This window comes from Cryptomeria japonica, chromosome 9 (genome assembly GCF_030272615.1).
Source record: "Cryptomeria japonica chromosome 9, Sugi_1.0, whole genome shotgun sequence".
In the NCBI taxonomy this organism is placed as follows: Eukaryota; Viridiplantae; Streptophyta; class Pinopsida; order Cupressales; family Cupressaceae; genus Cryptomeria; species Cryptomeria japonica.
The window spans coordinates 392394228-392466316 of NC_081413.1; the positions used below are offsets into that span (position 1 = coordinate 392394228).

Here is a 72089-nt window from a genome sequence, read left to right on the forward strand (position 1 = left end):
GTTGCTAGCCATGATCAAGGTACTGTAGTTGTTTCTTGGGGAGTAGGGGTTGGTACAAGTGTTGATCTTGATCTTCTTGCTCATACATCACATCATCTAACCCCATTATCCGTGCCTATATTTTCGACTGAAATGTCGGCAACACATAGCATGCAAGCATCAGGTGGTGCACCCTCTTGCAGCGAACACATGCCAGAACATGCGTCAGGATATGTCCCTAGGGATGGAGAGGCCACTAGTACTAGTGATGTTTTAGCAGCATTTCCTAGATCTTCCTATATTACTAGTACAAGAAGATTGTCGGTCACATTTGTGGTGACCAAGGATTTCGTTCCCATAAAGATATAGAAGGTCCCAGGTACTTTAAAATGTTTTAATTATTATTTTTTAATCAATAAATAGTTGGATAGGCTAGCACCTATATTGATAATGTAAAAAGGTACATATGAGGAGGGTGTCTATATGTCGTTTCCCTCCTAACCAACATAATGAACCTTCATGGACTATTTTTTAATCAGTAAATAGCTGGATAGGTCAACACCTATATTGATAATGAAAAAAGGTACATATGAGGAGGGTGTTTGTATGTCATTTCCCTCCTAGCCAAAAGGCTATCTGTGAGCAGTTTGTATCTCCCTACCCTATCTTGTCCAGCTCTACCCAAGGTACACAAAATCTTGGTGCAAAGTGTGAAAACATTTAATTTCATGTGATTTCTCTGCTAGAAATTTCATTACCAGAACAAACAAAATGTCCATTGACTATATATCTCCTCTAGCCAAAGAAACAAAACTTGAGCACAGAGGCCTACTTCCTACTGACTACTCACTACTTACAACTATGTAAACATTATGAACATTAAAACACAAAACAATGGAAATAGGAAAGTGGCGTTTTAGTTTTCAAACAAAAACAAAAAACCTAAGAAAAGGAGCTACATCAATCACTATTAGAGGGGATCAGAATGCTCTCGTAGACCCTTTGAGTTGCGAGGGCCTAAGCAATGATTGAGCAGTCTCTACCGCAGTCCACATGAGCTTCCCCTACGCAATCTCCTCTACTAGCCTCATGTCCTTTGGCATCCATAGCTCACCTCGACCCAAACCCCAATTATTACCTTCTACAACAATCCCATTTTCATCCACCCCAATATCTCTCCTACCCTGCAGACCTTCCTCCCTTATGAATTTCCCCAAAGCATAGCCTTCCAGTCTCGCCAAGCTTCCGGTGACATACAAAATGAAGGCCAAAATTTTATTTCTCTTTGCACGGCTTTGGTTGAATTTTTCCAGCTCCATGGTCTGTAGAATGCAAAATTTCCTCATTTCCCCTCTTGCATCTCTGGACATGTAGTATTGGTGACCTAAGGGAATACAATTCTAGTCATCGATATTGTCCAACACCACGTCTATTTCCCCCAAGAAGGAGTTTTTGAAGACCATCTGGCACACCTTCTTGGTTTTGCACTTGCAAACTCCCATCTGGATGCACATTGCCAGAAACATAGCTGAGATACTCGAGTTCACCCTATACTTGTGTGATGCCCGCAAAAATTCTACACCCAAAATCTTCTTCACCGCATGTAGAATCAGATGATGCTTTGGTTCCAAAACCATTAGAAGACACTTCTCTAAAATCTCCCCAAGAAATGCCATTTTCTTCTTGGTAGATTCCAACAAAACCGGGGTGTCCATATCTACAGCTATCAAATTGCTCAGACAGAGGGAATTATGTGGTGATAATGCCTTCATTCTTGCTAAATATATAACTACTGAAGCTGAAAAAGGTTGCGAGTCAAATTGTTTGCCTTTCATTATGAGAAGTTGCCTCATCCTGTACCCGAATTAAATCCTGAATGCAGCCTTTCTTTATTATTATTCCTTCTTGTGATGTGGAAGCTTGTGTTTTTGACAACTCGATTTCGCGTCGCAGCAAGTACAAGTCACCGTATCATTTTTTTGTGAATTAGTTGGGTTTCCATTTGGGAGGCATCTCAGATGACTGATTTGTCACATCCAAATGTGCCACCTTCCTTGGAACTTGTCCCTTCAAGTACTGCCCAATCCTCGTCATAATTGCCACAATCACAAGTTGTACGTCAAATCCAAATTATTTTTTTCTGGGTGAATGAAATCGATACTACTTTTTTGCTTCGCCACCTGTTTTGCCAAGTCATCGACCATGCCATTACCTTCTTGATAGATATGACCAATTTTATATTCATCAAAGCTCTTCAGATAGGCCATGATTGGGGCAAGTTATCTTTAAAGTTTCCAACTCACTGTCCATTGGCTCTTGATTGCATTGATCGTTAAAAGCGAATCCCCTTCAAGATGAATCTTCTTATTGAAATTTACTTATAGGTCACTCTTTTCAGACTAATGATCACATGATCTTTTTGTAGGAAATGATGTTTTTTATAAATGTCTAAATGATATTACATTGGAGATCTTCGGGCCCACCATACGTACATGATGGAATGCCCAAAATCAAGATTTAAAGATGAGCTCATTAATCGTTTAGTTGTGTTGTTCGGTAATAACACATTCAACTGAACCAAGGTCCTTAAGAAAGCTGGTACCTATCTGAAGTATGTGAGGGACCAATATAGGTCACATTTAGAGAAGAACAAAAAGTACGAGCGTCCCCCCATGATTTCGGAGAGGGAGTGGAAGGACTTGGTGTTGGATGGAAAGGAGAAGGCTGAAAAGGAAAAAGGAAAGACACCACTGGGCCAAGGAAGGTATGTGATATTATCAACAATGTAATTATATACTAATTACTCTTTCTTTTTACATAATCTAACATATTTCAAACTTTTCATAGGCTACTCGACACATCGAAGGCAACAAAGGAAAGACTAGAAAAAAACAGGCAACACAAAATTGGCTCTGGTGGTTATATGAAATTAGCCACACAAATTGTAAGTATCAATAAATGAAATATTGCATCCAAATAATAAATTGCAAACAATTTTGGTTTTATCACACCATAGAAGCAAAATTCATGATCTTATGCAAAAATGCAGGACTCTGAATTCAACAAAGTGCCCACAGAAGAGGACTTGAATATTGCCTTCCAACAAGGCTATGGAGTTGTGGTTGAGCGCCTAAGACTCTTGACTAGGAAAACATAAGTTTCCACTGCATCTGACACGCGGGTAAATAGACTCAATGAAGTTTATTTAAAATTGAATACTTGTGCAATATATTCAGTATTAATTTCCACCATAAAGTAATTATGGGCCTACTTGTTTTAAATAGGCAAGCAATGATAATAGTATTGCACATGACATTGGAATGCAGCCTGGTGAGGGTGGAGCACAACCTGTAGATGAAATTCATGATGTGCATCCCGATACTGGATGTTTCCACGTGCTATACAAAGCACGGTATGGATTAATACAATTAAACATCTTTAATTGCAATTGGTGTATTAATTAGTGTAACCTTTCATGTTTCAACTTTAGAGCATGTAAAGCGTGATCAACATGTTGAGCATGATCAGGCTAGACAAGATCAAGAACATGATGTGGCCCCATCAGGTAAAGAGGACCACTCTAATATTTTTTTAAACATATTTAATTGCAATTGGTGTATTAATTAATGTAACCTTTCGTGTTTCAACTTTAGAGCATGTAAGCGTGATCAATATGTTGAGCATGATCAAGCTAGACAAGATCAGGAACATGATGTGGCCCCATCAGGTAAAGAGGACCACTCTAATGTTCTTTTAAACATATTTAATTGTAATTTATGTATTAATTAATGTAACCTTTCGTGTTTCAACTCCAGAGGATTTAGAGGGTGTTTAACATGTTGAGCATGAGGCTATAAGACAAGATCAGGAACATGATGCGGCCCCATCAGGTAAAGAGCGCCACTCTAATGTTCTTTTAATTAATGAAGTACTTGTAACAATAATAATAAAACATACCAATTTAACATTTCTTTGTTATTGCAATAGACCCCCCCTTGCAGCAGCCTCCACGTCGTGAGTACATGACTAGGCATACATTAAGATCATGAGCAAAGGACAGAACAACTAAAGGGAGGAATGATGATTTAGAAAACGATACTCCACTTCTTTATTTAGCTTCATAAAAGAAACCAAAAAAAAAGTGATTGTAATCATATTTTTGACAACCATATTTTTGATAATATGGTAATGAATGTTAAAAACTGATATATTTGACAACCATATTTTTTATAATATGTTTACTTCTGTAACTTCAAACATGACTATGTTTCTATGTGCTCTTGCATTTAATGTATACATATAACAACCAATGAATCTTTGTCATTCCTCTTTATATCATTGTTTAAATAATGACTCTTTCTGTAGTAGCAAGAATGATTAAGTTAATTGCTTTTTTATTCCATTTTCTCCTTTTTCCTCTCTGTAGCAGATGTACTCAGTGAATAGCTTACTGCACTAGTGTCTTGTCCTATTACTGCAAATTAATGATGTGCCCAATCAACGAGCAAATGTACAAATTATCCAACCGTGTTCCCAATTCGATCACAGGTATAAATTTTGATCAAATCGGTTCTCTCTGGTCTCAGATGGTTCATTTTGGTTCCCAGAAGTTCAATTGTCAACTCCCTTGGCTGTTGAACAATTATGGTACACTCAGCACATCGATCCAATCACATCCGTACATGTCAGCAGTCCAAACAAGTCAACTGTCCCTCAAATGTCCATCTCAAATCGTATAGGAATAAGCATCTTGAAAGTCAATCTCCACGGTGACAGACTTCATTGGTATAGGTTACCCCGAACAGATCCTCCGAGCCAAACGACCTCTCATCAGAATCATCAACACTATCGACATAACAAAAACCTACTAATATGACAGTATAAGTCATTTTGATGACATACTGTCAATCCTCCTCTATCAACATTGATATCCTGAAACACAATCCCATCGGAATCCCCAACACTATCGAAATTGCACAAAATGGATAAACCGACAGTATAGACTTATTCCAAAAATGCACCTTGGAACACTATCGGTATAGCTATACCAATCGAGACTCATCGACCACATTTATACTATCAGAATAGCACGAAAACTTTAAATCGACAGTAGAAACTATTTCGATCAGCTGGCCATTGGCAAAGCTATCTCGATAACTCTTGTCAAGGCGAAAACTAACCATCGATAAATTATCTCGATGCTTCCACTGAGTCCAAAATAATTTTTCAACAAATAATTTTTTTTTTTAAACAAAAGGGTTTCATCAAAATTTTGACGAACATAGCTATCGACATATGTTATACCAATAAACAAACTTCCTCAAAGATGACCTTTTTGGCATAGCCATACCGATCATCAAAAGGATAGCCCGACGAACCACAAAAAATTGTGAGGAGGTTGTTGTACACGCAACGTTGTTTTCGTCGTAATGACAACGAAGGTTTGCTCCACCTCGTTGGAAAATGGACGACAGTTCGTTGTTTTCTCTATGATTTTAAAGGGGCGTTTTGTGGTCTTTTTCGTCGATAGATGGACAAAATTGGTCAACACAATTACGTCACGCAAGCGACGTAACTTGGGTCGATTTTGCGACGAACACCACAAAACATTTTCCTTGGCATTGTCCGATGATTTTGGATCATGGTTTCAACATATAAGAATTGGTCATTACAGCAACGAAATTTAAGCCAAGGTTTCATCGGTAAGTCGACAATATTTTATCGATATGTCACCAAACAATCGTCGGAATTTATAGTCAAATACAGTAGTGACTAGTGAAAGAAGGATAGAAGGATTCAATTCAATCCCCTAAGCACTACTTATGTTACACAAGTACAATATATGTCCCCTCATATGAGAGAGAAAATGAGGATATGAATCCTCCTCAAAGAAATAGCTCATGTGCCACTGATGAAAACCTGAAGAAAACGTGATCCACTATTTGCAAATAACATTTCTCCCTAGGAAGAAACGAATCCATTGGTGATTGGAGAAGCCATTCCTATAAACTAGAAGAATTGGGAATCCAAATGCAAATGATGTGTCTTTAAAAAAAGTTCAAATGTCCTCATGTTAGAATGAGATGTAAATCTAAAAACAATGAATATTGATGTAGAACAAATAGAAATGGTGATGAAGATTGACTAACAAAATTGATGTGGTTGTCATAAAAGAGGAGATGAATGTCAGGTCAAGCTAATCTTTCAAATCTATAATCTAAGACTCCACAAACAAGGATGATATTTATGCAAGATATGAATCACAAGTAATTATGTCTAGAAGAAGATGGATATCCTGCTACATTGAACCAATGGGAGCCAAAGATGTGGTGATGTCAAGCTAATTAGAAACAACTTATGATTAAAATGGGGTCTTAATGTGAAGAGTAGGAACTAGGAGACAAGCCTCTGATTCATTGGTCATGCAAGACTTATGATAAATTCAATCTTTTACAAAGTAGCATTATCATAGGATATACAATTTGCATATGCAAGGGGAATGAGACAATTTGTTGCAAAATCCTCTAGGAATGGAGAGATATGATGTTCTTCATGGATCTTCGAAGGTCCAATGCAAAGTGTGTGGAGATAATCAATGTTCAATACAACACATTGTGTCAAGATCAACACTAGAACAAATAAATTCTATAACATGGTCTTGATGATAATATCCCATGTTGATCTAACCTTGGTGTGGTTGGTTTAGGTATGAGTCTATGCAAATAAGACAAGATATCTAGCCACCTGAGATGTGCTAGAATGCCCTTTCACCAAGATTCATAATTACTCTTTTCTAGAATGACAAAATATAAAGAAAAAAAAAACCCATGATACCCCCTCAAATGAAAAAAATAGAGATCAATAACCTCAATGCATCTAGAGAAAATCAAATGAAGCAAATAGATTCTTTCTAGGTGTCAAATCATCAAAGTAATTGACCAAAATGTGAAATCACAAAAAACTACAAAAAAAATGTCTGGAATAGATTATGGAAAAAATGCATGAATAGATTGAAGAGCTTTGAAGTACCTTTCCAACTTTGCAAGAATCATAAAAATTGGAGATTGTGGCAAATGGTTGAGATCAAAAGCAAAAATTGAAAATTTGATTTTGATTGAGAATAAATCTAGTAGCCAAAAATTTATTGATGAGACTTGCACAACTAGAAAGTTCTTGTAACCATCTTTTCGTTAATATCTTTTTTTCCCAATTTCAACTTTGTATCCCCAAGTTAGGGGACATGCTATTGATTAATGGCATTAGAGGTGTCATACCCTACACACCTACACAAGGTGCAAACCCTTGCACAAGTGTTAAAAACAACTTTTGCTTATTTTTTTATTATTATTATTTTTCCTTTGTAAAGAAAACAAATCAAAAAATAAATTTTTTTTAAGAAAAGAAACTTGAGATTTTGTACCTATGCAAAATTATGGTGGCTTGGGAGATGGCTTGGGAGTCATATAGAAATCCCTGACTATTAATGTTTTTTTGTTTATTTACAACTTCACAAATTTTGATGTTTGAACAAGTGATACTCAAGGTTTTGGATACTCTAAACCCAATGGCAATGCTCGTTTGCTCCAAGATCAACCGATTTTTCTCTCAAAAAGTGGACAAGAAGTTACAAATCTAGTACTCTACTACCATATTGGAGTTGATAGTTAACCACACAAAAATCCTCGAGGTTTTGGCTGCTCTAAATCCAACAATGATGCTCACTTTGCTCCAAGATAAGTTGATTTTTCTCTCAAAGTCAAATCTCTCAAAAAAAAGACAAAAATTACAAATATGGTGCTGTGATACCATGTTGGAGTGGATAATTAACTCTATAGCTCTTAAATATCACTTGTAACCAAAATGCTTTTCAGATTGATATACTATGTGTAGACGTATAAAAATGACCACTTTCCTAAGTGAATATTTAATATTCATTTTATTCTCATTCCTCTATTTAATTAAATTTAATTTATTGAAAGCATTCACATTCATCTATTTGATTAAATAAGTTATTCAATTTATTTAATTAAATTCACTTAAGCCTTTCATATCATTTAATTGAATAAATCACTTTATTTAATTAAATCCCCCTTCTACTCTTTTTAATTAAATTTACATTTAATTAAATTATTCACTTCAAATAAATAAATCTAATTTATTTAAATCCCCCACTTGCATCTATTTTATTGAAATAAAGCAATTTATTTTAATTAAAATTACACCCCATCCACTTGCATTTTCCTACATCTTCTACTTGCCTCTCTAAACCCCCTTCTAGATTCTTCTAATCCCTTCTAAATTAACCTAACCCATCTACTAAATATTGTCACATCCCTAAGCAAAGGGAAGTCACTTCTCAAACCCTCAAAGTCTTTGGAAACCATTAAAGGCTTTATGTCTTCAACAAGTTAACCTTGAAAGTCTTCCAAACCATTAATAGTTAACTCAACCTTCTTGCATGATTAGAGACTTCTCTCTAACTCAACCTTCATCTAACCCAAGGGTCTCATCAAGCATTCATGGCTTTAACCTTGGTTATCCCTTTAACCCTTGCACAAGAGTTTGTCCTTTAAATAAAAACTTTATCCAATGAATGACTATAGCCTAACCTTAACCTTACCTCCTAAGGTAACCATCATGTCTTCTCAAGCATTTAATGATTCTTACATCTCCTCTCAAGCAGCCTTATGTTGACAATTGTCACCATTTCATTGGTGAGAATTGTAAACATGGATTGATAACTCTCAATCCTGACCCTTCATTGCCCTATTTTCCTTATAAATAGAGTCATTCTTCCATCATTCAAGGATCCAAGTTTTATGCATCTAATCTATACTCATTTTTATCAAGCATTTTAATCCCTCTTTGAATAGAAATAATCTAATAAGCATTTTAGAAGTATTTCTCTTTATCATAATAATCATATTAAGCTAGTGTATCATGTTAGGATAGTTCTTTTACTAATCATTTGATCTTATCATCATATGCACGCTAGTTTAGTTCATCTTTTGTTAATATCATGTACATTAGAATTGCATTCATGTTAGATTGATCAAACATCCCTCATCCACATGATTGTCATCCCTAAGTCACTTTGCTCAGTGATCTGAGAGCAAAGGCATTGGCTTGAGGGGTCTTGTGAGATAGAGAACAATGGAACATCCCTTGAGAAGTTGAGTTATTCCATATAGCTCCATAACTTGCACCAAGAATCTCATTGGCATGTGGACTAGTCTTGAATTCGTAATATTCGTTTCATCGCACCACTTTTCCCGCATACACTATGCAACCTCGAAAGAGCTTTATCTAAAGACGAATCTTATATAGAAATTAAACCATAATGAATTAGATTTGCATTGTATATTACAATCAATATAAATGAATGTTTATAAAAGTATAAAGATAAAACCATAGATCTAACCCCTTGGCGAGGATTAAGTTAGAGCATGACAAATGTCCTCATTCTATATAATAAGACAACATGACCTATAATTATTTCAATTTAAATATAGAAAACCACTTCTAAATTCAGCTCAAATTTAATACAGTAATAAGGGAGCTAAAAAATTAATGATTGATTAATTAATTATTACTAAGGTAAATTGGTAAATTGGGCCTTCTTAATCCACCTACACCACCAATAAAATTGATATTTGATATGAGCAACTCATGAAATTGTAACCTTACCGTGATGCAATGAGTATTGATTTACTATTCCCTCTCTTGGATATTGTTTTGGCAGAAAGCAAGAATCTTTGTCCGCCTAGATACTGCTAATCTATAAGATAAAAACTTTATATGAATCTAAATATGTAAGCCAGTTACGAAAAAGTTAACTCTCACTTCTTTGGAGCCTTGCTGTAGATGATATAAAGAATCCTGGATGAAAGAGAAAAACTCAATAGCAGTCATGATCTTTGATTTTTATGTGAGGATTCCCCCTATACATCTATCAGAAAAAAACAAAGGTATCATTCAACATTACACGCACAAGGAACTGCAGACAAGATAATTAAACTTTTTGTAGACGACAATTTGGAAAATGGACAAGCTTTAGAGTAGAGTTTATCGTTCTTTAATCTTGAATTCCAATTGCAAATAGATATTTCCTTTATTTCATGTACTCTGTAGGAAGAAATTATGTGCAAATGCCAGGTTTCTGTCATACCTAAATAGTTTCCCATATGGCAAGAGCAAGCAATATACATACACATAAATTATTGGGCTCTGCCTTCGTAAAACTACCTTGATCAATCTGGTTGGTCAATATTGCACTCATATGAGTAGTGAATGTTAGGTATTTCTTTCTGTGATCCTTTCCACAATGTACACAACTGGACCAAAAAGGTATTTCCCATAACAGTAATAGGTTCTCCCTACTGAAACCTGCCAACCCAAGAGCTTAATAATGCTAATTCAGATACCACTGTTATTCACTCCTTCAAATACATTAAGTCGGCCATAAGAGGTAGAAAATGTCACCAATAAGTCTTCATATCTTGCACGTTGATATGAACCAAAGAAGCTAACTTGCTGATATCTGCAGCAAATATGAGGGAGGTTGATTACCTCTCCATTTCATTTCCACCTCACAGCACTGCATCTACAGATTTCGGGCCTCAAAAAACATTATGTTAGGGTCAAATTTACTCTTCAATACTATATCTTTCCGTCTACAACTTCAACCAGTGTGGTCATTCTTTAAGGTCAAGCATAATCATTGATTGATTGCGATGGCAACTGAAAAAGATCAAACCACTTGAACATCAGAAATACTGAGGAGCAAGCATACTAAGTGGATTGAAAGCAAGCAAAATGACTGTCCAGTCCTGAATCAATTGAAGCTTGATCAACAGCTACATTAACTTTTCAAGTAATCTTCGAAAGAATCTTTTGCTTGCAAAATGTCAACACTCTGATCAATGCTGCTCATTGATATAGTATCATCATCCACACCAAGCATGGCAAGACTGAGATGAGTTTGTATGGCATGTCCTCCCTGATATACAATGTGCTCATCGTCATCTGAAGCATCTCTTTCCTTAGTCATCGTATGTTGGAACCATGTCTGATTGGCTAAATCATCTTCTCCTCGTAGTATTTTTAAAATCTGTCACAAATCATATCTAGGTGTCACTAGAATCGAGATTAATTTATATTGGGTAAAATGCAATATTTTTTTATAACTTTTAGAGACAAAGGAAGAAATTTCAATTTGTCCTTTATACCATCTGAGCAGCTTGAATAGCATCTTACTTGAAAGAAAGAACAGAAAAATAGTAGCACGGATGTACATTCAAATCAATGAATTTCTAGACTATGTAGAAATGAATAGGAGATAGATTACCCAGCTTATGTGAGGCCGGTACTGAGATGACTGTGTTATACACAGTAAGGCAGCAAGCATCATTCTTTGCATCTCGTTTATGTCATATGCATTTTCCAAACGTTGATCCACTAGCTCTCCCATGCTCTCCTCTAAAAGTGGCTTTGCCTGGTTTCCAGAGTTCTTAGAAAACTACACAAAGACTGATTACCAAGGAAAATTAACTGAACTGTGTATGGGCATTCAAATAGAAAGGCAGGCCATACCCATATCACAAGGCTTTCTTGACCTTTGGGATATCTTGAATCGATAGGCTTCCTTCCAGTTATTAACTCAAGTAGTACCACACCAAATGCATATACATCTGTCTTATCATTAACCTTGCCATAAATAAAATATTCTGGAGCAAGGTACCTGAAAAGTTGTAATCATGATTAGCCAACCACTATGGATAGTCTTCTCTCAAAAGTAGTTCAATAAAAACAGGAAAAAATTTCCCCACCCAAATGTTCCTAAAACATCGCTGCAACTGATGTGCGAAGATGTTATTGGTGCCCATTTTGCCAGCCCAAAATCTGCCAGCTATTGTAAACAAACTTCACAAATTAGCTGTCAAATGAATTCCTTGGTACTGCAGTGCAAATCTAAATCTCTAAATAAAAGTTATATGGATAATACACACATCCAAAATCTGGTCTAAAGCTTCTTTCATTAACAATGTACCTGCGGTTCAAAGTTCTCTGAGAGCAGAATGTTGGAAGATTTCACATCTCTATGAATTACAGATCGGGAACATCCATTGTGCAAGTGATCTAATGCTTCTGCAACTCCAATAGCCACCTTGAACCGCTCTGTCCAACAAAGTACTGGTTTGTCCTTGCCCACTGAAACATATTATCAATAGCTAGCTGCTATAAGCATAACTTATAGTAGATAAAACAGAACACTGCAAGAATAAATGATAAGTGTGTTTCTTAAAATCATCCACTCTGTAATACATGCATACCATGGAGGTTCTCTTCAAGGTTTCCTCCTGAGACAAAGTTGTACACGAGAAGCCAGTTAGGGCCTTCTACACAATATCCAAGAAGTGAAATAATGCAATTGTGCTTCAATGAAGTAAGGATATCCACTTCCAATATGATCTCTTCCTCTGCATCTGATGAACAATTCAAGACTTTTACTGCCACTGTTTGCCCATCAGGAAGAAAACCCTTGTAGACACGACTCCATCCTCCACTTGCTATAAAACTCCCTGCAAGACACAGAAAAGGAAAATCCAATAAATCAAACAGGTTCCGTTCATTAGAATACAGTTAAAAAGACAACTTTTCCATTCATGATTTGTAAAGGGAGTAAGTACAAGGGAAACTAGAAATGCAACCTGCTGAGAAGTTGGATGTTGCAGATTGCAGCTCCTGATACATAAATTTTCTACAGGCTTTACCTTCACAAAGAGATTCTAGTTTCTTTGCCATATAATGTTCTTCAGGAATTGGTTCAACGTGCTCACTGCAAGGGAATCCAGCTTCTTCTTCTGAAGCTTTAACAAGAGTTACCTCCTTTGGAAACTGCATCTTATACTCTTGGTTGCAGATCTCATGAGCAACTTCTGGCTTTACTTCAAACTGTTCAGACGTCTGTGCATGGCTATATGGAAGTTGTTGTGCCAATTCAATCACAGACCTTTTCCTTGGTATAGATTGGTGTCTCGGAAGCTTGCTAAATGAAATAGCTCTCTGTAAGAAAGGCCACCGAGGTGGAGACACTCCCTTTTGTCTATGCAATCCTGACATTAACAAATTTGAAACTTTTGGTTTAACTGTTGTGCAAGAACCAATCTCCTCTTCTCTATGAGAGAAAAGACTGGAAGTGCTGGAAACAGTCTGAAGAGATGAACATGTAGATAGACTTCTCGAATCCTTTAACTCATGTCCTTCATATTTCTTCTCACTGCAAACCAGAGTCTGGATATTCGAATCACAGAGAGCACAACTAGATTTTAGAGAAAGGAATGACCTTTCGAATGCTTCCTTGTCAGATAAGGTGTATTGGCAAACATTGACTATGTTCACAGGAGAGATTTTACAACAATCAATATCTGACACAAGATCACAGATGTTATCAGATGCGTCAGAACCATAATTGTTACTAGAGATTACAGCTGTTCCTTCCAAAGGGCACTCTACAACAGGTAAATAATTTCCTCCGCCATTTTTCAAAACTTTGCAATTCTTGCTTTTGATTCTCCATAGTATAGGATTAAACAATCCTAGCCGAGGGGCATTAGCTGTTACTGCAGTTCAAGAAACAAGACAACCAACAGCAGAGAAGTATCAGGAACCTCAAATCATTCAATGTCAGTACAATTAATCCACCAGCCAGGGTTATTATATTGCACTTGTGTGTACTTTTGGGAAGAAGGCCTACCTGACAGATGTTGTACTCCAACCTTCTCAAAGATAACCTTGCCATTTTCAACAACCAGAACAGAAGTGCTGCAAGGTAATTTCTTCATACAATACTTGGCTAGTGAAATTGAAGACCTGAGAAAAAAGTAAGATCATTATTACAGATCCTCTCTTCTTAGTTTCAAACTTAATTTTTTACTCCCACAGGAAATATTAGCCCATACCCTAAAGTTTTGTGCTTACTAGCACCTAGAATAACTTTTGTTGCCTCATGTAATTTTGCTTCTTCAAAAAGCACTTTTCTTACAGAAGATCCATAAGTTATCTTGAAATGAAGATCTACCTGTTAAATAAGATACAATCAATGATCCAGTCAGAACCATGGAAGATCATTGATTAAAAAGTAAATCCAGAAATAAAATAATGCTGGCTCTAGGGTTTTCAACTGTGCGTATTTTGGCATTCCAGCAAACAAAGGAGAATGAGGTTATCCATTTGTATGTTACTGTGTAAAATTCAATATCTATACAATCACAGGAAGATGAAAGGAATTTATTTGTATAAATAGGCTGTTTATATGAAAAAACCAGTGAACATTTGCAAGGAATAAAAAAGATGTGCTGTGCAATTCAAATCAAATTGGAACTTGCAAGGATAGAAAAATGATGGAAAAGAAACAGACAGGTTGTACCTGTTTTAGGCTACAGAACTCCTCATAGGCTTCAACAGCTGAATTAAAGAAATCAGTAGCCTGGTAATTTGTTCTACTTTGCTCCTTGGAAAACAGTTCTGCAGAGTAGCCAGAGGATAAGTATCTTTAGCAGATAAATGCTACTATTCAACTCCTAATGAATGATATGCATTCAAAAAGTGCCAATTTTATTTATCATATCTTAAATCTTTAACTCTCTTTAGGTCAAGCAAAGCTGCTAATATCTAAACATCATCGATTAATTAAGTTGCCAGTGCTGGTATGAGGATGGTATATATATAGTATTGCTGTTTATTACATAAAATATAACATTCAAAATTACCAGTAAACAGAAAATTTGCATACCTCATTTTTTGCAAGAAAGGAAACATTCATAAATTCATAATTCACTGATTTGTCAAATGTCAACACTAAATGAAAATACAATCAACTAAAGAACTTGTAACCTGTTGAAATGTATAAATTTAAGCAAAATAAGCCATGTTCCATGGAGTCTCAGGATGGGGGGATGCAAGAATGAGGGGAGCAAGGGCCTAGATTTGAGGATGGCAACTGGGGTTTTGGGGATGGATCCCCCAATAGGGTTGAGGGAAATCACCCCTGTTGGGAGTATTTAAAATTGAGTCAAAGTTTGTAGGCCTATTTCAAATTTTTGCTCCGTATGTCAGAAAGGCACCCAAATAAGTCAGTTTGAATGGCCTAGTTAGCAAGGGGGTAAAATGGAGCTAGTTGATTTTCAGAGGGTAAGGCTCGGGATTCATGTCCCACACCTTTCATTTGGCCTATTTAGTGTATTGCAACTTTCAGAATTCAGTTTGGAGAAGTTTATCAAGTACCCGTTTTGAGGGGTGAGCTGAAAGAACATTCTAGGCACAAGTGCAAATTTTATTAAGTAGCCTACTTTGGGTGTTTATATCTTTTGTCATGTTTATTATCATGAAGAATTTCAAAATGGATTGAATTTTATGCATAAATGTGAGTCAACATGCAAAATTTCAAGTCCTTATGAATCCGTTTGCTCAGTTTTCAAAGCTCAATCCGTTTGTAGTTTGTGATGTTTGCACAAGTGTAAAAATGTCCTGGTGAGCGTCATGTCAGAATGTTTGTTCCGGGCTAATGTTGGTATAAATGGTGAGCTACGTTTCAAATTTCAAGGCTCTACCAATCCGTTTGATCGGTTTTCAAAAGCGCTCATTTTGCCATCAAATTCAGTTATCCCCACTTCCAGTGTTATATCAGTTAATATAGCCATTTTTGTGAGCGTGTCGTTTGCATCCTGTCAGTCTGGCGATCGAACTGAGAATTCAAAGATTTAATATGTACTTTAAGGTACCTATGTTCCGAATTTGAGGACCTACGGAGGTCGTTTGATATTTTTGAGAAAGGCATCATGTGTTGCCAGAACATTGACTTCATCAGGTCTGCAGTGTCGACAAAGCCAATTGGCCGTTTTCGGAAATTAATATCTCTTCGCTCGGGACTCATCTTGAGAAACCGTTTGGTAGATGTCATCCTTGTATATCAAGGTGCGAGCTCCAGAAAGGTGTTTTGACATGTTTGAAAATTACGTCTTCGTGATTAAATGCAAAAATTGTGGCGTAATTGCCTAAAGGTTGTAAAATGCGGATTAATGATCCGAAAATGATGCCGATCATTTCCAGAGGTATGTTTGAGGTCCATGAAGCATTCCAGGGGTCAGTTGCGTGAAAACGAAATTTTTTTTTAGTTGGACCCACTTTGAGGCCCGACCTGGCTCATGCCCGTTCATTATTTTTTATCACATAGTGCTTAATCCTCTTGGCAAATGGCATGGGATGGACAAGAGTCTAGAAGTTTCAGTAAATTGATTTGCCAGTCTTCTTTAACAAATTGATGTTAATTAAGGGTATTATTAAAATGTACAACTCTATGGCAGTGGTTAAATGCATCAAAAGAAGTTTTACAACATTGGCAGTCATAAGATCTCAGTTTACATGTCAATATATGGCCATGAACAAAGAGCAGCACTTAAAACATTCGGGCAAATGCATATTGGCAGGTGAATGCCAAATCCCTTTCCCATGTGAGGTGCAGCAATGGAAATCTTTAAAAGCAAGTTGCAATTAGCAAGTTTGAAGCTCATCTCTTCCCTCACATGGCAAATTGGGCATTAAACAGCAGATTCAAAAAACTTTCAAAGAACTTTCAATTGGTAAAATATGTGCAACTCCAGCATTCTTCCTCCTGTGTGGGCCTTGAACAAAGAGGCAAGGAGGCTTTGATTTAAATGATCTCTAGCCAACATCCTCCCAGGCACATGGTGTTTGGGGAGTAAAGTTTTAAAGTTTAAAACAAGTTTCAGCAAAATCAAATAATACCAAGCATCCCAACTCCCTCCACGTGGCTGGAAAAGTATAAGACTTTCTGCTGTAGCATGGTAACTTCATTATTTAAAGCAAAAGCATGGCATGTAAGTGTGCATTGAAGTTCTTTTTTTTTTTTTTTTTAAGAATTCAAATTGAAAATGAAGGCCGATCCTCCCTTCACGTGGCATCTAAAAGCAACAGGCATTTTCAAATAAAGGAAATTGCAACAGTAGGTGTAAAGCAATGTCCAAAGCCCCCACGTTGTTTTCCCTTGCGTGGTAAACAGCAAGCAACATAGCCAGTTTCAATGGTAATTGCAAAATGGTGGAACATTGCTGTATACGCTGCGTGGTGTTTGGAGTGCTTCAACGGTGACTCCTTTCTCACGTGGCCTCCTTCTGGCAGCAGCAATAAAAACCTCAAGCAAGTGCAAGAACATGTGTAATTCCAATGTTCCCAGCCATGGCAAAATGTGAAGGCATTTATAAATATTTTCAAATAAATGCAAGTGGAGGGGGTAAGACCAGTTCAACGCCCCTTTCCAGAAGCCCTCTCCGCCATGAGTTTGAATATGGATGGAGGAGGTGTTAGCTTTCACCAAAAAACGCCATTGAAAACCAAGAAAACCTTCAAAATGCAGTCCCAGGCTTAATGTTTTAATCCCACATTGGCTGGGAAGTGGCATATTTTAATGTTTATATGCTAATTCACACAATACCGATATGTCTAAGCCATAAAGGCTTTTGACACAAAGTGCCTATGGGCGCCCAAGGCGGGCCCACGCGCAAGCACGCTTCCCGCTGCAACAGAGGAGTTGACTGGATGGTGACCAAGTGGACCCCACGCAAGCACGCTTCCCGAGGCAGATAGGCAAAATTTTGCAGAGGAAGGTCGGGTTAACGAGTGAGCAGGTTCGAGATGGATCAACGGTGCGCGCTATTTCGCGAAGGGAAGATGCACGTAGTTTAAACCCCGCGAAATAGCGAAAGTGAACGAGAGCCATCCACGTGGCGCACAAGTGGCAGTCCAATGGCGATGACATGGCGCTGAGGTGGTGTGCACGTGGCGGCCAAGTGACGGATGAGTAAGCGAACATGTGGTGGTGATGAGGTGTCGTCCCAGGTGGCACCCAATGGACCCCATCGACCAATCGAAGGCCGCCACGTGGCAAAGCGTCAGAGCACATATGGAGGCAAAAATCAAAATTAAAATGAATAAATGATATAGTTCTGACTATATTAAAATTCGAAATATTTAAATGACTGAGCACAAATGGGAATTAATTCGCCCAGGGTCTAAATTTTGGCCAAAATATAAAGTATTATATATCGCCGGAAAGCTCTCGGAGTGAGGAATCTGTTTATGAGGTTAATTTTGACAAATGTGGGATATTTTGGAGGCAGTTTCTACGGGAACAAAATTCAGTTAGAGAGGAGACACTTGGCAATTCAGTTGCAGATTTGATTTTCTTCCCTCCTCTTTTTATTCCGAATTCTTCTCAGTTGTAAGGGTTCCAGAAATTTGGAAAATGCTCCAGATTTGATGGCTTCCACTTTCTGAATATCATGACCCAAATTTGTGAATGCTTCTGTTTGGTTTCAGGGTACAAAGATTGCAGTGCATTGTTGTAAATGTGATTTTAGTTGCAGGTCTTGCTTGTGTCAGGCATGAGTAATTTCCCACAAGATTGTCTCTGTGATATGTTTTTTTTTTATTATTATGAATTCAATCCTCAAGGAGGATGAAATTTGTCATCTCAAGGAGATTGTATGATTGTTTATAAGTATCCTTCAAGGAAGGTTTTAAATTCTGTAGTCAGTCATGAATGATGAAATGTGTATCCAAATCTGATAAATTTGTGAATGAACCAAATAGTGCATTAATATAAGGTATTGGTGCATGAATATTTTGTTTAAGGAAAATAAGCTTGCATCTATGATTCATATTTGTAGTTCTGTCTGTGACTTTGTTGCCCAATGAACAAGGCACTGGTCTTGCAAGTTTGGGGATGTTTTCAGATATATATTTTAAAAGACAAATCCATTTCCCTTTATGTTTAGGGGTTAATGTTCTATCCTTCCAAAGCTCTATTTCACCTATTATTTGTATAAGATCCAGCCCATCTGTACATGTTACCTAATTTGGTGAGCTTGTGGAATGGTTTGTCTGCTCATTGTTGATGCAGTCTTATGTTTGTGATTGTTGTATTCAATGCATCAAAAGGGTGTCCCCCCCTAGGTCTAGCAGAACCTGAAGTGTAGGAGGATCATTAGGATCCTATGTTATGTTGTCCAAGCCCTGAGGTGTTTCATTGATTAAGATTGGCTATCTCATAGATAGATTTGCAGGTATACTTGGGTTATCACTTTTGGTGAACAACAAAAATGGCGACTCTGCTGGGGAGTAAATGAACTGTCAAGAGCCTCTGGTTAAGAAAGAATTAATTCATCTAAGGATGAGATTATCCCATCCGAGTCACCACAACAAAAGTGGCGACTCTGCTGGGGAAGCTAAATAGAAATTGCCTAATTTCATCCAGTTAGTCAGTCCATTGCATATGCACAGAGTTGAAAGTGGTTTTATGATGAAGATACTAGTTCTTGTTCTGGATCTGTAACATGATATGTTTTACATGTCATATATTGTATGAAGGAGTAACAAATAAAAGTTATATTGCTTAGTTGTGAGCAAGTCCTTGCAACTGTATGCAAACTTTTCCCCAATTCCTTATTGGGTGGCGACTCTAGTCTCTGTACTGGTGCTTGAAGGAAGTTTGCATTCCAAGACTTTCACAAGATTAGTAGATAATCTTATGAATCATCTTAAGGTGCAGATGGTTTAATTAGCAGATTCACACATAAGTGCTTTCATCATAAAAGCTTGAGAAGAAAAGTGCAGTAATAGCCTGGAAGAGTGAATTGGTTGCAGCAAGATTGAAGGAGACAATAAAGAATTTGAATGTGTGTTGAATGGTGTTCTGATGTTCAAAATATCCTCTGTGCAAGAGGTGGCGACTCTGTGATAAAAGACCGTGCCAAAGGTGAAGCAAATCTTCCGATCTACAAGTTTTACAGCTGCAAATATCCAGGTATTTTTCAGAGGTTTCAAATGCAAGAGATCTCTTCTGAAAGTTTGAATGTGTAATGTCGTTTTCCCATTTAGTGAACAGCACTAGTTTAGAGGGAAAGAGAAGATCTCAAAATTGATTTGCATATCTATGCTGCTAAAATATTCAGTGTATGTTATCCTCCGTAGTATGCAAATGTGGAAGAACTTTATGTCAAGCAGTGTTATGAATAGATCAGTATAAGGATACTTGCTTGAAGTTTTCTATCCAAGATTTTATAATCATTTGTGGAAGTAAGAAAAATGAGCAGTGAAGTTTTTCAGTCTTGTGTATTTCCACATAGAGCCATGCCTGGTGAAGTGTCACAACCGTATAATAGGAGAAGTTTCATCATGAACCATTATGCTGCTCTAAATTTCAGAGATATTCCGGGTTACCCAAATCTCATACCCACAGAAATTAGAAAGTATTTGCCCATATTCAGTGGGAAGAAATCAGAATCAACATGTCAACATGTTAAAAGATTTTCAGATTTGATAGGAGAATTCGGAAATTGCCAAGAAGATGTATGCATGAAGTTGTTTATTCAGTCATTAAAAGAAGATGCAAGAGATTGGTTCTCTTTTTTGCCAGTGAATTCTATTACCTCATGGGAAGAATTGGTTTCAGATTTCATGGATCAATTCGATGAGAAGGTGAGTGATTTTGACTTGCTGAAAGAATTCACCTGTATACAAATCAGGGAAGATGAATTGGTACCAACGTTTAATATCAAATTTTCACAAGCTTTGTCCAAAATTTCCAGAAAGTATAAACTTGATGATAAAGTATGTCTGGATGTTTATATGAGTGCATTTGATGAGAAGATGGGTTTCCTATTGAGAAACAAAGAACCCAAAACCTTGTATGAAGCCTTTAACACAGCTAGGGATATGGAAAATAACTTGAAGTTTGGAATCTCGAAGAGATTCATGTCTGTTGTTGTTCCTTATCAAAATGCCTTCGATGGTGAAATACCATGTGAGACTCAGCAATTCATTCCGTGTCCAAGTGCATCAAGCTCTGCAGTTCCGAATGGTTTGGGTGATGCATGTGTATCAGATTTAAATGAGAGTCAAGAGCCTATGCTGTTAATGTCGGTTGTCTCTCGCAGTAGTGATGGAATGATCAGTGGGAAGCATTGTGAAAATGTTGATACAGAGACAGATATATACAAGGGATATGTACCATTTGATTTGTATGCCGGTTATGCTGATTATGTGGCTGCCAACTACCAAGTGAATCATGCATCTCTCCAAGATAATATTAATGAAAATAATGATGGTGATGACCATCAATCTTTACATGTTGCTGATGTATTTGATGTTGAAATACCAAATACAAAGGGATTACTAAGTGTTGCTGTTTGTGCAAGCGAAAATGTGCCATATGATGAAAATCAGAATTGTCTAGTGCAAACAATGGTTGATCCTCACTTAGATATTGATAACCTTAATTGTGTTGAGGATGAAGTAAATCTATTTTCAAATTTCACTTCTTGTAATCATGTTGATAATCTTTCTATTTTGAAAGTTATGCACAAAGTAAATTCAGAAAATTGTGTTGGTATGCGTGATTGCAATGAAGATATAACACACATGGATGGAAAAATTTTTGGAGAATATCACATGGAACAGCAAAGTGCAATGCAAGTTCAAGAGATTTTAGAACTTAGAAAAGCTCTTGAGGTTGTGGATAAGAAGGTTCAAATGTTGGAGAGCCTTCGAGCTATTGATGAAGACCTTCTAAAAAGTAGTGAAGAGGATTCTTCGGAAAAGGACTGTGAATTGAATGTTTGTATACTTGATGGACATGCTGATCTAACAGATTGTTTTATGACAGAAAGATTTAGTGAACATGCTAAAAACTCATCAGATGAAGTAAATTGCAGCGATGTTCATTTTCATTCTTTGGCTGATGAGGAGTGTTCAATTGGTGAAGAAGATCAGTTGTGGCAAGATAAGTTTGATTATCTTGATTTCCGGAATGATGGTCATAGAATAAAATCTCATGAATGTGAAACATGGAACACTGAGGATTGTTCCAGCCAAGTTTCATTTTCTTCTTTGTCTGATGAATATGATTATGAGGATCGAATGGATGGTATCTTTAGCAATTTTACTAATGTTCTATTCAATGTTGATATAGATACGGACCAACCATTTCAGTGCCATAATGTTCATAAAGGGATTGTCCATTTGGTTTCTAACCCTTTGTATGAAGAGATAATTGATCAGCCAGATGTTGTAAATGATGAACCAGTCCATAATACTGATGAAATTCCGAACAACAATGGCGTGGGTTGTAAAAAATTGTTTCATGATGAAGGTAAGAGGCATGGGTTATGTGATGATCATTTAAAACCACAAATGGAAGTGTTTCAGATGGATATAAGTCTGGATGAAGAAGATTTAGCTGAGGATTTGCTTCAGCCGGAGGTATGCATTCTTTTCCATAAATGGGATTTTGAGAATGCGGAAGTTTTGAGTTTGATAAACAAGGAGAGTATAGAGTGTGATCAGCATAGTGAAGTATCACACCCGAATTGTAACATTCATGTGCCTTGTTTGCATCAGCTGGTTAGTAGTGTCCCTTGTTCTATTAATTTAAATGGTAATAAGACATGTGCTGATAGGAATTGCAATGTTGAGAATGAGTGTTTTATTTTTCAAGTTCAGCATGATGATGTCCTTGCAAATGGTAGAATTGATTGGGATAATGAGATGCATGGTATCTTGTGGGAAGGCCTCTATGGTGAATTGTCTCATATTTTTACTTGTGTTGAAATAATGCATGGTTACAAAGTTCAGAATCAGACAAGAGGTAAGCACACTAGCTGTTTCAGTAATGAGACAAAAGACGTGGATTTTAAAAGCTATGCTCAGTTGTTACTGGAAGGTGCCTTTGTTTGGATCATGGTATTAAGTGATGAGAATCAGATTTTTGACAGAGGTAAATACTAAAGTTGTTTGAGCAGCTTGTATTCAGTTTTAAGCATAGTTGTATATTTTGTACAGTCGCTTTGCTTCAGTTGTGTGGTTTTCAATAAAGTGCCTTGCTGTTTGGGTAGAATAAGGAAGCCCTGTTTTTGAAATGAGAAGAGAAGAATTGAGAGAAGAATGGCCCGTCTTTCGGGTGGTCTGCTTAACCAAAGATATCTGGATTCTTGTGTTGATCTCACAATCAACCATCCCCAGTCAGAGCCACTGTTGGGAGTATTTAAAATTGAGTCAAAGTTTGTAGGCCTATTTCAAATTTTTGCTCCGTATGTCAGAAAGGCACCCAAATAAGTCAGTTTGAATGGCCTAGTTAGCAAGGGGGTAAAATGGAGCTGGTTGATTTTCAGAGGGTAAGGCTCGGGAATCATGTCCCACACCTTTCATTTGGCCTATTTAGTGTGTTGCAACTTTCAGAATTCAGTTTGGAGAAGTTTATCAAGTACCCGTTTTGAGGGGTGAGCTGAAAGTGCATTCTAGGCACAAGTGCAAATTTTATTAGGTAGCCTACTTTGGGTGTTTATATCTTTTGTCATGTGGATTATCATGAAGAATTTCAAAATGGATTGAATTTTATGCATAAATGTGAGTCAACATGCAAAATTTCAAGTCCTTATGAATCCGTTTGCTCAGTTTTCAAAGCTCAATCCGTTTGTAGTTTGTGATGTTTGCACAAGTGTAAAAATGTCCTGGTGAGCGTCATGTCAGAATGTTTGTTCCGGGCTAATGTTGGTATAAATGGTGAGCTACGTTTCAAATTTCAAGGCTCTACCAATCCGTTTGATCGGTTTTCAAAAGAGCTCATTTTGCCATCAAATTCAATTATCCCCACTTCCAGTGTTATATCAGTTAATATAGCCATTTTTGTGAGCACGTCGTTTGCATCCTGTCAGTCTGGCAATCGAACTGAGAATTCAAAGATTTAATATGTACTTTAAGGTACCTATGTTCCGAATTTGAGGACCTACGGAGGTCGTTTGATATTTTTGAGAAAGGCATCATGTGTTGCCAGAACATTGACTTCATCAGGTCCACAGTGTCGACAAAGCCAGTTGGCCGTTTTCGGAAATTAATATCTCTTCGCTCGGGACTCAGCTTGAGAAACCGTTTGGTAGATGTCATCCTTGTATATCAAGGTGCGAGCTCCAGAAAGGTGTTTTGACAGGTTTGAAAATTACGTCTTCGCGATTAAATGCAAAAATTGTGGCATAATTGCCTGAAGGTTGTAAAATGCGGATTAATGATCCCAAAATGATGCCGATCATTTCCAGAGGTATGTATGAGGTCCGTGAAGCATTCCAGGGGTCAGTTGCGTGAAAACGAAAAAAAAATTTAGTTGGACCCACTTTGGGGCCCGACCTGGCTCATGCCCGTTCATTATTTTTTATCACATAGTGCTTAATCCTCTTGGCAAATGGCATGGGATGGACAAGAGTTTAGAAGTTTCAGTAAATTGATTTGCCAGTTTTCTTTAACAAATTGATGTTAACTATGAGTATTATTAAAATGTACAACTCTATGGCAGTGGTTAAATGCATCAAAAGAAGTTTTACAACATTGGCAGTCATAAGATCTCAGTTTACATGTCAATATATGGCCATGAACAAAGAGCAGCACTTAAAACATTCGGGCAAATGCATATTGGCAGGTGAATGCCAAATCCCCTTCCCATGTGAGGTGCAGCAATGGAAATCTTTAAAAGCAAGTTGCAATTAGCAAGTTTGAAGCTCATCTCTTCCCTCACATGGCAAATTGGGCATTAAACAGCAGATTCAAAAAACTTTCAAAGAACTTTCAATTGGTAAAATATGTGTAACTCCAGCATTCTTCCTCCTGTGTGGGCCTTGAACAAAGAGGCAAGGAGGCTTTGATTTAAATGATCTCTAGCCAACATCCTCCCAGGCACATGGTGTTTGGGGAGTAAAGTTTTAAAGTTTAAAACAAGTTTCAGCAAAATCAAATAATACCAAGCATCCCAACTCCCTCCACGTGGCTGGAAAAGTATAAGACTTTTTGCTGTAGCATGGTAACTTCATTATTTAAAGCAAAAGCATGGCATGTAAGTGTGCATTGAAGTTCTTTTTTTTTTTTTGAAGAATTCAAATTGAAAATGAAGGCCGATCCTCCCTTCACGTGGCATCTAAAAGCAACAGGCATTTTCAAATAAAGGAAATTGCAACAGCAGGTGTAAAGCAATGTCCAAAGCCCCCACGTTGTTTTCCCTTGCGTGGTAAACAGCAAGCAACATAGCCAGTTTCAATGGTAATTGCAAAATGGTGGAACATTGCTGTATACGCTGTGTGGTGTTTGGAGTGCTTCAACGGTGACTCCTTTCTCACGTGGCCTCCTTCTGGCAGCAGCAATAAAAACCTCAAGCAAGTGCAAGAACATGTGTAATTCCAATGTTCCCAGCCATGGCAAAATGTGAAGGCATTTATAAATATTTTCAAATAAATGCAAGTGGAGGGGGTAAGACCAGTTCAACGCCCCTTTCCAGAAGCCCTCTCCGCCATGAGTTTGAATATGGATGGAGGAGGTGTTAGCTTTCACCAAAAAACGCCATTGAAAACCAAGAAAACCTTCAAAATGCAGTCCCAGGCTTAATGTTTTAATCCCACATTGGCTGGGAAGTGGCATATTTTAATGTTTATATGCTAATTCACACAATACCGATATGTCTAAGCCATAAAGGCTTTTGACACAAAGTGCCTATGGGCGCCCAAGGCGGGCCCACGCGCGAGCACGCTTCCCGCTGCAACAGAGGAGTTGACTGGATGGTGACCAAGTGGACCCCACGCAAGCACGCTTCCCGAGGCAGATAGGCAAAATTTTGCAGAGGAAGGTCGGGTTAACGAGTGAGCAGGTTCGAGATGGATCAACGGTGCGCGCTATTTTGCGAAGGGAAGATGCACATAGTTTAAACCCCGCGAAATAGCGAAAGTGAACGAGAGCCGTCCACGTGGCGCATAGGTGGCAGTCCAGTGGCGATGACATGGCACTGAGGTGGTGTGCACGTGGCGGCCAAGTGACAGATGAGTAAGCGAACATGTGGCGGTGATGAGGTGTCGTCCCAGGTGGCACCCAGTGGACCCCATCGACCAATCGAAGGCCGCCACGTGGCAAAGCGTCAGAGCACATATGGAGGCAAAAATCAAAATTAAAATGAATAAATGATATAGTTCTGACTATATTAAAATTCGAAATATTTAAATGACTGAGCACAAATGGGAATTAATTTGCCCAGGGTCTAAATTTTGGCCAAAATATAAAGTATTATATATCGCCGGAAAGCTCTTGGAGTGAGGAATCTGTTTATGAGGTTAATTTTGACAAATGTGGGATATTTTGGAGGCAGTTTCCACGGGAACAAAATTCAGTTAGAGAGGAGACACTTGGCAATTCAGTTGCAGATTTGATTTTCTTCCCTCCTCTTTTTATTCCAAATTCTTCTCAGTTGTAAGGGTTCCAGAAATTTGGAAAATGCTCCAGATTTGATGGCTTCCACTTTCTGAATATCATGACCCAGATTTGTGAATGCTTCTGTTTGGTTTCAGGGTACAGAGATTGCAGTGCATTGTTGTAAATGTGATTTTAGTTGCAGGTCTTGCTTGTGTTAGGCATGAGTAATTTCCCACAAGATTGTCTCTATGATATGTTTTTTTTTTTATTATTATGAATTCAATCCTCAAGGAGGATGAAATTTGTCATCTCAAGGAGATTGTATGATTGTTTATAGGTATCCTTCAAGGAAGGTTTTAAATTCTGTAGTCAGTCATGAATGATGAAATGTGTATCCAGATCTGATAAATTTGTGAATGAACCAAATAGTGCATTAATATAAGGTATTGGTGCATGAATATTTTGTTTAAGGAAAATAAGCTTGCATCTATGATTCATATTTGTAGTTCTGTCTGTGACTCTGTTGCCCAATGAACAAGGCACTGGTCTTGCAAGTTTGGGGATGTTTTCAGATATATATTTTAAAAGACAAATCTATTTCCCTTTATGTTTAGGGGTTAATGTTCTATCCTTCCAAATCTCTATTTCACCTATTATTTGTATAAGATCCAGCCCATCTGTACATGTTACCTAATTTGGTGAGCTTGTGGAATGGTTTGTCTGCTTATTGTTGATGCAGTCTTATGTTTGTGATTGTTGTATTCAATGCATCAAAAGGGTGTCCCCCCTAGGTCTAGCAGAACCTGAAGTGTAGGAGGATCATTAGGATCCTATGTTATGTTGTCCAAGCCCTGAGGTGTTTCATTGATTGAGATTGGCTATCTCATAGATAGATTTGCAGGTATACTTGGGTTATCACTTTTGGTGAACAACAACCCCTCGTGGGAGTCAAAGTGTGGAGCCCCCAATTGGGTCGACGGATGGCACCCCTCATAACATTCGCCCCTAGCACCACCCACCCCAAATTAAGGCCTTTGAAACTGCACAAGCCTTCATGGGCCATGCCATTTCACAATTTTATCACTATGTTTTCTGCAACACCAAGTCCTTATATTTATAGCCAGATGTTCGTTCTTTAAAGAACTAACAATGATGCTGAAGAATCTAACTAGTCTAAATGATGAGGGTTATGCAGTTTTTAATCACTAAGTGGATTAGGGCCAAATTATGGTTGTTGAATGCTTTTTTTTTAAAAAAAATTTGCAAGAAATTAAGGCTGGGGTCCCATGGAGGGGGACTTCCTAAAAAATAGAGCAGGAGCTGCTAGAGAATTTTTAAGAATATTTTAAAGCTGGCGGTCCCATGAATTTTATATTGTAATTCAGCTTAAAAAGTTAATCTCCTAAATTTAAGGATGCTGGCAGTCGCATGAACTTTGTTGTGCAATCAGCTTAAGTATAAACTCTTAAATTTAAGCAAGTTGGTGGGAAAAAAATAGTTTTCTCTCTAAAATTGAGATGGTTAACAAGTGGCATAAATAATCCCTAAGCTAGTGGGGCAAAATCTAGCCCCACCCCATTTTCACCTGCTTAAATTTACAAGGCTAAAAAGTAGGGGCTCTATTTTTTTGGAAAAGATTCCAAATAATCTTGTAGCAAAAAATATTTTTTCCATGGGACCACCCTCTTCCTTAAAATTAGAGCTTAAGCCCCCCCCATGGGACCCCTGTGTTGATGTGTTTTTTAGGCACATGTGAACACAGAATAAAATACCAAGGTATCTTATCCTCTCTTGATCAAAGTCTCTCAAATGCTGAAGATTCGCTTAAGGATCACTTGAGATAACTCAAAGGTTCTTAATATGTCGGGTCACGACGTGTGGATAAGCACAGTTGGTTGATGTGATTGCTGGTAATCCAAGGGGACTTACGTTGAATTGTTGAATACTTGAATTGCTGGAAGTTTGGAACTTAGATCCTAACTACTGGCATGGACAATTAAAAAGAGAAAAAGAGAGGGGTTTAGGAAGTTTATGCTACTCCTAAGAATGTAAGAGATAATGGATGATTAGGTGAAATTCGAATAAGCTTCACTTTGCCATCAACGAGCAACTCTACAAGGCTTAGTGCGATCTTCTAAGGTAGGCACGTGATGTTCAAATCGCTATCAACATCAAAGACACCATCAAGGCAATGCATATCAAAGTGTGAATAGCAATTGAAGTTAAACTCATTAAGAATTCCAATTGACCACACAAGGCAAATTTGCAATCAACAAACTGCTAGTGGTATGAATTAGGAATTTCACCATGAATCATCAACAATTCCTTTCTTTCATCTAATTATTCATCATCTAATATGAAGATCCAACAAGAAACCATGCACTTGTAAAGAAACAACACATCCCACCACAACTTCAATGAAAAGGAAGTTTATTTACAATTTTGGCAACAATTTATGCCTTCTCCTCCTATTCTACTCTAACTGCTATCTACCATTTGCTATTTCTCCGTTACTAACTATTCTGCTATTAGCTATTAACCTTTACAAATGAAGAGCTTGAGCTTTATTTAGAGAGCTCATTGCAATTCAAAGGCTCAATTTGAGATCAATGACAGAGATTACAAGATGAAAACCCTAATTAGGGTTTGTTATAACAAACTCTATAATGGCCAATGAAATAATTACAACATTTGGACACATGTCCTCTTTAGAATATTTGACCAATAGATAATGGGGGTAGGTACATTAGAGTTTGTGCCCTTATGGATGAGCTTGGTGTATTGAATCGGGACATGCTAAGGTGGAACTCCTCTGATTGGTAGAGTAGTGATTGGGATGCCACCTCAATTCGCTTGTAGACTTGGTAGATCATCATGAAGGGATGTTGAGAGATATCTCTTGACACTCAACATTAATCACTTGCTCAAAGCTTGGTGTGATGACAGGAAGCATCCTTCATCCATCCTTGCTTGCTTATACTGCCTTGAGATAGTTGTGTGATATCTCTTTATACTTCAAGGTCTTGACCTTTACATCTCATCTTGATGCGGTGAGAGTACTTGAGATCCTTCCTTCCTTCCTTGATACCCTTGTGCTTGCTGATGAAGTTTTCTTCTTGAAGTTGCATAGTGGCTGGGTCTTGCAATCTTCCCTCTCTCATTTCTTCAAGGTGTTGCTTTGTAATTTATATCATCCTCCTTTCATATCTGCAAAACAAAACAAGTATGGTATCAAGTACTCATGACATATAGCTTTTACACACCTTAATTTGATCTCTGATTTTCCATGTGTTGCAGGTCTGATAAGTGTATCTAGGGGAGATCGCTCAAATTGATGACTGAATCTGCTCCTTGCTGACTGAGTTCACTCCCTTGCCGATTATAATGACTACCTCTTCCTTTTAGGGTTCGCTGCTCTGCTCTTTAGAAGGAAGATTCGCTGTTAATGTTGATTATAATGATTGCTTCTGCTGCTCTGATCTCAAATCCGCTGTTTGAAGGAGAAATTGCTTTGATTTGATGTTTGAAATGTTCTTTGAAATGGTCTTATTTAGGCGCTCAAAGGAAAGGTTTTGTCTTTTCCTATGAAGGCCAGCCTGATTTGGTATAAAATAAAATAAAAAATTATCTTTTCAATGCTTCTTCAAGGTGGCTGACTTATCACTAATTTAAACATTTTCATTCAAAATTGATTTTCTTGGGGCCAACTTTCTCTTATTTGATCTTTTGATGGCATGAGAAGGCAGATCGCTCAAAATTAGTGGCAATGGAAGCCTCATAGGTGAAAATCGCTAAAATTATGAGCAAGGGAAGTGATTCAAAGGCGAATCGCTAAAAATTGGAGGCAATGGAAGTATTTAAGATGCTCATCGCTCAAATCTTGGAGCAAAGGAAGTGAGTCAAATGCACATCACTCAAAATTGGAGGCAATGGAAATCCTCTCAAGGCAGATCGCTAAAATTCAGAGGCAAAGGAAATGCATTCTAAGGGTCATCGCTCTGATTTTGGAGCAAAGGAAATGACTTCAAGGCAAATCACTCAAATTGGAGAGCAAAGGAAATGCTCCTTAAAGGCATCGCTAAAATTTATGAGCAATGGAAGTGCTCATGATGCTCATTGCTAAAATAGGAGAGCAATGGAAGTCACCTTACACTTAGCCAGATTTCAGGTTGCTGATTAACTTTATGACTCAAACAAAGACATCACATGGTGACTAGAGGAAAATTTACATATCTTAAGTCATTCCTAGAGGAGATCGGTCAAAATCATGAGCAGGAAGTGCATATTAAGGCAGATCGCTCAAAATTGTGAGCAAAGGAAATGATTTTGGGAGAAGATCGCTCAAATTTGTGAGCAATGGAAATCTCTTCATGAAGTTTGTATTTCATCTTCTCTCCATTCCTTGCTCAATCCATGATGCATTTACCTTTTGTCCATGATCAATCATGGTATCAAAGGCACTAAGCTTACTCATTACCCTCAAACAAGCTCAAGATGCTCATCGCTGAAATTTAAGAGCAAAGGAAATCTCCTTGAGTCTGCTATCTCCATCTCTCTTTTTGTCAAAATGATGATGCATTTCTCCCTCTTAATAGTCAAAACGATTGCCAAAGGCATTAAGTTTGTTTAACATCCTCAAATATGCTCAAAGTGGCTTGAATCGCTCCAAAATGGTGGCAAAGGAAGTGTATCAAAAGAACATCGCTCTAAATTGGGAGCAAAGGAAGTGATTTTGAGGAAGATCACTCAAATTTTGGGGTAAAGGGAATCTTCATACACTTAGTCAAAATTTGCTTTTCAACATGCCTCTTGATAAAATATGATTAGATCATGGAAGAAATCTTAGATAGTTGGCTAGATCTCCCTCTCTTTGACACCTTTCACTCATTCTTTCGTCTCCTTAAGCTTTAATCAATTCATTGACGATCCTTCATAGATTCAACTCATTCATCTCACATCACTTCATTTTACCCCTCACAAGAAGGGCTATCCTCCTAACTCCTAACCCCTTGACCAACTATACCTCTTCAATGTAAAGGCTGATAGCAAAAGGCTCTAACTACTACCCTAGCAAGCGAAAAAGTGGGGGGTCCCTATTTGCAATGGGGCGATGTGTGAAAACGTCACAACACCCTACCTAAGTGTTGATGTTTTCTTTCTTTGAGTTCCACCTAGATATGCATGAGTCCTTCCACCTCAAGCAACTCAAGTACCTTGTGGATTATTGCCCTGGACCCTATGTGTACCTCAAGCCATGCTAACCCTGAATTGGTTCTCAAACCAGGCCCGGATGTGTATGAGGGGGGCATTTTGAAGAACCTGATAAGATAGATAGCTAACAATGAGATTTTGTTTGGCTTAACAACATTAATTGAATTATTGGTAAATATGGAATAATTCCTTATAGAATTCAACATCCAATTAATTAGAGGTCAAACAACACATCGACTAGGATTTAAACCCACGTCACTATCCTAGGTGGTGGTCTGCTCATGTAATGTCCCCTTTTCATTAATTCATGATGATGGACCCATGAGCCCATTCTTTTATTTAGTGATGGTTTGAAGGAATAATTTAATGAGGAAGCCATGATTGGAAAAATAGGCATAATAACAAATAAAATAATATTTAATTTTAAACATCTCTAGATATGGGGCATCGATTTCCATAAAGGGAGGTTATGACACTCTCCATTTAATGATGACAAATATGATGAAGCATTATCAAGGAGTTACAAGTTGACTTTTAAAAGAGTATTATGATGACCAACGCGGGGTGCTAACTTTGAGGTGGGATCTTGACTTGAATTGCATTTTCTATTCTAAGAATAAAGAGAACTCATGGGGGCGTTGGGATTTGGGCCCTCCTTTGTGCTATAAATTGAGGCTTTTGGCCATTAGGACGAATATTTTTATTTTCTCACATTTTACTGGCATAGTGCTCAGCTGTTGATTTAAAAACAAAAACCCTTTTGAGTCTAGAAATCAATGATGAAACCCCTTTGGTTTCATGTGGGCAATCTCATTCAGGGATTGCATTTGCGTTGAAGATGTTCTCTTTTCTTTTGACAAGTTGATTTGTATACTAGAACAGAAAATACAGAAAAACTTAGATCAGATTGAGGGAATTGCTTTTATCTTATGTTGCATGTTGTGCAAGTTATTTGCATGTGGTGGCATGCTATTGCAAAAAATATTGTGTTATCATCCATTGATGTAATCTAACATATTTTGTCAATAAAAATACTTCCGTATGGTGAAAGTGGTGAATAATTTATAAACATTTTGTAGAAGTCATGTTACCAGAGCTAATTTCCTGCTAGCCTGTGAATCAAGGAAGAAAAAGAGAGATAAATAAAAAAAGATGAAAGGGCATATCTATTTCAAGCTACCTTCATGGGAATTCAAAGGGGACAAGAAAGAATGACAGAGCTAATGGCACAAATGTTACATCTTCAAAGTTACCTTCAAAACCGAAATCATATGAATGCATTTCAGAGAGAGAGAAGTTCAGCTTTGCATGACCGATAGGTGATTAGTCAAATAAGTCTCCTTCAAAAACTTATGAAGCCCATGTTTATAAAAAGAATGAAAACTCAAATCTTGAGACGATTACTTCAAGAGAGTTTGACACATTTTTTAAATGGAGTCTCGTCTTTTCAAAGGATTCAATTCATATAGTGCAAACATTAGAGATTACGATGTGAACAGTGGTATTCTCCAGTTACAAACAGCAACAAAAAATGAGGGTTTCATTTCTTTCTTGGCATATTTGGAGTTATCTTTGCATAGGTTGTCCTTGCTTTGTTTGTGTTAAAAAGGGCCATTAAATAACATAAAAGATAAAGTGTTGGCTAAGCATCTTGATCTCATCAATAGTGAACTGCAAACACAAAACTCCCTTCTGAAATGGCAATTAACACTTTTAAGGCATAACCCTCCGGGGCTGTGATGTCCCCTTCTTAGATTACTATTACTGATAAGTTTGCCTGGCAGTCATTATAAGGAGACAGGTCAGAAAATAGGACATACAATTGGGAATTAGGTTTACGGAACAACTGAATTTAATTATTCATCATAAAAGACTATATTTGTATTAATTAACACAGCGGAAGTTGTACGGAAATATCCACAAAATACATCGATTACAAATACAAGAAACAGAAATAATATTGAACAATTGCCATTCCAGAATTAGTAAACATCAGTTTATTGTTCATACTCAATTCACTTTAACGCATTGAGAATTGAGTGGGGTAATCACATAGATTCAGTCTCCTAATTATTCTCCCAAACAGATTTATACTTTATCTTATATATGCCCTGCATCTTTCCAAAGGACGATGGATGGTAATGGTGGTTCATCATGCCAGACCCAAACCCAGGAGCGGTCACTTGCCCTCCTGGCCTACTGGTTCATCTTTACACAGTAGGTGGGCTATTTAGGTGGGCAATCGACCCCACTACAGATCCCCCTCCTCTCAAAGAGCAGCCATATAATGATAAGTTATTACATATGATGTTATTGTGTTCTTTGTTCAGACTTTATCATTACCTTATTTATTATACTGGTGCAAGTTGTAAAAGATGCTTATTTTCAGTCTTTTAATCAGAATTATAAGATCTGTTAGAATCGCTTAAAGTTCACCGTGATGGAGTATATTTTATACAGTTTGGAAATTGGTTTAAACATCGACAGAAATATCATTCTACAGACGTATTTGTAGGGCTACGATTTTAACGTACCAATAATTTCATATCCTTTAGAATCTGAGTATGATGGCATACTTGGCAGTCGGTCTCCTGGCTGTAGTTGATTTCCTTTCCATATATTCCTCCGTGATCCCTTGTCCCCCTTTGATGTGTTTGTCTTATAGTATGTGGCGGGTCAAACTGAGGGTCACGTCTCTTTTTAGAAGAGACGTGATTACTTTATAGTTCGCTGCCCTTTTGTTTGTATTTGTTTTGGTCGTGTCTCTCTTCAGACGCATACCCAGTGCATTTAATGCAATATTTATTACACATCCTATGCAATATTTACATTAATAATTATAGGTATGTTAAGTATATTAATTTAAATTCAACAATAATTGTTAATGATCAACGCAATACTTATGATTTCATATTAATTAATATTCACTAATTAATCTAACACAATAAGGTTTGAACTGTTTTCTGAGTAGCGACATAAGTATTAAATGAATATCAGAAATTTAAATACATATATGCAAACATATTATGTACAATTAGCATAGGGACATGACAGGGGCATTATGGAAAGCAGTCATAATATTGTTAAGGCCTCTGCTGAAACTATGCCCACCATGGTTAGCAAGTTAGAGAAATCTCATATGGAAAGGATTGCTGTGGATGTGGATAAGGATGTGGCTGCTGGTGCTGAAGAGTCGGGTCCTCCAGGCAAACGCACTCATGCAAGCCTGAAAAAGAGAGTCACTGAAGTGTCGCCCCAGGACATTTTGGAATTGAAGAATGCTGCCAAGAAGATGCATCAGCTGAGTGCTGATGTTGCTGAGAATTTAAAAAATCTGGGTTGATTTTCTACTTCTGTTGCTGTGTTGGTGCTGGCTGTTTGCTGGCTTTTTGCTGTCTTGGTGGGCTGGGTGATTTTTTTGTTTGTATCTGCTGTATCTCAGCCCTGTGGGGTTTTGTCTGATGGTTTTGTTCTGATTGGGCTTTATATGATATATCTTATGTAATTTTGATGTAAAGGGTTTCGGGTCCCTTCAAAACCTGTTTTTTCCGTAATCAAAAACACTTTAAGGCATAAACATGGACATATGGAGCAATGTATTAATAATATACGATGACCAAAGTGGGGCACCAGTTTTGAGGTGGAAACTTGACTTGAATATCATTTGCTATTCTGCGAAGGAAGACAACTCATGGGGTATTGTTATTTGAGCCCTCCTTTGTGATATAAATTAAGGTGTTTGGCCATCAGGATGGACTTTTTCTCATATTTTACTAGTACGGTGCTCAATAGTTAAGGGTGAAAACCCTGGAGACAAGATATCAGAGGACAAAACCCCTTTGATTTATTGTGAGGAATCTCATTTAGGGATTGCATTTGCGCTGAAGGTATTCTATTTTCTTTTGTCAGGTTGACTTGTGAACTGGAACAAGAACGTACAGAAAACAACAGATTAGAATTGGCAAATTGCTTGTGTGTAATTGGATGTTGTTGCAGGTTATTAGTATGTTGTGGCATGCTATTGCAGAAAAATTGCATGTTATTATCCATTTAAGCAACCAGCAAATTTTGCAATTAAGAAACAAACTTCAGTGTGGTGAAAGTGGTGAATAATTTATAAACATTTTGTAGAGGTCATCTCAGCTCTGCAATTAAGTTAGATGCCACTATAACACAGGTTTTTCCAAGGGCGTAAAGGAGTAAACCGCTTTCCTCAAGGAACTAAATTGAGGCACTGTTAACCTTGTAATTGGCATAAGTTTGTTCCCTAGAAAACATCCCTGTAGAATTACCATCAGCTAAGAAAACTCTTCGACGCTACTGCCCCCTTTGCAGTCTATAAGGTAAATTGTTCTTCGAGCACACCTGCTCCAGCCATATTCCTTTGTTTGGGGCTCCTAATCTGACTAGCATACTATGTTATTTTACAAGGACCAGCTAGAAACCAAGCCAAGAACCTCCATTAGCATATTTTACCACTCTACACCTAAGTTACCAGCCCCTCTGCAGTTTTAAATGTAATTTTTTTTTCCAACACTAGGAGCATTCAAGTATCCTAGATTCACAGCCCTACCTTTAGGTCTTCATCCCCCATTGAATCACCTAGAGGGAAATATCCAAACATTATCCACTTAGATTTAATCTCTTAACCGAATTGCTTAATAACCTCCTTCACAAACAGGTGATAACTAAGGACATCCCTTAAAACATCTACATTCCTCAAATTAGTGGTAACTAAGAAGTTGATATCTGATTCTTTGCTATTGCTTACAGATCACCATAATTGCTCCGGCTCCAGCGATTGTTGAGTACATCCTGCTGGAGAATGTCTGCAGCATAACTCCGAATTTTGATGTCATTTAACTTAGATATGCCCTAACAAGTACATGTTAGCATTTGAGTCATAAGTCTCATCAGCTAGCAATTTAAAAAACTTGAAATTGAGGCTTTCCTAATCATCCATTGTGTTAGACACTAGAAAATTGCACAGGCTGCTTTAACATTGAACTACTTCGCCCCTGCATAATACAGAGCCCCTTTAATTGTAATGCTAGTTACATTGGACGCACCACTCGGTCCAACACCACAAGGGGAACAGGACATGCTAGGATCTGGACCGAAAACACTCAAACATCTATTTCTACCATATGACACTTCGTACAATATCTCACTAATTTAAATCCAAAATTGTATGTCAGAGAACCCATCTCCTTTTTTCGCCTCATGATGGATGATGATTGATTAGGAAGTGTGATCCATAATGTTATGCGAACTAAACTTAACATTTTTTTCTTAAAAAGCATTTCATTCTTTCTCATAAACTCTGAAAACCTTATGTCTACTACAAAATAGAATGCTAAGCCCCTGAATTGTTATTAAATTGTCAGAAATAAAAGAACAGATAACACATTAGTTTAAGAATGTGAATTGAGTATAATCAAAGGAGATCAATAATTCGCACACCCCATACAAGTACAAAGCCCAATACCTGAGTGAGTGATAATATGAAGAGCAATGACATGATCTGCTGGCTGCGCAGCCTTGGAGATTGCCCACGTCAGAAGCTGGTGACTACTCACCCCCGCCTTGACTGCCACCAGTATGCATCTGCTCCTGCTTCCTTTCCCCTCCACCGCAGTCATTTTAATCAACTACATGCAATTCTTCTGCCCTCCCTTGGCATTGGTTTCTCCATTTACATTGCATGAAACTAAGGAACCAGCTGGTGATTCCCCGCAGTGCCCTCCACTCCAAGCAGAGAGATGTGTACCACCAAACTTGTCCCAATCACCCATCCACTTCAACTGCAATTGCCCTCACTTCCCTCACCCTCTTCTACTTACGAGTTTCTCTTCATCAATTTGCAGGTTTCGTGTCGTTTTTGACAGGCACGACACAGTCGTTGTTCATTTATGTGGGTACCCTATGCTAATTGAGCATCCATGAAATCGGGATAAAAGATTTTTTTCAGTAAAATTCCCCGTGTAAAAATCTCTCTGTCGTCATTAACAATATGAGTTAAATTAGCTGACATGAACGTGCGAACGTGAGGTAAAATAAAATAATGTGGAACAAGAATTTAGACTGTGGCCCCATAGAGGGGCTACTCAAACGGTTACATTTAGGTTAGGCCTGTGGAAGAGTGTTACTCAAGAAAATGTAGGATCCTTTTCAGCTAGGTGGTTTAATATATTCCCACAAATTACTTAAAGTACGTTTTGGTGAGAAATCATTCAAAGGGATGTTTAATGATGTAAGGAAAGACAGAGTAAAGGGACGGACTGTTTAAAGTATGTTTTGGTGAGAAATCATTTTAGTCAATAAGGATTTCGATTAAGTTTGGAGATTACCTAATCATTAATTTAGGTTGATTTCACAAACATGGAAATGAATGTAGTTCAAATCTATAGACATATATTTGATAACTGAAATTTTAAATTTTAAATTTGAAATTGGGCTTAAGTTGATCCATTTGTCACATGTTGTTTCCTATTAATTTGAGTTTGAAATATTTAGATCGCATAGTAGATTGTTATATAAAAGGACAAACCCTAATTCATTATGATCATCTAGAACTCATTTAGAGCTCATCAAGGAACATTATTCAATAACATTACATCAATATTTAAATGCTAGTATGAAGGAATTACTTGCATAATAGAAGAATATAACCAAAAATTAAGTAGCAAATAGTTGTTAACACTCTATAAGCCACTCTAAGTGAGCGATCCTCTAAAAGTCTCCAATATGAATATAATTCACAGTATGATGAAAATAAACTAACCACTACCTCTTATAAATACCATACTTATACCATGGATATTGTCTAAGTTGACCTAGCTACCTATGTAAAGATTATATAAATGATCATATAACTTAATTAAGGGTGATGCTAGCCACAAATCAACTACACAACTTAATACAATCAATCGATTAAGGGCATATCATACCCTCTCTTCAAAGAAATAATGTTCTTAATTTAGATAAAATGTGGATGATTTTGCATGAAGTATTCATTTTCTCATGTAACATATTCAATAAGAGAATTCTTCCACTTGATCAAATACTTCATAGTCACCTTTAGATTCCAAAAGCATTCTCCCTTCCTCATCAAGCTTTGGTAACTTTGTTTGGTTCAACTCTTTGTTCAATAACCTTCTTTAGGCAAGAAACATAGAAGGCTAAATCTATTTTTTTACTAAGGTGACTCCAATTTGTATGCTATAATGATAATCTTATGTAAAACCTTATAAGAACCATAATACTTGTGTGCAAATGTGTTATCTTTCTTTTGTTGTCTCATTGCATCTACATATATGATTGTGAAATTATAGAAATACCTCATCTCCAACTTTGAAATCTCTCTAATCGTGAATTGAATAGCTTGTTATTATTCTATTATATGCCATTGTCAATTTCTCTCTTAGACCATAGAGTACTTAATTGTTTGTGTTCAATTTATTCATCAACTATTCTAACTTTGAATGTGATTGCAATGAAGAGGTGATGAATGATGGATGGTACCCATATAGTGCAAAAAAAATGATGTTTTGGATGAAATGTGGAAATGAGTGTTATACCAACATTTTGTATTGGTATTCAATGCACTTGTCTCTCTTATTTATATTAAGTAAAACATTGGAGATAACTTTTCAAGAACTAGTTCAAGTCCTTTTCATGTGAGGAAGATATTTTGAGGGTGCTTTGTGATGGCCCTTGGTTGATTGGAAAATATATGCTTGCTCTACAAAAATGGTCGCCTAAGATGGACCTAAATGAATCTTTTTTTGTACAAGCTCCTGTTTGGGTCAGATTATCGGGCCTTCCATTGGAGTTCTGGGTTGAAGATGTTTTCAAAGGAATCGCTAGTTCCTTTGGGGAACTCTTATCTATGGACCCTATCACAGTAGCTAGAAGAAGACTCACCTTTGCAAGGATTTGTGTGGGAGTTATGCAAGGAATGGATATGCCTTTATCCATAAAGATTAACTCCAGATTGGGGAAGTGGGTCCAACCTATGGAATATGAAAGTGTCCCTTTTGCATTTTTTCACTGCAAAAAATCGGGGCATACTGCTAAAAACTGCCCTTTATAGGCTATCAAAGAGAAAGAGAAGAAAGACATGACAATGCAATGGAGAGCCAAAAATCCTGCTAAGCAATCGATGATTGCTAAAGGAAAAAAAAATGGCAGAAGAAGCCCAAAGTGTAATCATCCCTGACACTTTTGAGCAATGGGGGAACATTAATTTGGAAAACCCAGAAAACCATGTGTTTGAAGATGGGAAAGAGGATCAAAAAGGCAAAGACGAGAGAGAACAACAAAACACCATTTAGGATGAACAACGAAGTGATAATCTGGAAGATGGATAAATACAGGTGGTTCTGCAAACCAAGGAGGAAGCGGATTCAAACTGCACTATGGAAAACACTAACAGAGATTGCCCTAGATCTGACTATGAGGATGCCCAGGGGTGTTTGATCCTTGGAGGGATCTCGTCATCAGAATCACAACAATCGGTGGATATGGTGAAATATACCTTTCAGCTATCCCCAACGACTTCATTACTTAACATAAGTGCTAAGTGGGCTAAGGATGATGTTTTCAAGCAAAAGACAACCACCTAGAACAACCAAGAGGATGATATCTAGAATAATGAAGCTGCAGAATGAAAGAAAGTTGGAAAAAAGGGGCCGAAATCAACCCCTTAGGCTACTCTAGTCAAGACAAGAAATAGGACTAAGGCTGATACAGTTTTTATCCCCTCTCTCCCTAGAAGAAGATCAGCAAGCTAGATCAGAGATCAAGAGGCAAGCAAGAATATAGCGGATGGTACTCAGATGACCATCCTTGAGGTATGTTCCATAAAAAGAAAATGAAAATTATTTCATGGAATATTTGCGGATTGAATAGTCCACATAAACAAGACATTCTTATAAATTTAGTTAGAGAGCATAAACCAAATATTGTTCTTATCCAAGAAAATAAAATGACTAAAGAGAAAGTTGACAAAGATTAAGCTTTTTAAGGATGGTGGAGTTTTAGGAGGTAGCTCGGATGGTGCTTCTGGGGGCATTGCCATTTTTTGGAATCTAAGGTGTGTTATTGGGGTGCCTGTTAAGTAGGATTATAATTTGGCTTTTGTTAGGTTCCATCATTTAGGGGATGGTACCTCTTGGCTCTTGACTAACATTTATGCCCCTAATAATAGACTAGGCAGATGTAAATTTTGGAATAAGTTGGAGGCCATTCGGTCTCCTCTTAAGGATGAATGGTGGATGATCATGGGGGACTTCAATACCCCTCTCCATGATAATGAGAAGTTTGGGGGCATTTCATCTCAGTTAGATAGTGGAATGGACATACTAAATTTTATTAATAACCAGGGTCTGCATGATATAGATCTCCAAGGTGCCAGTTTTACCTGGACCAACCAAACGGCAGGGGGAGATCTTATCCAAGTTAGATTAGATGGGACCTTAATCTCTAATGACTAGTTTATCCATTATCTATGCTCCCTATCGGCTATTTCATAGATTGGTTCGGACCAATTTCCTGTAGTTTTTATGGCAGAGAATATGTGTAAAAAGAAACTTCCCATTTAGATTTGAAAGGATGTGGTTGGACCATCCTAACCTTGAGAAGGCCATTGAGGAGTGGTGGTCGATTGATGTCAAAGGTACTACTATGTATAGAATGGCAAAAAAATTAAGGCATGTTAAAGATAATATTAAGGAATGGAACAAGTCTGTCTTTGGGGATCTTTTTGTTGCCAAGTCCAAAACCTAGCTTGAGCTAAAGGAAATACAAGATAAAATCCAAACCAACGGATATAATGAGGTGTCTATTAGAGAGGAAAATGAAGTGCTTGTCGAGTATCATAAGATCGTCAGAAGAGAAGAAGAATTTTGGAAACAATGGTCCATAACTCTTTGGCTTAAAGCTGGGGATAGAAATACCAAGTTTTTCCATATGACTGCTATGAAACATAAGGCTGCTAATAGGACCTCTAAATTGAGAATTGGTGGAATTGAAACAAGGGAGGACGATGAGATTGAGTATGAAGCCAGGAATTTTTTCAAATCTCTTCTCTCGACGGATAACAAACTGGATGATCTTTCTTAGAGGGCCCTCTTAGAGACCATTCCTTCCATCATTAATAATGTTCAGAACAAGGCTTTGGTTGCCATTCCCTCTGAGGAGGAAGTTAAGAAAGTGGTGTTCTCCTTTGAAGGTAATAAAGCCCCAGGACCGGATGGGTTCCCATTATTCTTCTTTCAATCATTTTGGAACATTCTCAAAATTGATCTAGTTAAAGGAGTGCAAGAACTTTTGGGGGCTAGGATTATCTTAAAGGAACTCAATGCCATTTTTCTGGTTCCGATTCCCAAATGTCCAGGGGCTAATTCGATGGATTAATTCCGACTAATAAGTTTATGCAATTCTTTCTATAAAATTATCTCGAAGGTGGTTACTGGAAGATTGCTCAAGATTCTCCCTTCTATTATATCACCCCAACAGAGTGGCTTCGTACCTAACAGACAAATCCTTGACTCTATCATCACTATTCATGAAAATATTCACTTGCTGGTGGAATTGAAGAAACAAGGCTTCCTAATGAGATTGGATTTGTCTAAAGCCTATGATCATGTGGATTGGGGGTTCTTGGACAAGGTGCTTAGTGCTTTTGGTTTCTGTGATAAGTTTATTCAGTTGGTTGATTAACTTATCTCGACTCCTTATTTCTTTGTCATTGTGAATGGTGTGCCTTCCCCCTTCTTTAAAAATTCTAGGGGCATCGGGCAGGGGGATCCCATCTCCCCTATTCTCTTCATTATTCTGGCTGAATGCCTGGGTAGATTTACAAGCAAATTTGTCTCTTAGGGTCTTTTGTTGGGAGTCTCCCCCTCTTCTGGGTTTAAAGCCTGTTCCCACCAACAATTTGTTGATGATACCATTTTAATGGGTACTTCATCGATCAAAGAAGCATCTACTATGAAGAACCTTCTCAATACTTATAGTTTTGCTTTGGGTCAAGCGATTAATTGAGAGAAAAACTCTTTATTCTTCTTCAACACCCCGGAGGAAAGACAGAACGGGATGGCCCGGATCCTTGGATGCCAAATTGGCCAACCCCCATCTATTTACTCGGGTCTTCCTTTGGGCATGAAACCTACAGATTTTTCCGGAATAGTCTTGTTGATAGATTCAGCAGGAAGTTGGCTGGGTGGAAAGGAACCCTTCTTAGCCAAGCAGGTAAAATGCAGCTTTTAAAATCTTCTCTCCAGAGTCTTCCGATTTATGCTTTAAGCCTCTTCAAAATACCTGGTAAATTTGCATATGCTATTGAGAAATTTCAAAAAGCTTTCCTCTGGTCTGGGGTTGAGGAGAAGAAGAGAGTTGCCCTCATTGCCTGGGATAATGTCTACAAACCAAAAAAGGTGGGGGGACTAGGCTTGAGAAATATTAGAACCTTGAACAAGACCCTTCTGGCCAAACAAATTTGGATAATCTATCAGGGAACTGGTGAGTGGAATGAAATTTGGAAGGCTAAATACTTACGTGTGATCCCTACCATGGAAGATTTATTTGCCTCTGATCAGATACCGAGTGGCTCTACTATTTGGAACAGTGTTACTCATGCTAAATGTATTGTGAGTTTGGGAAAAGTTTGGGCCATTGGTAATGGTAGAAAGGTGGATTTTCTGGGATGATGCCTGGATTGGAGGAGCTCCTCTCAATGATCATTGTGTTTCTCAGATGATCATCCAAGCCTGCAAGGACAAGTTTGGTGTCAAAGTTGTTGAGTATTGGAGAGATCAAAAGTGGGTGGACCTCAACTCTATTGATCTTAACTTAAAGCAAGTTAACTTAATTCTCAACCAAGCAGTTATTAATCCAAGAAGGGAGGACCACCTAGTGTGGGGCGGTACCCCTTCAGAGTTTTATTCTGTGGCGTCTATTGTCCTTATGATGGCTCAGTCTCAGGACTCTAGTCCCTGTTGGGCTAAGGCCTTGTGTTCAGGTTTGACTCCTAAAATTAATATTTTTTTATGGATTATTTTTCAAAATAAAATTCTAACCACAGATAACCTGAGAAAGAGGAGATTCTGCATCCCCAACAAATGTTATCTATGTCTCAATGATGAGCAATATTAAAAATATGACCATAAGAAATTTATAGAAGTTTTCCTTTCCACATATCCTATGGGATATCTGGAAATAAAGGAATAATAAAATTTTCAAGAATGACATTAACCCCTCCGAGGTGGTTTGGGCTAAGACAAAATATAATTTTTTTGAGAATGTGATGGCTAGTGGAGCTCATTATTGCAATAGTAAGGAAGATTATGATGTTCTAAGGAGCTGGAACATCCCAGTCCACATGGACATTAATACTAATCAACTCAAAAGAGGGATGTGCTTCTGGTCTTTCCCTCCCAATGATTGGATTAAGGCTAACTTCGATGGGGCTGCTAAAGGGAACCCAGGGCTAGCTGGTTGTGGTGGAGCTATCTGGAATTGTGTTGGATTTTGCATAGGGGTGGTGGCCTTCCCCTTGGGGAACCAAACAAATCATTTGGCTGAAGCTATGGGCACCCTCCAAGCTATCAAATTAGCACATCATTTGGGAGTTAAAATATTATGGCTGGAGGGGGATTCTAAAAATATTATCAATTGCCTCCTTGGTACGCATCAACCCTCGTGGACGATTAAAAATATCATTGACATAGCCAAGGAGATGCTTGAGGGATTCGACCAGTGTTACATTTCTCATGATTATAGAGAGGCCAACAAGAGCGCTGATTGGGCTGCTAATGAGGTAGTACAGAGTGGGCAAATCAAGATTTGGTATGGCAAGGGGGAGCTCCCTCGAGTGGCACGTGACATTTTAAATTATGAAAGATATCATGGTAAACAAGGTAGGATTTGATATCATTTCTGAGATTGTAGGGGTGGTTGTGACATCATGAAACAATATCATAAGCAACCGAGAGGGAGGTATGTTAGTAATTACCATATCATCTCGCATACTTTGTGGGTACTTCTTTCCTTTTGGAGCGGAAGCTTAAGAAATATCCATTGGCTTCTAGAGGCTTCTTCCCTGCTAAAAAGAAAACCTGTAGAGAAGAGTGGTATTTGTAGGAAATTACAGTCGATTGATATCGATAAGAAGATGGGGGGAAATCACAAGCGCATGGAGGCAACTAAAATTGATAAATGGCAGAACCATCCCCAGGTTTGGTTTGTGTTGCAAGAAACTAAAATGATGGATTACATGGAGAGAATGCAAGAAAGAAGGCCGGAAATCACCAAGATTTTCAAAAAGGTGTGGAATAAGGGCACCTTGACCATTGGTAGTAGGAAGGTTAAGGTGAATGAGACCATGATTGTTGAGGCTACGGGTCTGTCGATGGATGGTATCAAATTCTACAAGGATCGGAAGCTATCGGATGCTGCTATGAAGAAATTCCCTAAGGACGAGGAGGAGAAAGAGAAACTGGTGAAGGGAAGCCACACTTACTACTCCCTTAAGGTAATTAAGATGATTTGGCGACAAATTTTGTTTGCTATTATGGAATTCACAACTTTAGATGGTAGATATACCAGGGTTTATAGCTACCATTTTGTTATTCTCAACCATTTCCGGTACAAGGAGAAAATTTCCCTCCCCTGGTGGTTTTCTGCTATCTCTAATCCCAGAACCAATCCTACTTTGCATGAGGGTCTTATGGTGGTTCTTTACAACCACAACAAGAATATCACTATTCAATTGAATATTGCAGAGGTTTCTGAGTTGGACGAGGAATTGGATGATTCAGATGATGATGATGGTGAGGGTTATGACATAGAGGCAGATGTTGAGGTGGACCCCCATATCACTAGGTCAAGCAAGCGTAAAAGGAAAAATGGGCAAGAGGATCAGGGTAAAGGGTTGGCCAGAAGGAAGCAGAAGGGGGAATATGATGACAGTTGGTATGAGGAAGAAGACGAGACTGAAGATGATATGGAGACAAATACCGAGGAGGTTCAAATTCTTTCTAGCTAGAAGAAAAAGGGGAAGATGCCGAGAGGTGAGGATTTGGGAGCTAAGAACCGTTTGCCCCTTCCTACTAGTTCCAAGGACCGTAGTAAGGGCTTGGCTGGGGAGGACGCCCCCATGAAGGAAGCTAAGAATGTTGAGTGGAAGGAGGTGGGTCTGGAGGTGAACTTGGATCCTGTGGGAGACAAGGCCCAGGATGGCTCCCATTAGGATATTGACCTTTGTTTCAAAAATGACACAAACTGCTTCCATAAGGTCTTCCTTTGGGTTCATAAGGAAATAACAAGCATAAAATTCAAACAGGTCTAGGAGGCCAGCAAAATTGAAGCTTTAGAAGCTATCGACACTGGTAAATTCAGTTCCCTCCCCAACTGCTTAAGTGAGCTTACCAAAGCTATCAGTAATGCAAAGAAAATCATAGATGCCCAATGCAATAGATTTAATACTTTGGAAGATAGAGCTGGGGATACTGAAAAGAGGATGGAAGGGGTTGAGAAGACTCTCAAAAAGATTGGGGAGCAGAGTCACAAGATTTTAAAGGCCGCCTCTGATAGCATTAAGGTCCTTATCAACAAGCTTGAAAGTGTCCAAGGAGAAAAGGCCTTTAGGGACACCACTGAGGTGAAGGAAGACACCCCTGAAGATAAGGAGACGGGTCCTGGAAAAAGAACTCGCGCAAGCACCAGAAAGAAGAAAAACCAAAGAAGGGATATTGAGGAGATCAAGAGGACTACTGAGAACATGGAGCAATTGGAGCTGGAAGCTGCCAAGTTGCTAAAGAACTTTACCTAGTCTTGGCTTTTATTTTATGCTTTTTCTGTTGTCCTGTCTTTAGTTCCTGTGTGTTGTGTCTTTCTTCTATTGGTTTTTTGTTATCCAACCAACTATCTTTTCTATGTCTGTTGTCTCTAGCTTTTTCAGTGTTCTCTAATGGCTATCTTTTGATCTAATGTTGTAAAGGGTTTCAGGGGACCTTCAAAACCTATTTTCCCCTAATAAAAAACTTTTCAAGTACTAGTTGACCACCTTAATTTATCCATCTAATGATGATCTATGAATAAGCTAAGTTCCTAAACATGAGAAAAAGTTAGTTCAAAATTAGCTCTAAAGCCCTCTAAGAAAACATAAAAGAACAAGATAGAGGCAATCCCAATATCACATGCTAGTGGTAAAATTGGTAGAGCTAACCTCAATGTGATGATATAGATTGGTTCTCATATTAGGATAGAGGTATCTTAATGTCATAATAGAGGTGATGTACAATGGGCTACATAGAGGTGAACTATTATCAACAAGAATTTTCTTGATGAAAAATGATTTTATAACAACAATGATCATAAGAAGGTCATTTTATTTATTAACTTCAAGAGAAATAAGTTTGGATTAGAGAAAAGTACCATTGGATGCATTTTTATAAATGCAGTTAGGAAGAGTGGACACCTTAGTGGACTTTGTAATTTAAGATGAAATTGATATATCTTGCAAAGATTGTTTAAGGATGCTATGATAACAAGGTGGAGTTTGAATTAGCTCCCAAGGGGAGGTCTTAGCTTGAGTAACCTAAATTTGTTGAATAATATCACTCTTTGGTGTTCATACAAGTGTTATGTACATGGGTTAACACATAGAAGTTAGTAGCCACAAGCACACTATACATTATAGATTGGGAAATACAACTTCGGAAATTAGACGATCAAGAACTATTAGGGATACACTAAACAATAAATCTGGGTAGAGAAGGTGGGGCAAAATCAAGTTCCCAACACACAATGTTTTATAAAAGCACTAGATAATTTGCATTGTTGATAGACTTATTAAGTGTTATGATCTAGGAGGTGAAATAATTTTATTCATGAAGCATGTACTAATTAGGGGAGTTTCTACATTAGAACATACGTTGTAGAAGAAGCTAAAAGAGTATTCTCAATATTTGTCCGCCCATAATATATTGTGAGATAAGTGTCTATAATTTATCACTTAGGTGAAGAGAACTAGCATGAAGAGCAGGCAAGGTAATGTTGAGAAAATGTTCAATGATGTCATCATCCCTTAAATTATCCCTATAAATAGTAGAAGGGGTTTTAGGAGAGAGATCAAGAGCATAAAGTTACATAGGAAGTGCTAATTTCTATCACATGCACGAAACTATGTATCTTCATTGTGAACTTTTTGAGAAAGGCTAGAAAGTGATGTAAGAATAGATTACAACATATCCACTATGAATTATAGGAGGAAACTAAAAAAGGTGTAGATGAAATTCAATGGAGGCCATTACTTCTCTTAGGACTATGGAATGGGTTTGGGGTGGCACACCAAATTTTTTTAGGAAAGAAAAAAAAAAAAAATTGGAAAAAAAATTGAATGGAAGAGAAGATTTTTTAAGTATTGAAAGTTTAAGTTTTCCAAAATATAATAGAAAATAACAATAATTTAACTTTACATTATATGTAATTTGGTTTCTAAAATGCTTATTTATAGGAAACTAAATATAGAATTAACAACGTAAGTAGAAATCACGTTGCTTTGGAAATGACTTATCATTTAATAATTAGAAGTTGTCTTGATGGTGAGCCTCTCACTAGAAAATGTGTCAATTCATTTGGTAGACCATAATAAAACACTCATGTCTATTACTTATTTCCACCTCAATTTATGTGAATTCATTTGTTTCTCACCTATTTTAAAAGGTAATGCATCCACTTATTTTTTTCTCTCTTTTTCCTCTATGTTCTAACTTTTTCTTCCATTCTCCTCTCTATCATTTCCCCATGGATACTACCAACCATCAATTTTTCTTTAAAAAACAAATAACTTTCATGGGGTTGGTATTAGAAAAACATGTATAATGCATCTTCAAGACAAGTTATGACCTAATTCTAGTTGCAATCCAATGGGTCTTGGGAGATGAATTCTTAAGGTCAAAGCATAAATATAAGATAAATATTGACATCTCCTCAATGCTAATGGTTCCCTCTTGGATCTCTGGGAACTCAACTCAAGAACATAGTGAAGAGCATAGCTACAATGCTAATCAAAAAGGAATTTTTTGGGGAGGATTGAATGATTTTCTAAAAGTGGAATTGTATGGCACAAGGCTCTCTCTCTCTCTCTCTCTCTCTCTCTCTCTCTCTCTCTCTCTCTCTCTCTCTCCTAACACCATAGAGTCTTGGACAGTGAAGACAGGGTACATCGATTCTTATTTATTTTAGGTCTTCTTTTCAAGCCTTGATGCTTCAACAATGTCAAAAGGCTACTAAAGGGGTCAATTTCCTAGACAAATATATAACATTGGTGGTCTTAGATGGTGTGAAATCATTGATGGAATTCACTCATGGTAAGTCAAAGGATTAAGAAGTAATTTTATTTGTCCCCTCCTAGCAATATATTAGTAACAATTTATTTTCTTTTGTTTCTAGTTACTAGTTATAGAGTGTAGAATGTTACTTGTAGGATTTTGTGGTTGACTTGGTTGTTCTATGGAACATATTTTGTATAGCTCTTTAATATAGAATTTTATTTTTTCATTAATATAAAAGGGAGCAACCACCAAGGTTGTAATTAACTAAACAAAACAATATTGAATTGACAAACTAAATTTGAAATTATAAACAGTAGAAAGAAAATAACTTGGCACCAAAAGATGAAGCTCATTACCCAAGATTCTATCATAATGCATGGATCTATATGTGATGCATTATAGTCCTTCTTATACATGAAAATATCCTAGTAGAATTCCTAAGTTTTAAACTGGCCTATATAAAAAGAAATAAGGACAACAAAACTAAAAATAATAATTTTGATCAGTAAATAGCTGGATAGGCCAACACCTATATATTAATTTGCAAAAGGCTTACAATTCGAGGAGGTGTCTATACACAAGTTGTCCTCCTTTTCCTATGAGAAAAATTAGTCATCATTCATTAGCAAATACATGACAATATAGTAATTCCAAAAGCAACATCTACCATTCCCATAGAAATCAAAATACCTAGGCCTTAGACTATGAAATTACAAAATTGGTGCATAGGCTCTTTGACTTACTACCTATAAACATATACGGCTATCTGAACTAGACCAAAAAACCAACAACTTCATCATCCCCTATTAATTACCTATTTGCCAAAATCCTACCATGACCTTCACAAAAACAGTAAACCAGAGAACAAGTGACAACCGCAATTGAAAAACCTGCATCAAGCATCATCCTTAGACGAGCTTCCCTGATTTGCCTGCATCCTCCATGCTTTGAGAGCCTTTCCAATCATTGGGTAGTGTGTACCGCACCTTGAATGGGCCTCCCCAGTAGCAATTTCCTCTATGAATTGCCCATCATCTGGAATCCATAATTCCCTAGAGCCAAGCCCCCAATCATTCCCCTCCTCCTCCTTCCTGCTTTCATCCACCCCAATATCCATACGCCCTAGAAGCCCCTCATTTCTCACATATCTACCCAAATTGAAAGATTCGGGTCATGCCAGACTGTCAGTCACAAAGAGAACAAAAATCAGATTTTGATTTCGCTTCAGATGACTATGGTTGAAATTCTCCAGATCCAAAGTTTGCACCATGGGAAATTTTTTGTCTTCTCTACCACCCTACAGTGACATATAATAGTTGTGTGCCATAGGGACCTGCCTTTTCCCGTCGATGTTGTCCAGCACAACATCAATTTCTCCCAAGAAAGAGTGCTGAAAAATCATTTGGCATACTTTATTTGCCCTCAGCTTGCACACCCCCAACTGAATGCAGAGCGCTAAGAACATGACCGAAATATCTGCATTTACCCTGTACTTGTGATGTGCCAACAGAAATTCCATCCCCAAAATTTTCTTCATTGCATGAAGAACCAATGGGTGCCCATTCTCCATCACCATGAGCAACCTCTTGTCTAAAATCTCACCCAAGAATGTCATTTGTTGTTTAGTAGCTTCCAAGAGAATTGGAGTGTCCATCATAAACCAGTGCCTTTTCAAGAAATACAACCTTAAACAATGAGCCCCCACTACCATGTTGCCCGCCTAAATAGCCTCACACCAAAAAAGGTTGTGAGTTGTCAGGAATACATTCCATTATGAGAATGAGCCCCCAAATTGTACTCAATTAAAGCCTTGAGTTTTCCAATTGATCTCAAAATCATTATATCATCACTTGGGAGCCTTCCATAAAGCCACCTATATTCTGTATTATCACATATCAAATTCATCCCCTTTCATAAATTTTATACCCTGTAAGTTTTTGGCATTCGCTCAATTCGACATGAGTATTTCGTATGGCTCCCATCCTCAAACATTGGATCCCAATAATTCACACCTCCAAAAGGATTTGCATATGTTATCTCGCCTACCATAATCGACAATTTTGTCAGCGTCGTCACCACCAAGGCCACCCACCATCTAATTCATCACTCTATCCTAGTTGTACAACTTTTGAGATTCAATTAATCTCTAGACATTCAATCTTTCCTGCTTCCAATTTTGCCAGTTCATCTATCGTATAGTTGTTAGACAGTTCAAATAACCAGAAGACAACTGAAAGGAGGGGGTGAATCAGTTGTCACAAATTACCAGAACCATTAGCAATTTTAAACTTTAAAACTGGAACCCAAAACATTAATACCGGAATAGCAGATAAACTAATTAAGCATAAAAAATAATCACAAAATAAATACCATCCACACGACACCAAGATTTGTATGTGGAAAACCCGGTAAAGGGAAAAACCACAGTGGGAAGCCTACCCACTATCAGATAATACTTCTACAGTAAGTATGTGAATTACAATGAAGGGACTTGCACTTGCAGGAAGGCCAACAACCTAGAGTGCAATGCTCATCACAAAAGGAGCCCCACCGACTACATATAAATCTAGAGTACAATCCGGAGAAGTGTTGAACTACAAAAGATAGCATCTCCTATGCCTAAGTACAGTTTCGGTTAAGCTCAATACCCATAAACCCAATTCGATCTCCAATGATCAACCAACTCCTCTGCCTGAATGATATTACATTATTGGCACATTACATTCCTTGACCATGACCTCTAACAATAACCATGATGATCTACAATGAGATCTTACATCTATATATACAAACTCTCGACCATAAACAATCAGGTCGGCCACCAGACAATAAACCAATTACATAATTACAAACCATGTCGGCCTTAGAACAAACAAATAATATCAACACATAAGACATCCCAGAAATGCATCAATAGGTCCTATCCACACGTTGCATTAAAGTTGGTCCATAACCTAGATTAACTGGGACCCAGTATAAGTCCACACGCTTCAGCAATGATCTCCAACCGCCAAGTCTTGAACATGATCAATAACAACATCCTGAAACTCCACCAAAAGCTGCACCAACACCACTTATCTAATTCATCAAATATCTCCACCAAAAGCTCTGCTAGTGAAACCCTCACCGGAACCAGAAACCAATCTTCTAAGCAAGCAGGATAGCATCAGATCTCCAGACCAAAACCAACTAACCAAATATGAATATGAGTATCATGAATAGGTCAATTCCATCACCAGACTATACCGTAGCCTACCGAATCATGTCAGATCCAAGTTAACCAAAAACCACTCAACCTATCAGGACTAGAAGGGTGTCGGTAAAGCATCCAAACAACTAGTATTGGCATCAATGACAAAACATCAATGCAACACATAATCAATTCCACCAAATGGCCAACAATCTCCCCCTTTGACATTGATGGCAACACTAGATGTGAAAAACATCTAAGTACCAAGAAATGCCAAACAAGTCTCCCCCAATGGAAGACAACCAACAATCTCCCACAGGCAGCTCAAACTCCCCCTATGAATAATCTTTGTAAAGCTCCGAATTTCTCTTTCTTTTTCATATCAATATCTCTCCCCCTTTGACATCAATGCCATAAATCTGACAAAAATATCAAAGAAAAAACATAAGCCTCTGAATCACAAAGTTTACTACTCCCACTGAGCAGTAGCATCCCCACATTAGTGCCGGAATGAATTGTATCTCTGAAAATGCATGTCGGATTGATGCCAAACCGCATCAATTGAGTCTCTATCGGAGGGGCAAAAATTCCCAATCTGTCTCTCAGGTACTCAAATGATTCCTTGGATAAAGGTTTAGTGAAAATATCTACAATCTGCTCTTTAGTGTTCACATAAACCAGTCTAACTTCATTTGCTTCTACCTTCTCCTTCAAAAAGTTATACTTGATAGAGATGTTCTTTGTTTTAGAATGAAATACCGAATTCTTTGATATATCAATAGCAACAGAGTTATCACAGTGAATAACTACCGGTGCATCACAATCCACCTTTATATCTTTCAACTCCTTTGCATATAAAGCTTTCCAGTCTTGCTTACCGATTGTAGATGTAGATGCATGAAAAGCAGGTTCAGACTTCACAGCTCTAGAAGGTCCAAATTCCTCAAGCTCAAAAGCAGATACTTTCCCAACCAAGGTATCTCTTTTGACAGATGTATTAGCCATTGTTCTCAACTCATTAATAACAGTAGCCTTCATTTTGTAAGCCGGTGGTAGGGCTCTTAGGACTTTAGAAACAATTTCATCTTTGCTCAGAGTTCCACCACAACATTGAATTCCCATAACAATCTCATTTACCCTTTCCATGAATGCAATAATCCTTTCATCTTCTTCCATCTTCAGGTTTTCATATCTCACTTGGTAACCATCAAGTTTAGCAATTTTCACTACAGGGTCACCTTCATTAAGAGTCTCTAACTTATCCCATATAGCCTTTCTAGATGATTTGTCATTTAATCCCATTATTTGTTGATCAAAAAGTGCACACAATAGGGCTTCTCTTGCTCTATAATCATTCTCAAGCTCCTTGTACAAGTTTGTCAGAGGAGGATTGCCATATCCCAGATTATAGGGTGTGACACCATTCTGTGTGATCTCCCAAATTTCCTTGCCAAGACATCTCAGATGAGTCTCCATCTAAATCTTCCATACTGTGAAATTTGTTCCATCAAGCCTTAGAATATCCCTTTGAAAGATAGCTCCAGAAGAACTGGTTGAACTTGAACTGTCAGTCGCCATAGGATCTTCCTCAAGCAGTTAAGCTTTATGTAGAGAGGACCAAAGCTCTGATACCAATTGTTAGAAAGTTCAAATAACTGGAAGACAACTGAGAGGGGGGGTGAATCAGCTGTCACAAATTACCGGAACCATTAGCACTTTTAAAATTTAATACTGGAACCCAAAACATTAATACCGAAATAGCAAATAAACCAATTAAGCATAAACAATAATAACAGAATAAATACCATCCACATGACACCAAGATTTGTATGTGGAAAACCCGGTAAAGGGAAAAACTATGGTGGGAAGCCTACCCATAGTCAGATAATACTTTTACGGTAAGTATGTGAGTTATAATGAAGGGGCCTGCACTTGCAGGAAGGCCAATAGCCTAGAGCGCACTGCTCATCACAAAAGGAGCTTCACTGACTACATATAAATCTAGACTACAATCCAGAGAAGTGTTGAACTGCAAAAGATAGCATCTCCTATGCCTGAGTATAGTTCCGGTTAAGCTCAATACCAGAGGACTAAATCCTCTTACATAAACCCAATTCGATCTCCAATGATCAACCAACTCCTTTGCCTGAATGATATTACATTAGTGGCACATTACATTCCTTGACCTTGACCTCTAACAATAACCATGATGATCTACAATGTGATCTTATATCTATATATACAAACCCTCAACCATAAACAATCAGGTTGGCCACCAGATAATAAACCAGTTATATAATTACAAACCATGTCGGCCTTAGACCAAACAAATAATATCAACACATAAGACATACCGAAAATACATCAATAGGTCCTATCCACACGTTGCATTAAAGCCGGTCCATAACCTAGATCAACTAGGACCCAGTATATGTCCACACACTTCAACAATGATCTCCAATCACCAAGTCTCGAGCATGATCAATAACAACATCATGAAACTCCACCAGAAGATGCACCAACACCACTTATGCAATTTATCAAATATCTCCACCAAAAGCTCTGTCGGTGAAACCCTCACTGGAACCAGAAACCAATCTTCTAATCAAACAGGATAGCATCTGATCTCCAGACCAAAACCAACTAACCAAATATGAATATGAGTATCATGAACAAGTCAATTCCATCACCAGACTATACCGGAGCCTGTCGGATCATGTCGGAACCAAGTTAACCAAAAACCACTCAACCTACTGAGACCAGAAGGGTGCCAGTAAAGCATCCAAACAACTAGTGTTGGCATCAATGACAAAACATCAATGCAACACATAATCAATTCCACCAAATGGCCAACAATAGTTCCCCTCACGATAGATATGGTTGATCTTGAATTCCAAGAACCCATTGAACAAACTTGTAATGGGACTCAACCATCTTTGTAGCCACCAACATGGCATCCAATTGTTCCTAACTGCATTAATTATGTAAGGAGTGAATCTCCCTCCAAGTGAATCCGATCAATCCCCAATATCTTTCCCATTTCAAGTCCCCTAAGCGCTACTTTCAACCACATTGTTTGTTGTTTCTCCGATATATTCTGCAACTTTACCTCTGATGACTCCCTTTTCATGTCAGGCCACACAAGCAATTCTCGTAGGCCCCGAATTTCCTAATGAAGCCCCATCAAAATTGATTTTTATCCAGTCACTTTCAAGTGCCTGCCAAACTGTGTTCTTTCAAAGTTCTACTGATGTCATCTTAGGAATGGAATCATACCCTCTAGGGACAACTAATCCACTAAATTTCTTCATCAACTCGTTGCCCTTATCTGTGAAAATGTTGTATTTTTTTATTTCCTCTTAGCTGCCTCATTAACAAGTTCTACAATTGAGGCTTTGGTTTTTTAAACTAATACTTCTCTCGGCATTGATTGATCTTTGAAAATCCTACAATTTTTCTCCTTCCAAAGCTCCCAAACAATAGTTGAGGGGAGTATTTTCCAAATGCTATTGAACATTCCATTGGTCTTACGGCCTGGCCATGAAGTGAACCAATCTTGCAACCTAGGAGGATCCTTAACCTTAAAGTTCAATTTCTTCAAAACAGTTTTCCAGCAGAATTTAGCATATGGACATGTCCAGAGTAGATGATCGATAATTTCCAAATTATATTTACGTAGAGTGCATCTATTAGGACCTTTGAAACTGATTTTTGCCAGTTTGCCCTGTGTTAGAATTCTGTTTTGAATGGCTAGCCAGGCAAAAACCCCAACTTTAGGTAGAATATCTTTCCCTAAAGAATCTTAGTGGGTCATTGATTGATTTTATCCACAGCTTATTTGATTTTGTATCCAATCTTCACCTTATATTCCCCATCAATTGATGCACACCATCTAAGCTTGTCTTTTGAATGCGACACTGGAATTGCTCTTCCCCTTAGTATATCAGTGAGTATATCTATCTGAACTTGTGGGGCGTTAATACCATCCATTGAGTTCCAACACCATTTATCTATTCCATCAATCCTGACAACACTACCATACTTACATATCTCTTTCCCCACACCCTAATTGTTTTTGTCCTGATCTGGACTGCAAATTTGGATTATTGCTCAGTTTTGGATGCCCATCCCAAGAGTCATCCCAGAAAGAATCCAATTGACCGTTATGAACTTCCCAGGTGGCATGCTTAGTTATGATCTCCTTGCTATCACATACAAAATTCCAAATTGCCAATCCTCTCAGGGGGTTAATGATCTTAACTATACTAATAGGATCTTCTGAATCCAAGTACTTCCTTCTTTAAAATGCTTGCCCATTTTAAGCTACTTTTGTTCATCATCCAAATAAGTTTCACACCCATGAACAAGTTCATTATGTTCATTTGTCTTACCCCAGTACCCCCCACATTTTGTGGTCTACCAAACCTTGTCCCAAGAAAGTAATGGTTGCTTTTGAGTTTCATGTGGCCCATTCCAAAAGAATTTTCTCATGATTTGATTGAGACTATCTTCAACTAAGGCTGGAAATTCCATGCATGACATTGAGTAAATGGGAATTGTAGAAAGAACAACATTGATCGTCAGTAGTCTCCCTATCAATGTTAGCCATTTGCCCTTCAAGAGCTCCATTTTTTGCTTACAAATATCAATCAGCTTGTCCCAATAGCATCTTTTTTTGATTCCCCCAAAGAGGGGCATACCCAGGAATCTCCCTGGGAAGTTTACCACCCTTAAACCCAGAATCCTTGTTATGTCCCTTTGAAGGCCCAATTTCACATTGAGGAAGAAGACTTTTGATTTTCTCCAGTTTGGATTGGCCTGAGGCCTTGTTGTAATCATCCAACAAAGATCGTATGCTCCTAGCCTCTCCCCGAGTGGCTATTCCAAACATAATTGTATCATCAACAAATTGTTGATGAGTGACTAATTCAATACTCAGTGTAACCTCTATCCCAATCCATCTAACTTCCAACCTAGCCTACAAAATGGTTCTGCCTAGTGCCTCCACCATAACCATGAACAAAAATGGAGAGAGAGGATCACCTTGCCTAATCCCTCTAGAGGAGCTGAAGAAACCTTGTGCCACTCTGTTAACCAGTATTGATAATTTTAGAGTTGCAATACATCCTCTAACCCAGTCCACCCATGTTTTATGATATCCAAATCTACTTAGCACCTCCAACAAGAAGTTTCTATCCATCAAGTCATAGGATTTTAATATATCTAGCTTGACTATCATGTTGGGTTTCCTTAGTTTCCTAGCAATATGTACTGCTTCATGAGCCACAATAATTCCTTTTGGTATGGATCTACCTTGCGCAAACCCACTCTGTTTTTTAGATATAATCTTGCCAATAACCTTCTTTAGCTTATTAGCAATGATTTTGGTGATAATTTTATCGAAGGCGTTGCACAAGGCAATTGGTTGAAGGTCACTCATGTAGGTAGCATCTTTTTCCTTTGGAATGAGAGAAATGAAAGTGCGATTAATAGCTCCTAACATAGTTGACTTCCTCTTGGATTACTCCACTGCTCTCAACAAATCATCTTTAAGGATTTCCCAATATAAATGGTAGAAGCATGCAAGAAACCTATCCGACCTCGATGCTTTATCAGGTGCCAATTAAAAGGTAGCCCTTTTGAGTTCTTCCATATCAATTGGTTTATAAAGCTTCCTATTATCAATTTCCATGATTAGACTAGGAATTTGATCTAATAAGACATTCCTATCTGCAGCCTAATTTTGGTTGTCCCAGTTCAGTAGTGTTTGGAAGTATCTAATAGCTTTCTAGATAATCTCCTCCTTTTGTGCCAAAGACCCATCCTCTCTAACCAATTCAATGATTTTGTTTTTGTTTCTACTAGCAATCGCTGAATTGTGGAAAAACTTGGTGTTTTTGTTCCCTTCTTTTAACCACACCTCCCTAGATTTCTGCCTCCAAAACTACTCTTCCTTGGCTAGAAGTTTTGCTTGCTCAACCTTAAGAGCTTGCTCTTTCTTGAACTCTTATTCTATCATTCCTTTCTCTATAATGATTTCCTTCAATTCCCTTAGCTCTCCCTCAATCTGAGTGCTTTCAGTAAATATGTTCTTGAAGTGAACTTTGTTCCATTCCTTCAATTTGCACTTGATATGTGAAAGCTTTTTATGGAATAGAAACATTTTAGACCGATTCCCCACCCAGACCTCATTCCACCACTGGGCCAACAAATCCTATAACGATGGGTCTATGGTCCACATCTTCTCAAATATGAAAGGGGACCTGCTGTTATAATTATTCATGGCAAGAAGTAGTTGTATTGGATAGTGATCCGAGCCACTATATGACAGAATTGATGCTTCTATCAAATCAATTTCCTCATTCTAGTTTCCCAATAGAAAAAATATGTCTAACTTCTCTACAATACACGTAAAGCCTTGCCTTTTGTTGGTCCAGGTGAACTTCCCATTTTTAGAAATAACTTCTCTTAACTTATTCTGATCCACAAACTCTTGGAAATCCTGCTCAATTCTAGTCAGAGTGTTAGAGCCACCCCATGTCTCTGTATTATTGAGCGTGGCATTGAAATCTCCCTCTATGATAATCTTTTCATCCCTTTCTAGATTGAGCTCAAATGTAATTTCTCTCGATACCTCCCTCTTGGCAATTGTTAAAATGGGCCCACAGACATTAATTATTCTCCCAACCTTATTATACTGATAGCTTTTAAATATTACCATCATCTAACTTGAGTGTGCTAATTCTAAAGAACAAGTCATCCTTGCTAGATTCTAAATCACCCCAATACCTCCTGAAGCCCCTTGAGATTCCACAAAATAACCTTTCCACTACCTCCAATATCTCATCCTACTTTCTTGCTCCTGTCTACTACACTTAGCTTGCATTACTAGTATCAATTTGCGGCCTGAAAAGGTGCCATCATTCCAACTTATGATCCTAATGGCTCCTCGAGAAGGGGTAACTCTTTAATTCTAAAAACTATTTGGAACAACTTTGTTTGACCTTTTGTGCACTCGACAATTGCCAATTTTACTTTGTTGGATTTGTGACCCTTTCATTTAGCAGTCTTAATTTTGGGGGTCTTGAGACCTGATTGAATTTGTTCAAGATATATTTCCTCTATTATCCCATCTTGATACTCCTCAAAGCTATCATCCCAATTAGAATCCGAGTTGACACTCTCCTCCTCCTCAAAGCCCTGCTCACTACCCACTTTAGTATCCAATCTATCCTCCTCCATTCCTTTATCAATGACCTTCCTTTCTTCAATGGATTTGACTACATTCTCATCCATTTGATTTCCCTGTACTAGTTTATACATATCCGAAAGACATGGATACCCCTCCAGCTCCAAATATTGGCTATCTTTCTCTTTTGGTTCGTTACTCAAGGGAAGGGTAAGATCCTTCTTACTTACTATGTCTTCTCCTAGAGGGTCTGCCCCTTCCTCATTTCTTGTCTGCACATTCCCTTCTGACCCAATATCCCAATCTTCGCCTGGCGAATCCCTATCCAACTCGATCCCTTTGTCTACTGGCCATATTGAATATATTAGTTCTTTTTCCATCTCTGATAAAAGGGCCTCCCAAAGAACTGCTCATCTCCGGGTTTCTTGACATAGTCATGAAACTTGTTGAGGCCGCTTTCTAAAATTGCGGAGAAGCACCTATCCAATCCATGAACTTTCGACTTGCATCTAGGGAAAATATCCAACATATCCTCCCTAACTATTGCTTGTTTCCGACTGCTTGAGTTGGATACCAATTCAATTTCACTTGAGATTTCTACTTCCCCTCAGACATTTACACATATTCTAAAATATGTGCCCAACTTCTGATCTTCCAATGGCATATCCATGAACTGAAACTTACCCAGTATTCTTCCAATATCTTCGATCACCTCTTCCCCCACTATTATACAAGTAGATTATAAAGGCAAAACCAAAGTAAGTTGTCTGCTATTGAATGAACCCATGGATTAAAATTTGGTGTCAAATCAAACATATGCATTTGTGCTCCATCCAGAAAAAGAGGAGATGACCCCTGGGCTTTAACTTTGTCTTCATGTGATGCAAAAGACGCCAGATAAATGTTGTTCGCCATCGACTTGATTACCGTGCTCTTCCCCCAATTCCTATGACACCAAGATCTAATTTCTTCCCAACTTTTACATCTATCCCCCCATTTAATGAATAACCCTACTTTCTCCAAAAAATCCTTGTTCTGCCTAACTATATCTTCATCAATATGAACTGTGAATAGGGTATTTTGGGGAGATTTACAGGAAATTTGTTTATTTCCTCGCGGGGGGCCTTCACCATTGTCCAATATTCCTTTGTCTTTTCTTTCTTGCCCTTTCACAATGCTTAGCTCTTGCACCCGTCCCTTTTCTTGCCTCGATCTCCAATTTTCTGCTACATCTGCTTGCGGGATAGTTGTTTTCCTGAACCGCCCATTCTTCCCTCTCTGAAAACCCTTTGCCCTCCATTCTTGCGATGAGACCGGCCAAGCATTATTGGAGAGCCATGAATCTTGATTTGAGCGACAATCTCTTGACTTAATCCATGGCGGTTCCCTACTCCAATTATTTTTGTTATACTTCTTGCCCTTGTTCGATCGAGGGGTCCAACCTGATATGCGAAAAGACTGATTAGGATTTATCATCGCCGATTGAGGATGATGCAGTTTATCAACCCATCTGCCATTTTCAAACATCCATTGTGGTCTATATTGATCTTACTATACTACGGGGGGTGCACAGTTATCCTTCCATCCTTGTCTAGCTCCTGCCCTAAGTTTACCATACGCCTACCAGCCATTGTTAATGTTTTATCTGAAAGTCTCCATTTGGATTTTCTGATCCATTACTTTGCACCGTCTTACCGCTTTCTTTCTTCTTCCACGCCCATCAGATCCCCCGCGGTGATCGCCATTCTGATCGTGCACCTGCTGCCATTCGCTCCGTCCATGTTGTGCCTCGACCCTTGCGATCGCCATTCCTATTTCCTCTTGGTAACAAAACTAAAAAATTAGGAGATATTGGGATACATATAATTTCTAGAAAATCAATTTAATCTATTACTTGAAATGTGAAATAGAAATCACAATGAGAAAAGGGAGAGAGAATAAAATGTCCATGTAATTGTAGTTAACCAAATACTTGTAGATAGAACAAGAAAAATGGTCAAGACTACATAGAAGATTTCAAAAAATTGCAAAACTTCTATTTAAGAAGTATGAACACACTATTGAAATAAAGCTATTAATATTAAACCCTAAGTCTCTAAGGATTGATAAACTAGTGTATGTATAATATTGGATAAAGAGTAGTGGTAGTTATTAAGAGTTTTTCCAATAGAAATTTATAAGGAAATGACAAATAAAACTAAAATATTATTAAAAGATGAATAATAAGTTATTGAAACAAAATTCCAAGCATGATGCAGAAGAGAGAAATGAGTGCATAGAGTTGCCAATAAGAATGCAACAACAAGTAGCTTTAGTAGGATTTAATAATGGAGGTACGTTCAACGAGGCATAGCCAAGAGAGATTTATTTTTGTTGGAGATGAAAAAATAAAAGATGGGTTTTTCAGAAAGGTTCCTTAGAATCTAAAGGGTTAATTTGAATGCAGGGGGCATTTTTTGATATGGTGAGTTATACTAGGCAACCATAGTTAGCTGGGTAGGAAGCAATGTTTAATTTTTTAGAAACTCATAGAATGCTACTACATTGGGTAGAAATTTTCATATTATGGTCACATATTAGAAATCACTCAAAATAAAACAATATTAGACATGTGTTATAGTAGGTGATAACTTGTTGGGTATAAAGAAATGTTTAAATTTTGAAAACTCACAAGATACTAGAGCATTATATGGATATTCATGTGTTACACTTACATCTTGGATAACTCACTTAAAATTTAATAAATGGTCTCAATTTAGTGAGAAGAACTAGAATGTGATGAATAATTTTTGCTATCTAATGAAGGAAAATGGCCAAGGCTAAGGCTAAAATGGTCCCTAAGACAAAAACCCAACATGAAATTACAAAGGTATATACTTTTTTATGTTAGAGTGTCTAGTTTGTAAATAATGTAATTATGGATAGACCATTCTTGTAGATCACTATCCCATAAGTAAGGTATGGTAAAAGTAATTGTTTGAAGCGAACTACTTACTAGTACATCACAAATTATTAAAAATAAAAGGGCATCTAAGACTAGAGATTTTAAAAATAGTTATAGGGGGTCTTTCAATACCCCTAAAGGTATAAAGAAGCTCAAGGTCATGTACATGTGATATCTAAAGCTTGGCTATTGTACTATAATCCCTTCTCACTACACTATATGCTTTATGAGGATTCTAGCTCAGTGAAAAATGATAGTTGTTTTGTGGATATTTTAAAATCCTTAGCTGAGGGCTTCTAGCCTAAAAAATTAAAAACTATTTCTAAGAGAAAAGAAATCAAGAGAATCCAAGCAAGATAGATAGATGTATTGAGCAAATATGTAGATTCAAAGCATAAATCATATAAAGATCTTGAGAAAATTAACCACTTAAAGTTTGTATCCTAATTAATCTATTCAATAATTAAATAATAATAATTAGAAATTTCAAAATATACCTTCATTCATTTTGAAATATTTTTACTTTCTCTTTATTTAGATCATTTTCTTTCAAATATGAGCACATTGTTTTATTTCCCATCTTCTCTTTTGTGAAATTGTGTTTCAATGATATTCTTTGAAAAAGTGATAAAAAACACTTCTCGTTTAAAAAAATTGAAAAAAAAAAACGAAAAAATTTGTAAGCAAAGAAATATTTTCCTCTAAAAAGTGCAAGCAATTATATTTTTGATATATGAATATATTTCAATAATCTTATATTTATACTATTATTTTATTACCTTTGAATAGATGAATGCTCTACACAAGGTACATTCATTTATTTTCCTCTAAAAAAGTATGACAAAACGTTTTTTTTTAATTTATGAATTTATCTAAATAAGTTTTTATATGAGTGTAGACACCTTAAAATGACTAATGCATTTCATCATCATTTCTCTTCGTTTATTCTTCTTATTTAATTAAACCATTTTATCATTTTATTTCTTCATTCACAACTCAAATTTAATTTTCCCAACATTTCTACTGTAATTAATTATTCATTTTTATCATATTAATTTAATAATTTTGATTAATTAATTAATTTTTTTCCATCCTTACATATTGATTAAATAAGTTTTAATTATTTAATTTATTCATTTTGAGTTATTCTTCTAGTCCATAATAATTAAATAATTATTTTTTATTTTTTAATTAGCTAACTATTCTTCTATAATCAAATAAATTATTTAAATTTATTTAATTAGTTTTTTCTAAATATATTTCCTTTAAAAATAAATAAAATCATTGTTTTATTTATCTTTTTCCACATGCACATGACTTAAACTAGCATACATATCTTTACAAGAAAACAATAAAGTACGTCCAAAGATATCATATTTGCTCATTATTCCACTTAAAAAGTTGTTATATTATTAGATTGTAATTGATATTAAATTATTATTATATAATGATATTATAATATTAAATTATTATTAAGATATTATCATATCATTATATATATATTTCCATTAAAATCTTTACAAAAGAAAAAGATTTTTTTTGATTGGTGACTGCTTTTGACCGGAACTTGAACCAATGGGACCACAAAGAGAGACCCCATCCTCGAATACATTATGATGAAGTGTTAACACTTCCTAAGTGAAACTAACAATTGTCTCTCCTTATCATTCTATTCTCTTAATCACTCCGCTCTCCCCTTATCTCTCCAATTGTCTCTCCTTATCACTCTGCTCTCACCTTATCTCTCCATTCTTCACTCCTTATCGCTTCACTCTCACCTTATCTCTCCATCTTCTCTCCTTATCTCTCCATCTTCTCCTCTACTCCACCTCGTTCCTTCCTTTGGGCCATCACCATCCACCGTGTACTATCTTTGGCAGCACCATCGTGCATCACAACACCATCAATGATGGTCCACGATATAGAACCTTCAAACTTCCACGCTGCCCTCCAAACGTGTACGGGCCTGCCACAACCTGTGCTGGTATTAACACCAACGAACTATTGCGTAGCCGGTGATGGTCAATTCTTTGACTAGCATGCACCAACACCAACCACCGAAAATCACACACACGCCTGAGTGGAGAATGACCTGCAAGGACTTGAACACACAACCTTCCGCATCAACGCGGATTGCAACTGTTGTTGCACTACGAGCTTAACCCTAAAGTAAAAAAGATTTTAGTATCAAATATTAATTAAATTTTTATTCTATATTCATTCTTATCATTATCTTTGATAAAAAGAAGATTTTACGTAAGGACACTTTGAGATAATTACAAAGTTAACTAATTGATGATGGAGATAGATGAAATAGAATTGATTGATCACTAATTGGGAGTGAGTGGAAGTTGAGAAGTGGAAGTGAAGATATATAATTGGCATTAAATAATTAAAAAATATTTAGTTGAGTGTATGAGAGGATAAAATAACTTAAATTAAATTAAAAAATAATAATAATTTTTTTCATGGTGTCACAAATGCATCAAATTAAATGCATCTAGTTTTTATTGATGGGCAATTTTGTATCAATACACTTTCGACATAATAATCAATTTATTTAATTATTTTTCTAATTAGTTCCACATGCACATGAATTGAAATTTGTTTAATTATTTAATTCTATTATTATCTCCACTTCACCACTTAACTAACACTCACTTTCAATATTTAATCTAATTTAATCTAATCTATCTCATAGTCACTCTCACCATGATCAATCAAATCCAGATCACTAAATCATGCATCTAGTTCACTGAATCATGTAATCAATTGATTCCTATTTTTAGCCATCAATTCCTTTAATCAATTATCAATTGGTGATCTTCCAATTAGTCTCAATCGATCTCCACCATTGATCGATATTAAGAAAATCTATTAATTCAACCTTCATCCATGTCACTCTCTAACCACAATCTTTAAGTTTTCATGTCATCATGTTACTACTTGTGCTTGTGCAAAATCTAAGAGCAACAATACAATCATTTGTCAAAGAAATCTTGAAAAAGCAATGGAGATAAGCAAAGTATTTGTGTAAAGATATATTTCTTTGTTATATTAATTATGAATATGTATTCAATTTACATGCTTCATTGATAGATTGTAATTTTTTGTGAATTTGAAGGTTTTTTGTGATTAAATCTTTTGATTATTCACATTGATTATTTATGTTCCACAATAGAATTATTTAATAACCTTTTGAATAAATGAAGGTTTTGTAAGTACCTTCAAATAAAGGTACTATTGTCACAAATTTTTGCACCCTTGATGACCCAAGAAACTTTGATCATCAACCTTGTGAAACATTGAATCAACCTCTCAAGTGTGGGACCTTGCTAAATGTGAGGTTGAATCTCCGGAGAAGTCCGACTTCCTATTCAATCTGAGTGCAGGTGTTGGACCAACCCAACACTGATAAAACTAGTCTATGCTCTGACAGGGAAAAGGGAGAGAGAGAAGGGTTGCATGAAAGAAGGGAAATAAGACTTGCACCTAGATTGAAACTTGATCTACCCCCACATGTAATTGCACAGAACATCAATAAAACTGCCCAAAAGATACATAAATTTCTATTTGTCTAGCTTTCTAAGACTGAGTCAAGGTTGGAATTCTTAACAATGGCAGAGGAATGAACAATGTTCTTAGATGGCACTCTAAGAGGAGTCAACACTATCATAGATGTTGAGAATGCAAGAAAATATGCATTCACGCAAACAAGTAAAAGAGATACATAAATTTGCATAAACTGAAACTAAGTAAGGAAAGCGAATTTTATTAATGCAGAGACAAGGTGACTTTACAATTGCAGAAATCATAGATTATTATAAGAGAAAAAGAGGAGAAGATCTTGAGAATAGGTTACAAAATTGCCTTAATAGTTCAGACATAACTAAGATGGTTACAATCAAGAAACCCTAACCCTAACCAGGGTTGGGTTACAAAATATCTGAGAGGGGAGAAGATCAGATCGATAAATCTAATAGCGTGATAACCTCCGAAAGATGTCCTTCAACCTAGAAAAGAGAAAAACCACCCCTCGGTGAAGTAATCCCTATCAACAAGCATGATCGAGCACACTTGCAAGGAAAAAAAATTTCTGTATCACATTGAAGAGGCATGAGTGGTATCCAAAATCACCTTGCAGGGTCAATTTTGGAGTAAAGGTGAGCAAATCCAATGGTTGGAGTGAGATTGGGTCCAAAATCAAGAACCGATTGAGCAAAAAAAACATCCTCAACCATCGGGTTGACAACCACCCTCCTAAAGAGCATTCAAAACTCAATGACACAAAGAAAATCAAATATCCACCATTAGTTTGAGAGATTCGCGTGAAGATGGACACGAGATCTCTCCACATAAGCATCCAATGAGCCCAATAGAAGATTATAACATGGCCGTCAGATCGGGCCTTTATGAAGATCCAACGACCACAATTAGTTGATGTGGCACCTTGGGTCCATGTTTCCCTGGCTGTGTTTGACTGTTGAGCTTTGAGTTCTTATCTCGCATGGTCTCTATGGATCTATGTTTACCTCATGGGATAAGAATTTGCTTGTTTTGTCTTTTATTTCTTTATCCTGAGGGCCACATGGTGTTCTCCCTCTTTGATGCGGGATAAGGGTCTCTTTGATTTACCCTTGTTTCCTTATCCCACAAGGCCTTTGATGCCTTTGTTTTACCTCACGAGATAAGAGAGGTTGACCCTCTTCTTACTTGGATCTTATTCATCGGTCCAAAATGCTTCCCAAATATCTTAGCGGGATAACGAGGAGATCGCTGCTTTCTTGTTTTCTTACCTTGCAAACCACCCTTAGGCACATTGAAATGTCTGTGGGGTAGTAGGGAACACCTTCGTATCCATGTTCTCCTACTATCCCGCGAAGCCCTTTTTTGTTGTTATTTTCCTTCGTAGGGTAGCGAGGAGAGACTGAGTGTCTATGTTCCCCCACTATCCCGCGTGCAACTTCACTGCTCTCTTTTTCCTGTGTAGGGTGGCGGGGATCATAAGACGAATCACCATCCCGCTATCCCGCAACAACATTTTCTCCCCTAAAATATCCTGTGGGGTAGCGGGGCCCTTCGTATCTTCAAGAAAACTGCCATCAGCCAATAAGAGGGAATAAAGGGGCATCGACCCGCTAACGACTAGGGGCCCTCCAGTCGATACAACTTAAGTGAGTTGACTGGCTGGCCCGATCAACTCAGAAATAGAATTAGAGCCTGAAAAGGAAAGGAGCCCCACCGTTGCTGCTTTAAGCAATGTGCATAACACGCAGGTTATGCGAAACAATTAGAATTTGCTCATATTGGATTCTCTGCCTTGTTGACAGAAAAGGGGGTCAACAGGTACAATTATTAAGTACTTCATACAAATACCCGCTATATTAGGGTACTTGGGTGGACCTTTTAAGTTTTCTCACCTAGTTTTTACAAGATTCTTTTTAAACAAGAGTTCATATCTAGTAATTATGACATGATATTTTACAGGATTATAGCTCTTAAACTAAGTTTTTTAAAAAGTGTAATTTGCAATTTAGTGTATTATATTTATTTTATATTTTCTAGTGAACATAAATTTTCACTAGACATAAATTTATCTATTTGATGCACATAGAGAAATTTAAAAATAAGTGTGCCCCCTACCTTTATTGATATTCTTTAAAAATTATATATACAAAAGAGTTATGTAAATTATAAATAATCTAAATTAAACACTAATAACAAATAAATTATGTAAAAAATACATTTCCTAGACATTAGTGTTCATGATTTATGTTTAAGAAATTATGAATTCATTTTATTTCTTAAAGGAAGCGTTATGGCATAGTATAACTCATTAAAAATACTACAAAACATACAAAAAGTTAGTAAAAAGTGAGATAAATTAGTTTTTTAATTAGAAAAATTATTAAGAATCTAAAAAATTAGTAGTTCATATCACTTTCAAATTTTGAATACAAGTGAGAACTTAGTTAAAAATATTGATTTTAGTGTCACACTAAGGCAAAAAAGTGGAGCACATTGTGCTATCAATTGGGAAAAGGGAGTAGAAGATGAAAATTTAAAATATTATAACAAATATCTAACTCGAGATATATGTCAAATCACTTTACATTACTTTTCTTTCTCAATATTACACAATAATAGTCTACATCTTTATGATGTAAGAATCCATAGACCAAATAAAAGATTACCCACATGAGCATACAAAAAAAAGGATATAGATAATCACAACTCCTTTAAGTTAGACATTTGAATTCAAAATGGTCAAAAATTCTTTAAGAATAAGGATATCTTTGGATCCATAACTGAAATTGAGAAGTGTTTACAACATATTGGTTTACAAATCTTGAATAACATGAGCCCACTTGACACTATATAACTATTTAGTGAGCTCAAATCTCTTATTGTTAGATAATGAAACATCTATACAAACAAAAATATTTAGGGTTCATGGAAGCTCACTTGAAGTAAAGTGAATATAATCATGAGAATTACACATGTATATTGGTAGTAACATGAAATCTCATTAATCAATCTCAATAAAAATACAAACATTCTTATGAACATACAAAAATATTTCTGCTTCTACTACTTATTCTTTTAAATTCTAAAAAAATGATGGTAATCTTATAGTTATGAGCTAGTGGTTCCTTGGAAATAGATGGATGACAAGATATGGGTGGTTTCCTCTATTCTCAAATCGTTCTAGTGGCCTTTAGGGAGATAATTCCATTTTCATGTCTTCCTTGTTTCTCAACTATTGGATTTGAACTCAACCATTAGATGGTTTTTGGTTCTTGTATAACATAATGAAAGGTTTTCTTTTGAAGCTCCTAGTGTCATTAGACATTCTAGTTTATAAAATGATCTTATGGCCCTTGAGATTTTAGTGAGCTCATAAGGCTTAAGATTTATGTGTGCACCTACCTAGATATCACCTATAATATATTTTGGCTTACCACTTGTGACTCATAATATACTAATCATCTCATACCTCAACAATGACATGTTCAATATTTTCCCCTTAGGGCTCCAATAATTGTAGGAAAATATTTGTATTAGATGATCTCAAAGATCACATGAACTAGAAAAATTCATCTTATTTGTGGAGTTATAAGGTATTCCCACGTCAAAAAACAATGATATCATCTTTCAAAAAAATATATTATATATTTTTAGATAATTTTTCTTTCTACTAATTAAAATATTTGATGATATATTACCTGCACTCACAAAAGACCAAAATAGAAAGGTCTTGTCACCATTTACTATACACTTAGTTTACCATTCTTAGAGTTACATTATTACTCTTTTAAAGCCATTAGATCAAATATTCAAGAGCTACTTCATCATATATCCATCTAATAATCCTTATAAACTCATGAGACAATTGAGCTCTAACATAACACTTTTGAGCTAACCCTAAGGGTTCGGAAAGCAAGAATGTTGCTTTGAATCCTAAGGAGTATGGCAACCCTAACTCTGAGGAGACTGAACAGGGCAAGGACTCTGTGAACACCATCTTGGACACCGCCCATAACTGCACTCTGGAATTCTTCAATTTCCAGAAATGGGTTGTCGAAAACATCACCAATATGCAGGGTAAGCAAAGGGAGCTGGAAGATAAGATTAATAAGCTGATTAAGATGTCTGACTTTGGGAAGCAGAATGAGGATACAGAAAATGGTGAAGCTGAGGAGGAAATGGAGATGGAGGACTGGTTGGAGAAAGATCTGATCAAAGGGGACCTGAAACATTTGGAGGATGTTATTAGAACTCTGAAAGAGCAGGTGGAGGAGGACAAAGACAACGTCAACACCCGGATCGCCCGTAATGAGAAGGCTTTGAAAAGCCTTATGAACCACAGCCTCCAGGTCCTTAAAGTTTCTTCCCAAAATATGAACGTGTTGGTGGATCATTTGGAAAGGAAAAATCAGGATAAGAACCTGGTAATTATAGAAGATGCTCCAACTTCCAGCCCCACTTACCAGAACCCTAGGCGCAGAACTAGGCAGACCACTATTGGGAAGGACACCAAAATGAAAGAGAGTCAGCTTGGACAAGAAAACAACGACTTGAGGGAAGCAGCCAAGGCGATGATGCTGTTGGTACAGAATGTTGAGGAAACTATGAAGAGTTTTTAATTAACTTGTAATGCTGGGCTTGGGGCCAATTTCTTGCTGGCCTCTTGCTGTCCCTTTCTCTACTGCTAGTTTTTTTGCTAGTCTTTTGCAACTGTCTTGTTTTGTTTCCTTCTTGAATAACTTTCGAATGTAATCAGGTTTCGGGTCCCTTAAAACCTATTTTTACTTAATAAAAAACATAACACTTTTGAGAGTCACTTGATCAAGAATAACTAAATAGTTCTCATACCTTTTACATTTGCATTTTCTTCTATTACATAAAGTGTCCCATGTGTACTTATATCTATTATAAGAATCATGAAATTAGTTTTTATGTCTCCACCTTAACAAGATATATGATAATCACAATCCTACTTGCTAATACCTATTCATTTAATTAATGGTGATCTCTTTATACCATCAAAATGCAGTATGAAATACTAAATTAGAAAAATATTTCCTATAGAAAATGCACAAGTTAGGTTCAATTAAATATATTTAAGCTAGTTACCATGTAGAATTATATTTATACATTTTTATGTAACTCAATGTATACTTTGCTTCATTACTAAATTTAAATGCTAAAATATTTGGTGTACATAGTGCATATAAAAACTAGACCAGACACATGATCACAATAAGCCAAATATCTATGTTGTTATCATAGTAAGGTAGCACTGAAATACCTCCCTATTAATTGAGAACTCTCCCCCTACAAGGGATGAAGAAAATATTATTCTGGATTATATTCATTCTTTGTGTTTTTTGGAGATGAATAAGTCTCTTATTAGACTCATCTCTTTGGATAAATTGGAGGAGATTGTGTTTCATATGAAGAAGGAAAGGGCCCCAATCTTGATAGTTTTCCAATATAATTTTATTAGGAGTTATAGGAAATTATCAAATTTGATCTATTGTAGGTAGTGCGGGAGTCACAAATGTTAAAGGTCACGAATGCTAGATTCCTTACTCTTATTCCTAAAACAGAGGGAGATAATTATCTAGATCTCTTTATACCCATTGCACTCTTAAATATGGTATATGAAATTATTACTATGCTCAGTAGGTTAATTTTAGAGGAGCAAGATGATTTTGTTGCTGGTAGGTAGTGTAGTGTCATAAAATTGTGACCCTTGCAATTTTAACTACATTTGAGGTTCTCACCTTGGCGATGACATCCTCCTTCCTAACCAAGACCCCTTTCTTGCATTTTCACCCTTGAAACCCTCCTTGTCTAGGCTCTATTTCTGCCTTAGATCCTGTCCGAGCCCTAAAATAGGGCAGGACAGTGGCATGGCATCCCTGTCCTCACTCCTTAGGGTGGCCCTAAGATAGGTCTGCCCGATCCCCTATGCATAATTTGACCTATGAGGTTTGCACTCCTCTTTGTTGGCCTTCGGTGAATGAAAATCAATCCTCTAGGCATATATAAAAGGGAGTTGGTTTTCTCATTTGCAAGGAAGGAAAGGAGAACAACATACATGAGATACACTATAGACGAAGTTCAAGCTAGGCAACCTCCATTATCATTATCAAGCATTCAAGCATTCAAGTCTTCTTCATTCATCCATTGGAGCAATATTACAACATTCATTTGCAAGCATGTGTGTGTGTTAGGTTTTTGTCATGTTACATGCCATTTCATGCAACACTTGTGATTACATTCAAGAAGAAAAGCAATCATCGACAAATTGCGGATCTATAAGGTATACAGTTCCATTATTTACATTTCAGCATTTGCAATTACTTTCTTTCAAGGTTGATTCCTCAACCGAGGTTTGACCAAGGCAAACCCCTATCCACAACCTTTCTC

General features: G+C 37.1%; 1 protein-coding gene across 2 annotated transcripts; it reads right to left on the reverse strand.

Annotated features, from left to right (window-relative positions):
* Nucleotides 1–10065: 10065 nt before the first annotated feature.
* On the reverse strand, nt 10066–37640 carry LOC131072955 (protein kinase STUNTED). 2 transcript variants are annotated; one of them, XM_058009273.2, is made up of 11 exons: nt 36974–37640; nt 14408–14505; nt 13941–14059; nt 13736–13851; nt 12690–13601; nt 12312–12560; nt 12029–12189; nt 11808–11887; nt 11572–11719; nt 11327–11473; nt 10066–11089 (listed from the first exon to the last, which is right to left on the reverse strand). In XM_058009273.2, exons 1-11 carry the CDS (start codon nt 37125–37127, stop codon nt 10841–10843), a joined length of 2433 nt encoding a protein of 810 aa, XP_057865256.1. In that variant the 5' UTR covers nt 37128–37640; the 3' UTR covers nt 10066–10840. The 2 variants fall into 2 exon arrangements, with proteins under 2 accessions (XP_057865256.1, XP_057865264.1); XM_058009281.2 differs by lacking the exons at nt 13941–14059; nt 36974–37640.
* Nucleotides 37641–72089: the final 34449 nt, after the last annotated feature.

What these genes read in the sequence shown, in the direction of transcription:
- LOC131072955 (XM_058009273.2), bottom strand. Translation starts at nt 37,127, where the DNA reads ATGACTGCGGTGGAGGGGAAAGGAAGCAGGAGCAGATGCATACTGGTG. An exon ending in AACATCCAACTTCTCAGCAG is followed by an intron (nt 12,561 to 12,689) that starts GTTGCATTTCTA and finishes TGTGTCTTGCAG; the next exon opens with GGAGTTTTATAGCAAGTGGA. An exon ending in GATGTTTTAGGAACATTTGG is followed by an intron (nt 11,720 to 11,807) that starts GTGGGGAAATTT and finishes ACAACTTTTCAG; the next exon opens with GTACCTTGCTCCAGAATATT.